Genomic DNA, 70,001 nt, shown 5'->3' with positions numbered 1-70,001 from the left:
GTAACTTTGGTTTAAATATATACCTACGGTTTGCAATTTTGGATTTCATCTCTAAATATTTAATCTGATTACTGATTGGATTCCTTTTAAATCCACATCCATTAGACCGCTCCTTCGCTGACACTACTTTGCTTATCCATTCCGAAGTATTATTCACCAAAAAGTGCCCAGGAAAGAGTTGCGCACTATATTTAGTGTAGTGGTGGCTATCTTTAGACCCCTGGTGGCTCAAAATACGCTGTCGAAAGTGACAATTGATTGCGTGCAGACCTTTTGGACTCGAATGGGCTATTTCGGGCTCACCCACCATTCAAATTTAGAGCAGGAGACAACAATGAGTCACAAGGCTGGGAAGCAGACAAAGCAAATCCCTCTCAAAATGGCCACAAGGTACAAATATTTGCAATCATTAGAGAGCATTAGAGATCGAAATCCGGCGGAAGGGAAGGGACACCGAGGGACACCATCCATCCGTCCATCCATCAGGCAGGTTGCTCTAATTTTCCGTTCCAGTTCTTCATCTGCTGACAGGCGACATAAAACAGGATAAAAGGACTAAGCAGCGTCGCCAGTTGAGCGGATTATGCGAGGCTCTGGCGAATCTGGAACAATGAGGTCCACGGAGGGCCTAAGGGATAAACCCTCCTCGTTCTCCTCGTTTTCAGCACTGTAACTCAAGCTTGATGCATGCAAATTTATGCCATACGCTCTGTGGTTTTGCCTTCGGATATGACGTCACAATCAGGACTCAGGGCCAAAATCAACAGAACGATGTCAGGCGAAAAGCTAGCGATAAGCTCTCTGAATATGGGATAGGGGTCTAATAAAATATATTTTAATTAGGATATTTGAGAGAACTTCAAAAGTTACTTAATCAAACATTCCATTTTTATATTTAACGAAATGTCAATTTAATTAAAAATACATTTTTTGAATTTTTATGATGAGTTGTTGCATTTTTCAGATTATAACCCGTTTAATCCATTAAAAATCCATAAAGTTTTATTAGATTTTCAGGACCACAGTATTTTTCTGCTTTTCACTACTATGTAATTTTTTTTAGAAGAAGTTTTAAGATTGCGCTCTTATATCTCTCTGTAATCCATGTATCCAAGTACGTCGGTCTATAGAAAACTGATTTTATTAAGATGGCTAGGATTTGATTTAAGTGAAATCCACATAACCTAACAGAGTTTTTGGGAGCTATCATGCTTTTTTTAATGTTTTTTTTATATATTTGATTGAAACTTTCAAAAAAAAAAAAAGAAGTCCCCGAAATGACATTGACTGTTCGATAGAGCGATAAAGCGATTAAGAACTTCTTAATCGTATTCAAAACACGTGCCAGACTCCAGAAAAGAGCTTCCAGATCGATCTGCAAGATTGTTTATTGACTCTGTCTCGACCGTGGCTACTGAAATCCGCCAAACTCAGCAGAGGCGAAACTTTCGGGTAAACAAACAAACAAGTTCACTCGATGGATCGGCAAAATGGCACATGAATGCCTCAATCTCGGACAGGAACAGGTAGGCGTACGGGAATATCCATTCCAGACAGAGAAGGATGCACTTCCTGTGCCACGCCCCAGAAAAAAATTTGCCATTTAAGCCGAAGGACAAAGCGGATTAGGAGCGAGGAGATGGAACGCTTGGATCCGCAGATTACGTTGTAAATTGTCACTGGGCATTTGTACTCAAGTAGTAATGAGATGAGCTTCAATGGAGAACGTCTGTGGGCCACCCCCATGCACTTAATTTTTATTTTCGGGACATTCCCAGGGCGTGGCTGAAATGGAGCAGCCAGCCAGGCCATAAACGAGAAACGAATTAAAATTTTTCGTTTCGTTGAAAACCCGCAGAGCTGCGAGTCCTGCGGGCAGCGCAAACAAGCCGGGACGAGCCGGGAATCGGAAGAAGAAGAGGGTGAGTTGCGAGGGGCCGAAGGACCCCCACCGAAACCCCTGATCCCTGATCCTGTCCCGCTCCTGCCTGCATTGTTTGTTGTTTTAATGGCGAACGAAAAGCGCAAGGCATCTGCACAGCGTCGTCCTTTTGTACATTTCGCTGCTGCTCCTTTCTGGCTACTCAAATTTCAATGAAATTATCCTCACGGCATTTGTCTGCCCCTCTCTTTCGCACTCGTTGCTGCCCAGCCCGCTCAACAATGCCGAATAAAATGTTTTTCGCTGAAATTATTTGCTAATGGCTCGTCCTTTTTTGCATTTACATTTATGAGATTTTCTTTTCGTGTTGTCTCCGATGCTGTCAAACAGATACCCGACCAAACAAAAAAAAAAAAAAATGGCGTCAGCTAACGCTTTTTGTGGCACCGTTTTTGGTTTTTGGTTTTTGGCTTTCTGCTTTCTGCCTTCTTCCTTCCTCTTCCTCTTCCTGCCATCGACGGCGGCCATTTTGCCGTTTTGGATTTTGGCTGTGGATTTTGCTGGCCGGTGGCAGGAAAAGTTATGTTTGCCCTGGCAACGAAACAACAACATCGCAAATTGCTTTGCCCGAGAACTTTGCTCAAATTACGCAGGACGCAGGACGCAGGACGCAGGACGAGGGAGCTGCGCATTTGTGGGGGAGCTGTCTAGGCAACGCGGGAATTAAATGGAAAGGAACTCACTTAGAGGCAAAGGAAATCGGGGTTCAACTGTCAATCACAGCGGGATTCTCCAGAAATTGCGATCTACAGATCTCTCTTCGCTCGTTGGGATTCAGCCCTTGACCTACTGCCTTTTCGAGCCGATCCTTTTTGCGGTTTTATTCTGGTCAAATGACTGCTCCCGATCGACAGGATATCTCTCTGTGGTCCTTTGTGCGCACTTAAGCTGAAAATTCCCTTTTGACTACTGTCTGCATTGTGTCCTGCGTTTAAAGGATCAGCAACTGGGCAAATGCGCAGTAGCGTCTTTGATTTCTTACAGTTCACTGTACAGTGAGCTTATCTCTCACGATCAACTGCTACCATTTTACCCGCTCGCATTAGCAGATTGTAATTACGAATACTTGATGTGGAAAAATAATGGTTAGGAGCACTCGGAGTCAGAAATGAAGAGTCCCAAGACTTGACTAGGATTTAGTTTGGGTTTCTTTAAAGAATTTTAATGGTTAGGCAATATGTGTGTGGCCTAGGAAATTCTTGAGCTAAAGTAGAAAGAGAAAACGTAAGGGCCTTAATTCAGGACCTATCAAATGTATGTCTATTTCAAAATTAACTGAAAAGAAAAGCAGTATCGATTACTTTCGATTTTTGGGAAACTATGATAGAAATAGCGTACTTATTCATAATCCAAAGTCTTAAATAAACCCATAAAATAAGAAACCTCTTCTTAACGGGACTATAATATAACATTAATTGTAATATAGCTTAAATGGAGCCATAGTTTTGAGAACTTTCGGACAAGGTCACCATGTTTTGATAGTTCATTTTTCAAACTTCCATTTGCATGTATAAGTTGTTTATTTAGGGATTCATCATTTCAATTAGTAGTGGCTACGCCCCCTGAAACGTAAGAAATTTCTAAGTCCGTCAGTGAACAAATTTCCAAAGTTTTTCCCTTTTGAATAATGCAAGCAGTACCTAAGTTTTAGAACTTACTTTGTAGTAATCCAGCGTTGAGAAGTTTTGATAGCACGGTACATTATACAACATATTCCAAGTGTTGTGGCTGATGGGGTCGCTGCTCCTGCGGCTCTCGTTCTCAATGCCTGGAAGTGTGGATCCTGGCACAGTGGAAATGTCAAATGGCCAACTGGAAGGGATTCATTTCCACGGCAAATGTATTTGGTGTGAAGATCGTGGATATAACTAATGATTCACTATCGAAATGCACACACAGATCGAATTGATGAATGTTGAAATGCGAATTGCTGATTAATTAAGCCTATTCCGTTTTATTTCACGAGGCGCGCGACACAAGCGAATAAGCGATGGATGGGCATTAAATTGCGTTAAGTGAGCAGTTCCGCTTGGCAAATTAATTTGTGCCAAATTAATTTTTACGATGTGAATTGTTTTTCGGTTGGGTTTTTAGGTTTTAGCGTTGTGCCGACGGGAGAAAAGCTTCGGATGGAGGGCTCTTCGTGGTTTATGGTGGTCCGTTCTCGCCACGAATGTCACATAAAGCTGCGTGTCAACTGATTCGACTTTTTCGAAAAGCGCTCATCGCCGGTTCTCAATCGCAAAGCTGTCGACGTCGTCGCCATGCGGGTTTCGAGTGAGTTTTCTCTGCCGCAACGACCAATCCCAGTCCCTCGAATGCAGCTCTCTTTTCCCACCGAAGGGCCTCGTTTGAGTGAGTTCTCTCTGAGAGGGCGGCGCGTCAGGATTCGCTTTTCACTCCATTCCGTAACGGAACATTTCGGAAGGGATAAGTTCTTAGGACTCAGATATAATAAGTACACCTATTGTGCTCCGAAAGCAAGTTGGCACCCCCGTAAGTATGTAATTGGGATTTCGAAATAAATTAAATTTAATGTTTAAACACCCAGATATGGAGCTGTTTGATAGATTCCGCAAGTAAATTGGCAGCGCTATGAGTTGATATTGTGTTTCCTGGGAGGGAAATTGTAACTGCCATAAGGGATGAGTTGGGATTTTTAGTCTATTTGATTTTGAGTCTGCTTTAATAGAGCAGCTTGTAAATATTCTAATTTTAAATACAAAATATGGCATAAAACGTCCCTCATGTGTCTAATGCAATTGCAACTAACATCTTTCAAAAGGTTGTAAAAATCATTATTAGAAACAATATTATGTTGGTTACATTCTTATATATAGGAATTTTATGTGTATCATGTTTATTAGAAATCAATAGTTTTGGATACGTAATTTCAAAAGAAAAGACTCTTATAAAGTAGAATACCAATTCATGGGGTCTTGAAAGCCTTGTACCTTAAGGATAAACTTATGAAAGCCATTGCGTTAAAACTAGCAAAGATAGCAGTACCTTTAGGTTCACGTCCGACTGAGTTTTTTTAATTTTCCGGAGAAGGTTGACAGCTCTAAGCGGGATCGGTGCTAGGGCTTCCTGGAAGCCTTTTCTGAGGCCTTTTTTCTGGCCCTCTGGCTAACCCAATTTGGCAACACTTGATTGGGCGCCAGGCGAAATGTCGACTCGCATTAGTCTCCCCGATTTCTGGATAATACGGACAGCTCCAAGCCGCTGGTCTTTAGCCAAAAATCACAGTGCAGACTAGGAGACATACGGCCAGTTTCGTCTCCTCTTTTGTTGCCTTTTTTTTTATTGGGGCTCTTATTCAGTGTTTTTTTTTTTTTTTGTCGACTGGCGTCTGGACGACGACGACAACGATCTCGGAGCAAGTTATCCCTGCACGGCTCAGCGCATCGCGACAGTTGTTAACGTGTTTAATTAGCCCTGCAAATTCAATGAATTGCGACAGTAACAGTTAGGCTTAACAACACAACACAGCCCCCTCCGCCGGCCACTCCCTTTCCAAATATTTGTGCAGCCATTTTGAATTGTCCTGCTCCTCCGAGGACGAGCAATCCTCCCCCGTCAGCTGGCGACTGCTGGCGATTTCTTGGGACGCATGCGCGCGGAAAAGCACTCAAGTTCCTTTCGGAGGAGGAGGAAACCGAGGAAGGAGGTTCAGGGGTTGGTGCTAAAAGGGCGTGAGTGGGAGTGTTCCTAATTCCAACTGACTTTAAGCTGGAAACTACAGTGCGGCTTTAAATTGGTCTTCGGCAGCGAGAGCGGAACAACTTCCTCTAATGAGTTAGATATGATGGGCTCGGCACGATTTGCGATTATGGCGAAGGGAAATCATTAGTAAAGTGCATGTTTATTAAAGTGTACGGAAGTCAGGAGGTAAATTACAGTGTTTTCCTTAATTGGTATGCAATACGTGAACTGGCAAGGCAATCAGATGGGTGTTTGCAGCAGATGGAGGTGCAATTTAGTACCTTATGAAGAAAATTCAAATAATATGTTATCTAAACTTATACAAATAAAAAATTATAGTAAACAATACATGAACTTAAAAAAGATATTAAATGTAACTAAAAATCAAGTATAACATACTAATGAAATCTACCTTTACAGATTAATTTTATTACAAATATGTATAGAGTTACCAAAGAGTATTCTTTGAGTGTAAGAAAATCCATAAATACTATACAAAACCGAGCTTAAGCTGTTAAGTAATAAACTCGGTTTTTGCTATCAACTTGTGAGTTCCGCCCAATAACTACTCCCTCGATTGCCTTCAATTGGATTTTCTCCTGGCTTTTTCAACAGCCATTTGTTTCCCTTTTCGGGCCGGAGGAATGTTTTCATTCATAAAACCCGAGCGACGTCGGCTGGTAATAGGATTATGCCGGCAGCACACACGTGCTCAGTGTCAGGGGCTCCGCATTCAGCTCCATCTCCCGAGTTCCCGAGTTCCCCACTTCATCTTCGCCTCCGAGGAGAACTTCAGATGGGAGCTGAGCTGGCCGGCTGGAGCTAAGTGCAGAAATGCATCGGCAGTCGCTGGACGGCGGGTCTCAAATGCTCGCTGCCTCTTTACTGCCTTGGCTCTTATTATTAGTGACGGATTTCCGAGTCATTAGACAAAGTTATGTCTTGGACCACCGCGTCTGTTTAAGCTACTTAAATGCGCCGCCCACAGCTCGCGGATCGAAACTGGATTTCTCGAGGGGAGTGACTTGCTCATGTCGTAATTGACAGGCGTCAGCTTTTGGGCCACAAACGGCTCAGCGTTAATAAAGCAAATAAACTGATAAATGCCGGCGATTTTCGGCCCGAATGCGAGGCATTAATCTGCGGGGGAAAGGCTTTCTCCTCGAATGCCCATCTCTTCTGGGGCTTCGAAGGGGGTCACCCACGGCACTTAAACACAAATCAATAACTTTATTATACAAAAACAAACAGCCAGCAGGAGGAGGCATCCCCCATCCCAATCCCAATCCAAATCCCAATCCCGATGCCTCTTGGCTTGTTTTACGAGCTGAAAAGCGTCTTGTTTAACTGCTCGGACAATGAGCGCCCGCTGGGCGCGTTAAGAAAAAATCACTTGGCATCGGAGCTGGCGACAGTGCGGAGGAGACCCAGTTGAGTCCCAATTGGGATGCAGATGCAAGGGTCCAGGCCCCCCCACCTCCATCTCCCCCGAACCCGCCGCGTAATTTATGGCCAGCGGACTGGGTCCAAGCGCCAGTTGACAGTAAGTCACCAGCGGGAAGAGCCCACAGAGCCAGCTGTCCGGATGAGTCAGCGCTGAAAAGTGGTGGGTTTTCAAGGGTTAACTCAATTGCAGGGAGGCAACTACTCGCTGGAAAACCTCTGACAACCATCACTGGGAAACCGTGGAACTTTTACGCATGGATCTGGAACATATTGCTTTTGTCTCGTACAAACAACAGATAATTCGCAACCCATTGTTATGACTAAGCCAAGTCTATGACACAAGTCTTTGCTATTGGATTGATAAATTGTGCAAAAAGCTAGTGAATAAATAAATTATATTATACCTGAAAATAATATTTGTTTGATTTACTATATATGAAATAATATGTATAATGTTTATATTGCTTATGGTTCTATACACATTTGAAACCTTACAATTTGCCTTTGCAGTAATGCGAATAGTTATCAAGATATGAAAACCAATTTATAGTCTTAATATGGTTTAAAAATATATCTCTGTCACCGGACATTGTTTTAACTTAGTCAAGTCGATGACACAAGTATTTAGTATTGACTGATGAACTGTATAAAAAACTAGCCAATCAAAAAATTATATTATATTTATTTGGTTTACTATTTACATACATACAAACTTCTATATATAATGTTTATATTTCTTATGGTTCTATGGAATACAAGTTTATACAACTGTTAGGATTACAATAGTTATCAAGAGAAGAAAACAATACCCAAATAAAATACAAATAAATAGAAGTTTGTATTCTTAATATGGTTCACCAGTATTCCTCTGTCACCTGTTGATTGTGGGCACCCACATGGGCAGCTACCTCGAAAGGAAACCCTTTGTTTATCCCTTTGAGGCGATGCGCCCCCCGTCGTCGTTATTGTTGTGGATTTTGCTGCCCTTGTGATTGTGGCTGTCGTCCACATACCTATCGCCCCGAAGTTTATTGACTTTTGTATAGACATTCTCGCTTGTGGATTTGGCTGATGTTTCTTTTTTGTTTAGCCGCGGGCAATGTAAACGGCGCCAGATTTCGATTTCGAGACAGTCACCAATATTCACCCCATCGCAGACACACTCACAACTGGTTATTTTCTAAGAGGGTCAAGTGTCAGACAGTAGAGGAGCGGGCCAGGGGGGGTGGAGGGGTGAAAATAGCAGATTACACAATATAAATAAATAAATAACGTCTGGAAGGAAAATAAAACAAAGCTTACAGAAGAGTTTACATGGGACGTGTTACATTAAAGGTCTTGAGACTCTAATTATCCGTTTGGCAAAGGGTTGAAAAGTTTGGTGTAACTTTAGGGTGTTTTATTCTTTTAAAGACATTGATCATAAGGATTCGAAGTAAAAAAAATGTTAAGGTGATGTAAATGTTTTATATTATTCATTTATTAAGAAGAAGTTAGTAATTTAACAGCCGATTTGGCTTGAGTTATATTATAACTATATTTTAACAAGAACTTCGAAATGAGCTTGTCAGTGCTTCATTATTTTTTTTTTTTTCAAGTTTAAAAAAGTGTTTACTTGGTACAAACAATACTTTTAAATGTAATTGAATAAATTTAACTTAGTTTAACCTTACAAAAATCACTTCTATTGTGAACAAACCTTGTCAATAACAAAATCTCATAATTTTAATACCAATAATGAGTTACGAGTTTTATATACATTTAGTAGCGTTTTTTTCAAAATGAATAATTTTTAAAAGCTTCATTGTTGACAACTTTTATATCTTAAATTTTTGAAATCATAAAGTTATTTTAGTTCTCCTTGGTGTCATCCTCTTGCTCTTTGACCGCCTTCTTTTCCTCCTCAGCCACATCCTGACTCATCTCGTTGTCTGTATGCTTTTCTTCGATTTCAGGATCTTTCCCACCTTTACTTTCATTGCCCGAAAAGGTAAGACGCTTGCACTGTAGCTTCTCAGCATCAGTGGTCACCTCGTGGGAGCTGTCCATATCCTCGCCCAGCGCTGCATCGAGTTCTAAGGTGTGTGGCGGCACTAGGGCCAGGGTTTCATAGATAACCAAGCCAAAGCTGAAAATGTCTGCTTTGCTGTCAATGATGTCCACTTCGTCCATGACCTCTGGCGCGCACCAAAGGCTAGTTCCCACATAGCGCAGCTCGGGATTCTTAAGAAAGTTGATCTCGCCCTGCTCGTCCAGCGGCAGAGAGACCCCGAAATCGCACAGCTTGCAGACCTCAAACTCTCCCTTCACCAGTATATTAAAGGATTCGAGGTCGCCGTGCAGCAACCGAGCCTCACTGTGAAGGAAATCTAGGGCCAGAGCAACATCCATAATAATCTTAAAAGTGTGCTTAGCGGACCTAGATTTCCATCGTGACGTTCCTCAAGTATGGAACCAAGCAATGAATGTGCACTACATTTCGAGCGCAAGAGTAGTAAGGCCCTCTTCATTGGTAATTACTCCACGGAAACCTACGATATTCGGATGCTGCAGCTTGCGCAGGATTTCCGCCTCGTGGACAATCCGTTCGTTGGAAAGAGTGTCCTTCTTAGCCCGCATGTTTTGCGTGATCCGCTTCACAGCCCACGATCCAGGCGGTAAACGCTGACACCGGTACAGTAGCCAAGCCTTTTCATCATCGGCGACGGCGGGACGTGAATTGGAGAGCTGCTGTTCTGTTCGTTCACCATGTGCAAGTTGCGCAGCTTACGGCGCGGCGTGTCCATCTTAACAAATTACTTCGCAATCTTGAAACTCTTCGATTGACTTAGTATGGAACTCGTTAAATAACAATCGTTTTCGGAACTCTGCATCAATCTAGGTGACATTTAAAGCAACGTCTGATTAGGTGATTTTTCACGTGAACATTCCTCAGAAGTTCTCCTTAGCTGACCGGGAACCCCCTTTCATAAAACCCAATTAAATATGTTAACATGGTCCAAGCAGGCAATATAGTCGGCCCAACCACCCCCTGAAAACGCATATCAGGCACATTCCGAGATGAAGCGATAAAGCCAAGTGTCTGATGACCCGGAGGAGACCCAACACTCGACCCATCATCTTCTTGATGGGCCTCATCAGTGTCAGGGAGTCGAGAGTGGAGTCGAGGGGTCTTGGCACGTGTAAACGACACCCAAATTAGAGGGAGATTATTTAATGTTCGTCTGGCAGTCGACGTCTTATCTGCGGCCTTCCGAGAACTTGGCTAAGGAGCTGCAGCTACCCAGTGGTCAGTGGTCACTTGATAAGCTTATCACATGCAGATCGACCCGGGCCTACCAACTTTGTCCGCCAGCTTTGTCATGTAAATGCGGCCAAAATCAATTTCGAGCTTGGCGCCAGCCTAATGAGGAAAAGGCAACGAACACCGCGGGCTACGACACCACCTTCCCGCAAAGCTCGCTTAATTAAGTTATAAAAATTATACTTTATGCATACAATTTGCATTTTTATGGGCCTCAAATGTAACGTGCACCGATTTGATTTATGGAACGGGTCTCGCAGTCCGCTGCCTCGCCCCGTGGGCGTCTAGAAACCTGACAAATGGCTAGGTGTGACTTATAACATTTTGGGTGACGATCATTCGGATCGAGATAAGCTAATGCCAGGCAAAAGCCTCCTCTCTCACACATCTACGGTTTCAGAAGGGATTCGGGTGATTTCGAAAAGTCAGCATCATGGCAGATTCGCGTGCTTCGCTCCTCGCCGAAATAAAAGCAAAACTGCCGTGGAAAATGGCATTAATGCGATATAAAACCATCAAAACCGCAAGATCAGCGGCGTATCAACCTGGAAACAAGTCGGTGGAAAAAAAGTGCAATTTGCCTTTTTGTCCATTAAACAGCCAGTGAGATAAGGCGATGATGGGAAAGGAGTGCGCTTCGGGGAATCGCACTTGCCCTGAGACCCTTCTCCTTACACAATTACTTCGAGCCGTGTTTATATCCGCTTATTAACGGATTAACACTGCATTTTTAATCCAGGTTGTGGTAACAGTCATATCATGCTCATTTTAATTGGAAATTGTATTAAACAATAAATGTTGTATTTTTCAGTAATTAATACCTGCGAAAGTACTAGAAAGTCAAACTAGCATATAGTTAAAATATTTAAAATCATTTTAGCTAGCACTTACGAAAAACCGCAATTTACACGTTTTAGGAAGCTCCCGGTATCTCAATACCATCTTATTTGAAATCATTTTATTCGAATATTTTAAACAAAAACCATCTAAAGCTAGAGAGCTCCCCCCACAGTATTATCCGATTACAAGAAATCAGCTAAGCTCGAGCCACCATAGCATTTTGTAGAGAACAAGCCACAAGCGACCGACTGAATTGCGGAATGACGAACGGTCGTTCCGACTGACGCTGCTCATATTTTGTGTGATTTTGCTCTCGCTAGATTTCTTTATAATTCTTCTTTATTTGCTGCATGTTTTGACATTTTTATAGCTTCGGCGACGACATTGCGCATTTCTGCTTAGCTGCACATGGAAACAGGGCCAGAACGAGATACTGGATCTCCGAGTGGGGGGCACTTTCAAAATGGCGAGCTGCCCCGTAAAAACTTTGATGGGCATACGTCAAAATTGATGGGCCGGGCCCTTCGCCATGGCCAGCTGCCTTATCGGGCCAACACGTTTTGTCTTTAAACGTTTCGCAGCTACCAACTCTCGAGGCTCGAACCACGGAATACGTTCCTTTGGAACTCCAAGTGGCCTCCTCTGAAAGGCTGCTGGAGGGAACACCCATTTAACAAGTCAGCCCGCGCAGGCAAAACCATAAATATTGGCAATTTAACAGAGTCAACAGTATGGCACTCGACGGCCCAACTTCGACTTCTCGACTGGCCACTGGCTGCCGAACGGGGGATCGACGGAGGGAGGGGGCTCGAGGCTGGGGATCCTGGATTGGGGGTCCATAATACACCTTGTCGTACACGATCCTTATCTCTTGGAATTTCTCGTGCGTGTCTGGCGTGCCAAAAAATATAAAAATAAAGCACAAGGAACCCGCAGCAGCTAATTGAAGATCGTCGAATGCTGGGTGAACTATCCTGTCATTAAAATTATTTTGGGGTAACGTAAAAGGTATTGTAATTGATAAACTAAATTGTTAAGAGATGGATTTCACAATTCTTGTATGATATCTTGTGTGATAAGTCGTGTTTTATTTTTCACTTACACTTATAAGGATACCTAACTATCAACCATTTATTTAAAAGTCTTTTTTGATTATAACCAAACTGATTTTATATTATATTCATAACCTTGTTACACAAATTAAAATCAAAACTTTATATCAACTTCTTTGATTAAATGTGATAATAAACGTATATATGTATTTAATAATATAAAATGTTGAACAATGTAATTAAGCTTTACAAATGCATCATTTTAACCTAACCTTTTGACTTATTAGGAATTATTTTAATGAGACTAATGGTGATATTCGGGCACAAAGCAGTTACAAAGGCCATTCAATAACAATGATACCCTTGGTGGAGCCTGGGCAAGTGATAGCCTGGTCAGGAGCTGTCGCTGTCGGTTTTTTCGACTTTGGCATCGGGAATGGAGACGGAGTGCGCGTGAAAAATTAGCCGTGGAAATGCATGTTGTGGTTGTTGTTGTTCCTGTTCTGGTTGTTCTTGTTATTGCTGTTATTGTTGTTGTTGCCTTGGTGGTGTTGTGGCCTGTCGCCATTTCTCGTGGGGCGACTAATAAGCACAACAAGCTCATAAAATTTCGAAAGCTGCGCAGTCTGATTTTATTTCATTTTAAATTGTACACGCGCTTCGAGCATTTCCTCAGCTTTAGTGTGAGGCATTCGACTGGCAATCGGTATTTTCTGGGTTCGGTGATTTGTTTAGCATTTACACGCATCATTAGAGCTTGTTGTACAACGGCGACCTAATGATAAATTAATAACAATGCCAGAACATAAAAGACAAGCTTTCTATTTCGATGATGGCCACGATGTCCCCGCCATATAGACATTGACATTGGGCCCCACAGCGACATCTACAACAACGTGGTGTTCGAATCGGCATTGGCTCTAAAACAACAATGACAATAACAACAACAATAACAACAACAATAACAACAACAATAACAACAACAATAACAACAACTATAACAACAACAACAACGGGGGCGACAAAGACAAAGAGCCACGGAGACGAAGAAGCGTGCCAAGACAAACTTGGGTCAACGGCTGCCGGAGCGCTTTAACCCTTTTATGGGTGAGAGGGGCCAAGAAAACCCCTTCGGCTTTTCTCTATGTCTTTGAAAAGCGATTGGAATAGTTTTTGTATTAAAATCTGTGGCATACCAGAAGATGTTTGCTTTTGTTAAAAGCAATTTCTCAAAGCTAGATCTTGTTATTAACTAAATATTTTAAATTTGCTTTCAACTACAGTTATCCGTTTTAAATAATCGATAGTTAAATATACCTACGTTATTTAACAAACTTAAATCCCACAGCATTTCTGAATAAAATAAATATTAAGTTCTTCTGTGATATATGGATTTGTCGTAATGAGGAATAATTTGCACAGGAACCTTATCTTCTAAATAACACAATTTAATTAATTAAATTAATTAATCCAAAGCTAAACTTAAAAGCTTATAAAATCTATGTGAACATTCAATATAGCTTAAGGGGCACAACTAGTGTGAAGTTTTAAAAAAATCCAAAAATTTTTTTTTTTCATTTTTCGGTAGATAAAACCTTTAAAAATAACACATTAAAATTTAAAATCGATATCTCAAATAGTTTTTGAGTTATAACAATTTAAAGAGCAGCCGCTCTCATAACAGTGCAAACGATCATTTTATCTTTAAACGCGTTTTTCTCGAAACAGCATTTTCCAAATTTGCTGCAGTGATAACTTAAAAACTAGTGATCCGATCACTACCAAATTTTTTTACATGTTCTTTATATAGTTCTACGTACCATGAACTATCGGATTTTTAATCCGATTAAAAATCGAATTTTGGCAGGCCAAAAACGACCAAAATTTTGGTTAAAATTCGATTTTTTTTTTTAAAACGCTGCCATTTTGTCATTTTTGGATATTTTTTTTTATCGTAGTTCATGGTATGGGAAATATTATCTAGTTTAACGAAAATTTTTCATTTTTTGATTTCGTCCACGGAGAGGGCCGGAATCACTGCAGCAGTTGAGGCACTTTTTTTTTTTAGCGCCGTTGGAGATCGACTATAACTTAAACAAGAAAGGAAGCTAGCTTCGGCAAGCTGAAGCTTATATACCCTTGCAGTCATTAAATACGTCAAACAAAATACATAAAGGCTAACAACATCGAATCTATGACGATTTTTCTATTATTTACCATATTGTTCATATGACAGCTATATGATATAGTCGTCCGATTTTGATAAAATTTAATATGTAACTCAAGACTCATTAGAAAACTCTATATTCCAAAAATCATGATTGTCTGATGAAAAACAACGAGGTTATAATTTTATTTCCGTTATTTCTATATAGATTTTTCGATCTTTCCTATGGCAGCTGTATGATATAGTACTCCGATTTTTATGAAATTTTTTTCTCGATTTAAGAGTATTTCAAAAACTTGATGTTCCAAAAATCATGTTCCAAAATCATTAAAAACAACGACATTATAATTTTTTTTCCATTATTTATATATATATTTTTTGATCTCTTCTATGGCAGCTATATGATAGAGTTATCCGATTTTGATAAAATTTAATACGAAATTCAATAGCAGTTAGAAAACGCCATCTGGAAGAAATCAAGTCGATCTGATCAAAAACAACGGAGTAAGAATTTTTAATTTCATTCTCTTGTATGGGAGCTATCCGATATAGTCGGCCGATCCGGCTCGTTCCGACCTATATACTGCGTGTAACAACTACACAAATTTTGGAAAAGTTTCAGCGAGATAGCTTTAAAACTGAGAGACTAGTTTACATAGAAACCGACAGGAGGACAGACGGACAGACGGACAGACGGACAGACGGACAGACAGACAGACGGACAGACGGACAGACGGACAGACGGACAGACGGACAGACGTACAGACGGATTTGGATTCTGATCGTGATGCTGATCAAGAATATATGGGTGATTCCATATCAGATTTACAGTCGATATTGGGAAATTCGATGAGATATTTTTTTCATGCTCTTTATCGAAAATAAATCGACACGTATTTTTTATATGGCTCAGAAAATTTTTTTGACAAAGTTATGATTTTTTGAATTTTTGATGAACTGCCCTTTTTTTGATGACAGTCGCGTTTTCCAGCCCCAATAACTCGAAAACCGTACGTCGCAGAAAAAAATGAATAGGAAGTAAAAATTTCATCCTTCCTTCTTCTTTGCAAAACTTTCGTGAAAAAATTTTTTTAAACAATTTTTCACCACAAAAAGTTCAAATGTTTATAACAAATTAGTTTTTCTCCAACTTGGACATTTTTGATTTTTTTTTTTTCACAATAAATCCCTCAATTTCTTCTGATGAACATAGTAAAATTTCAGAATGGTATCAAAATTAGTTTTTGAGTTATAGAATTTTAAAGATTATCATGCACGGTCCGCGCGCTCGGTCTCAGGGCGTGCGCCGACCAACGACTCTAACGAGCGTCAATTCGCTTCGCGCGCGCATAGTAAGGGTCAATAAAATGAATTTTTAATGCTATTTAATTCTATAACTCAAAAACTAATTTTGATACCATTCTGAAATTTTAGTATGTTCATCAGAAGAAATTGAGGGATTTATTGTGAAAAAAAAAAAAAATCAAAAATGTCCAAGTTGGAGAAAAACTAATTTGTTATAAACATTTGAACTTTTTGTGGTGAAAAATTGTTTAAAAAAATTTTTTCACGAAAGTTTTGCAAAGAAGAAGGAAGGATGAAATTTTTACTTCCTATTCATTTTTTTTCTGCGACGTACGGTTTTCGAGTTATTGGGGCTGGAAAACGCGACTGTCATCAAAAAAAGGGCAGTTCATCAAAAATTCAAAAATCATAACTTTGTCAAAAAATTTTCTGAGCCATATGAAAAAATACGTGTCGATTTATTTTCGATAAAGAGCATGAAAAAAATATCTCATCGAATTTCCCGATATCGACTGTAAATCTGATATGGAATCACCCATATATACTTTATGGGGTCTGAGGTGTCTCCTTCACTGCGTTGCAAACTTCTGACTGAAATTATAATACCCTTTTGCTCTGCAAGGGTATAAAAATATTTAACTTTTTTCTTTAAAAATTTTACTATACATTCTTAAAACATGTATAAATATATTCTGAAAATTTGAAAAGAATTGATCAAGTAGTTTTTTTTATAAAAATTCCCAAAAATCACCATTTTTTTAGGCCGTCACACTAGTTGTGCCCCTTAAAAGATATTAAAAATAATATTTAATAAGACCAACAAACATCGTCCCTCCGAGGGTTAATCGAAGTCCCCAATCTGAACCTATCTGGCCCGTTAATTGATTGTTACATTCCCTTCATCCGAGCGTGAGTCTGTTTATGTTTATGTTTGTGCTTGTGGATGTGTCTGGTCCCCCCCTATGAACCCACACCTAAACCTCTGCCAGCTGCGATGCAGACGTGTTGTTTTTTATGATTGCCCATTTTTGACAATGAATAAAAATTATTATAGTGTCGCACGTTTTGGTGGCTGTAATTTAATTAAAATGATGTCGCGACGACCCGCATCTCGGCATGCTCCATGAGGGTTTTCCCGGAATTTCCCCGCCACCCAAGCAAGCCCCATACAGGTGACAAATGTGGGACGGCTCGGGAGAGTAACTAATTTATAAGTCGCGTCCACGAAAATCCCAGCTGGAAAAAGGTTTGCCGATGAAAAGTCAAACAAGGCACTTGAGCGGTCGGGAAATTTTCGACTATTTGCTCTGGGTTTCGGGAGATCGGAAGTGCGGCAAATACAGCTGGATTCGGTTGGCAAACAGAGTCGGAGTAAAATCGTTTTCCCTTCAGCTAATGAAACTGCTCTTGGTGGCCAGATGGCTGGGGAAAAGTGGAAGGCGGACGGGAACGAGGATGAGCAGCCGGGAAAAACTTGTGCGGCTTCTGTGCCGTGAGCCTGTGAACCTGTTTGCATTAAAATTAAAACGAAAAAAAGAACCGACTGAAACCATGAATGAACTGCAACTTGGTCTTGGGCGGGCATTGTCACTGTCAATATATAGAAATGCACTCAAGGTAACTTCCTACTTGGCTCGTATCCGATTTCAGCCCAACCTCTTTCCCCCGACAGATTATTGCACCCCGAACCGCCCTCCACCTTCTCGGCTAAGTCGTCGTCGAACGTTATATTTAGTGGTCAGCGCAAGAAAAAACCAAACAGAAATAGCAAACAAAATGGCGAACACACAGCCGAGGGACCGGGGAACCCGTGGAGTTCCAGTTCCCGTCTGCGGTGTGGGAACCTTCACTATTGATTGATTGCACAGCCGTTGCTGGGGGTCGGGGTCGGTGGTTGGGGCTCCTCCGGGTCACCCCTCTTGGCCGCGCGAGGGCAGCCTTTTGGCTGGAATGATTTCAAATGTCTCATATCTGCTAAATTTGATTCCTTTATGTACAATGAATTTATTATTGTATTTTTAAACTAAAGATTTCGCTTTGGGGACTTTTCTTGTCTATAGACAAGCGGCAATTAAATTAAATAAACCGAAAATATTTACTTTAATTTAATTAATTCAGATTGAAAACAAAAACATATTATATAATAAAATATATTCAATGGACCAATATTACCAATAACTGTAGGTAAAGTAAACCACAATAAATAGTTTTACAATGGCGAAATTTTTAAGATTAAACATGGAATTTACAAATTAGAAAAAATTCTTAATCTATGATTTCCTTTCGCTTTCCACTGAAAATCGATTTAAGTTCTTGGATACAAACACTACCTTTCCTTCCAAAACGCATCCTGAATGCACATTGACTCCAGAGAATTCCTTTCCACTTTGAAGGAAAATAAAAAGAATTTACAACCGTCAGTTGCGCAATAGTTTTTTACAGGATCGTTTGCTGGCGCTGTTGTCTTTCCTGGGGACCCCAGGGATTGATGACAAGATTTGTTGTGACAAACATTAACTAGCGGTTTCTCACACTTAAACTCCCCAATCCCCTGCCTCTTATCCCAATTAGCAGCGAGGGACGGGGCTTACCCTCTGGAAAAGCGGAAACAAATTGTTGACACCTAAAAACAGAAGCGCTCCTCGGGGCATTCTTCGGGTGATCGGCGGGATGAGGGGAGCACTCGGCGTTTGGGGAAATATTAATACAAATAATTAATTGTGTTAAGTAAACAGTTTTCGTACTAAACGATGGGAGAGCCTCGGATAACTGCGGCAATATAGCTTTACTTCCCACAGGTTTTGTGTTTCCCGCACTCCAAAAATTGCTTTTGGTGAAATTCAATTCGGGAGCCCTGCAGAGAACGGAGGAGCGTTATTTCGCTGGCTTGCCGGCCATGTTTGAATACGAGTCGCCAACATGTTTACATAAAACAGACTAGGTTTTCAATTTTTAATTTTATATTCACATAATTCTGATTGTGCTGATTGGCCCGAAAAGCGCTGACAGGAATGCGGTAACCGGAGCAACCTAGTCCTCCGCATAAGGTCTGTAGCTGACGATCTGACGGGCCACAATGTTCAGTATCTCCCGAGCTGCCATATCCTGGCGCTCGTCCACGATGGCCGTTATCCTGGCGCACTCCTTCACGTAGTTCTCCAGCTCCCGCTGGTTGAGCGCCCTCCTCTGGGGCTCCTTGGACTTCAGCGCCTGGAGACACTGTCCGGTCATGTGGGCCAGCTGGGACCGGGCTCCGCTGAAGGTCTCGTCCAGGTCGTACAGCTCCAGCGGCGGAGCGGGGGCTCGCTGAAGATCGGCGGAAAGGTGGCCAGCTGGAGGTTGGGCAGCGGGATCTCGAACTGCGGCTTGATGATCCTCAGTGGCTCGTACTTCACGTGCAGTTGCTCGTAGGCATCGATGACCTCTTTCAGGAGATGATTGCTCAGCGCACAGAGCTTCATATCGAACATTTGCTTGAAGTCCGTGGGCATCTCGGTTCCGATCGAGTCGATCAGACAGGCCTTGGGCATATCGGCCAGAAACGCCAGGTCGGTGAAGTGCTTGTTGTCGCTGAGCTGTGAAAGATAAGTTTAAATTTGAAACTAAAAGTGCTTAAACATGTGCTAACATATTATTTAAGAATAAACCTATCCAAATTTTATAAGATATCACTTAATGAAACAGTACTTAAGAACCTAAAACAAACTTATATCAATAATAATGTCAATGTCAAGTTGCCCATAAACTTCAATTCTATTTAGGTAGTCTTACTTTTGATAGCACCTCCTCGTCATTTATGAAATCACTAAGTACTTGTGCCATGTGAAAATGAAATATAATATTGAATACGAATTTATGAATTAATGAATGAATGAATGAATTAAATCTAAATAAAATACTTAAGGAAAAATATGAAGTTTTACAAAATAATAAAACAAATATACTGGATAAGGGTTTTTTAAATATTTTAAAGTAACAGCAAACACCCATTTTAATCAACATTTTATTTAACGAAATCTCTATTCTTTTAACGTTTTACTCACCTCTACGTCATTGAAATCCAAATGACTGTAGCTAATCTCGTCGCCTCCCAGCAGCTTCAGCAAGTACTCGAATATGGCGTCGTTGGTCTTGTCCTGAAGGTACTTATCGTGCCAAATGTAGCCTGATCCCAAAGCTAGGATCTTTCCACCTTTTCCGTTTGCATAGTATCCCGCTAAGGGGCGATTGAAGGGATAGACAACGGGTCCCGTGGTCAGCAGGACATTCGCAGGCTCAGACACGTTCAGAGTGGCTCCATATGGATACTGAAAGTGTATCTTGTACTTCTCGTCGCTGAAGTCGTAGTCCACCTTTTCGATGTCCAACTTGAGGAGGTGGCGCCACATGGACTCGCAGACAACTCCGCCTCCCACGATGCATTCCTTGGGATGGAAGTTCCTGTAGTAGTGCGGACGCACCACATTATCCCCGTTGATGTAGATTCCGTACTGCTCCAAGAAGAAATTCACGTTGGTGTTGAACTCCGCCTCTCCGCCTTCTCCAAGGAGCACCAACAGACTGCCTCCTTGCACCTCCACGTAGTGTTTCAGTACCTCGAACTCGTCCTCGGTGAACCGATCCTGAGGTCCTGCCAGTACAAATACTTTCACTCTTGCGAGTCGCTCCTTCCTTAGCTCCGCATCGTTTCTATGGATGTTCAAGTTTTTTGATAATTAAAGGGAATTAATAAAAATTATTTAACTACAAGTTTTTAACTTATTTAAAATAAGATAAAAGTGTCACCAAAAAAAGCAAATGTACCTAATGTTTGTCCTTTGTACTTTAATATTAAAAATCAGAGGCGACTACTTTTTCATAAATAACATTTTTACACTACGGAAACATTATTGTGTTTTTAATTTTTTTACAGGCATACTAACTGCTCGACACTCCAGTTGACCTTTAACTTGCGGTGCAGCATTTTATAATTGTCTGATATTTGAAAGCGCTCATTTTTAGATGTATCAAAGCAGATAACCGGCTTATTGGACATTTTTCGTGCAGTTTAAGTAAAGATTTTAATTATTTGTTTTGCTCAACCGTTGGTTGCCCGGCAACGTGGTGGCGCCCCCTGTCGGGACTGAATGATAACTATGCGCAACCGATATATCAAAAACGGGCGTTTTGCAACACTTAGCTTTTGGGGATTGTCGCACACTGTCCTTAAGTCTCGCTGTGTGAAAAATTACGAAAGAATTTTTGGTGTTCACCTTTTAGACCGACCGAAATTTTCGCAAAACGAACAATGGCATCGATCTGTGGACGCATGGCGCTTCGTACCGCCGCACGCCAAAATGTTGCCTACACGCCCGTGCGCTTCTGCAAAAGTAAGTGGAGATAATCAGGAGGGAAATCCCACGGAGCGCTGAATTTCCGTCACGTTCGCCAAAATTGGCGGAGCTTCTTGCCTGGAATTGCATAATTATGGAGTCAGTGTATGAAATCACTATGTCATCACACTAGTCTCGCCTTGGAAGCTGCAGTTCTGGACCCCGAGAAAAGTGCCTTTGGAAAGTGCGAGGTTATGTAATAACTATGCGCAGGGAAATGTGTGGCTTATGACCGGAGGGAGGGGAAGCGGTGCAGCAGTACGGAGTTAGCACATTGGTGGAAGCTTGACGGGATTACCCTTCCTGAGCTCCCTACTACAACGCAGCCCCTGGCTTTGGGGCGTCTGCTGTTTATGTAACCAGCCGCCCAGCTGACGACCTATTCGCTTATCAATTTATGAGCTAATATTCGTCCATTTCTCCTTTCTTCGCAATGCAGTGATGAACGATCCCTTGGAGCACGCCACTGGTATCGAGAAGCGCGAGCTGCTGCTCAAGGCCGCCGGCAACGATAATCCCTTCGACATGAAAGTGTTCAAGCGGGGCGCCGGCACCAAGGAGAACCCCAACCTGATTCCATCGGCTTTCGATGCCCGCATTGTGGGATGCATCTGTGAGTAGTCCTTGGTCACCAGTTGTGGTTAGGAAAATAGCAGAAGAGACAATCGTACTTTACCTGTTTTTTTTTTTTGAGAACCAACTTTCTGGCACCAGTTTCTGAAGTTTTGTTTACGCTGCCGATACTACTTATTGGTCATTTTTTGATTAAGATAGAATCGAGAAAAGTGTAAACGGAAACCGAAGCAGTTCTTATTGCGAACCGATTTATAGATGTTCCATATATTTGTTGTTTGTTAAAAACTAAAACTATCTGGCTGTATTAATGCTTAGTATAACAAGTAAAGATAAAATGAAGTATATTTCTTATACTGATATACTTCTGTGAATTTCGAAAGGAGTTTTGAGTTCTCACTGCGTTTATCCTGGTCAAAACATTTTCTTTGTTGTAAATTTCTTTTAATAACCTATTTCCATTAACTTTTAGGCGAAGAAGATCAGACCTACGTGCAATGGATGTGGCTGCAGAAGGGCAACCAGAAGCGTTGTGAGTGCGGTCACTGGTTCAAGCTGGTGGAGAAGGCAGCTGTTTAAAGTTATTATTAATTAATTCAATAAACCAATTAATAACAAAAACACAACAACTACTAAGCTAAAAGTCAACCAATTTAGCTGTCCAAATAAACAAACATCAACCCAAAAACATAGAACATGAACATAGAAAAGAAAACGGGCGGCGCCGCTTCCATTTTCAGTTCTTATTTCCACCGCAATCGAGGCGTGATGCTTAATTATACACGAAACGCGAACAATAAATATAAAAAGTGATTTCGATCGAAAGATGAAAGGATTTCATTTGGCAGGAGCTGCGGAAACCTAGTAACCAATTAGAACGGACCAAATTGAAGATATACTTTAAAGAAGGCTAAAAGCAATTTGTATTTTAAACTTAACCGAAATATTTTTTAACTAGATTTCGAACAAAGCATATTTTTAGCAGAAGTAGGCGTCTCAAAGTAAAGTCAAATATATTCGAATTCCCTAAGCTCAGTTTCATTCCGATCCTCTGTCCTGGAGGTATAAATAACTCTGTCTACGGATATATATTTCAAGAGACACTGAAAACTAAATGTCGTCGTACATTTCGCGCCTTCTTAAGGCTCCGTCTGCCTCCAAGCGCCTCATCTCGAATTTGACGCAAAGAGAGGGCAAACTGAGCTCTTTGCTGCGCCGCCTAGGATTGCAGCGTCAGGGAGGAGCACAGGCTGCTCCTGGACCGCGTCCCATATCCACAACCCAGGTGCAAAAGTCTGGTAAGTGACAGGCAAAGACATCCGATACCCACAATCTAGTTCAACGTATCTCATCAGCACTGATTGAGGACGATGAACTGGTAACCGGCATTCAGAAGCGCGAGTTGCAGTTGGCCAAGCAGGGCTGCGAAGATCCCTGGGGGTTTTCTAAGGTTATTAGGCGTGGCTCGGGGCGGGAAAACGATCCAACAGTGATTCCATCGGCATTCGATGCCCGCCTCGTGGGCTGCTTGTGCCTGGACGACCGCTTGCCTAAGTGGATGTGGCTCGAGAAGGATGAGGGACCCAAGCGTTGCGAGTGTGGCCACTTCTTTGTACTAAAGAACGTGCCACCGATCTAGATCGATCTCACAGAGCGCTGTACTACGACACGGGAACACACTCGACATGAAGCTCGCCGGGCATTAAACATTGCATGATATTATCAAAACAAAGGCTTACATATATTTGGGAGTCGCACAACTATCTTAGCGTATAGCCCGTCAGAAGGTATCCACTGTTTCCGCTCATGTTCACCTCGGGATGTGTGCGGTTAGGCAGGATCTGGTAGGTGCGTAGCCAGTTGGAGGTCAAGTGCAGACCCGTCACTTTGCCGGTGCCCTTCAACTCCATGTACGTTTCCTGCAGTAACTCCTTGCACGTACTAAATACCACCACGGGTCGTGAGGGTTTGACCAGGGGAAGCAAGGCCTGTAGAATGCTAGACGGGTGCTCCTTGGCGGCCACTACCAGACTGTCAAATTCAGCGTGCATAAGAGCTGTGGCCCGCTTGTTCTCCAAATGCCAGCGGGGAGGTACTTTGGCTCCTAAGAAGATCGGAAGAGTTCAAAACAAGTTTAGCTTTTTTTACTGCTTAACCATCCACAACTTTTTAGTTAAAAATACCTTCTCTGCCATTCTTCGCCTCTTCAAGCTTGGGCTTTTTTGTGATCGGTTCGATCGCATCCGTCTGTTCTTCTGTTGGGGTCTCCGGCTGGGTTTCCTGTTCCTCTTGGCTGGTTTCCATAACTGGAAGATCTGTTGCCTTCGCCTCGCTTCCTTGGTAGAACTCCCTCAAAACGGAGTATAGGTTCACGGACACACACCGCTGCTGCTGTTCCAGAGGCAGTTTCAGGGCCAGAAGTGCCTGCTTCTGGGGCACATTGCCCGGATGCATGTGCACTAGGGTACCCTCCGTGTCTGCCCCTATTGAATTGAGCATGGCCGCTGGCAGCAGACCGTTGGTGCCGCTCTCGTAGAGCAGGTAGTTACCGAACCCGCAGACTCCCGAGTAGGATATGATCTGTGACAGTGTGTCAACACGAATTCCCATGACCTTTTCCGAGTCTTGGCGGTAGAAGATGTCCAGCATCAGCCGGATTGTCGGCTGGCGGATCTGCACGAACTCAAAGTACTTTTTCTCTTTCTTTAGCAGGTACTTCTCTTGGGAGTATTCGGTGCGGTTGTGGAAGGTCTTCGAGTTCTCCACCAGTTTCTCTATGATCTTGCTGGAGTCGTTGCACGCCTCACGCAGTTGTGCGATGTCTTCGGGCTTTAGGGTCTGCGCTTCACCATCGTCGCAGATGTCTCGGTTGTCCGCCCCACTGCTGGAGATTCCCAAAACCTCCCGCGTGCTTCTCAGCTCCGTTTCGCTGCACAGTTCAAGGGTGTGCTGCCTCTGGGCTCCCCTCTTGCCGGGCTTTGTCTCCTTGACGCACATCTTGAACGTGGAGCCGTAGGGCTGTTCCAAAAGCGCCTTTAGCTCCAGAGTCTCTTTGCCCAAAGTTGCTGTGGTGTCCAGACTGCCAAATTTCTGCAGCTTCGTGTACTTCTGCCGCTGGATGACGATGTAGTCGCCCAGTTGGATCCGGGGGGTGGCCGCCTCAGTGGCCATGATCGCTTGTCTATGTTATAATTTTTATAAACAACGTGTTTTGCTTAAAGCAAATAAAAAGCCGCCGTTGAAAGGGGGCAAGAGGAAGAATAGTTAAGTGCTGCGAAGCGGGCCAAGTCTGGCAACATTGCCACCTGTTGCATTTTCTTTGTATACAAAACATTAATTACTAAATCATTTTTTTTATTAAACATTTCCAATTTTAAATTGTAAATACAAAGGAAAATGAAAAATTGGTTTTTAAGACGAATTTTCCTTTGAAATAAATAGTTTGTGGGGTTATTGTTTGTAGTATTAATTTGATTAATTTACTTTAGTCTTATACAATTTGTAATAAATAAAACAAAATAAATATTAATCTTGGTCCAATGGAATTTTCCTTAGTTAAAATAGATTAATAATTTTTACTTTCTTTTGTGATAAGTTATAAAATGGTTTTATTTTTTCTTTGTTGCTATGAATAGCATGGTCGTGAACATGGTCGTACCAAAAACGGTTAAAAAAAGGGACTAACCTTAGTGAAGTAATTAACTTGTAAATAAAACTAATTATGTACCCTTTTTTTAGTGCGGAAGACATACTTCATGTATTCAATTCCACTTATTAACAGATATTATTTTAACATAAAAAAAGTTAATGTTCGGATATAGGTAACCAAATATGTCATATTTGTTCACCTGGTTAAATTCCCGTCCCCAATTGCTGATTACGAAATAATCTAACTGTTCCGCCCTTGGGTTTCGACACCCTCTCAAATCGCAGTCAGCTACGCCCATAAATTATAATTTCCAACAGAGTGGCAACGCCATAGTCCGATCGAGTACAGCTGATAACGAGTACAAGAACGCGTGCCTTATGTGTATAACTATAACCTTTGATTCGATGCGATCTGTTCGGTAATCGCAGTCCGCGCATTCAGTTGTCCGAGCACTGCATTGGCTCCACCACGTGACCACTAATCTTGAGAGCGCCTCCCGCGAGGCGGATAATCCCCAAACTAGAAACTGGAGTAGTGTCCAGTCGCAAGCTGAAAATCAAACCTTCCCGCCCTCCTACCGGTTTCGCCTGCCCCGCGAATAACTGACCGCGCAAGTTTTCGGGTTTCAAGCATACGCCCCAATAACTGCTGTCGCCCGCATAACCAGAACCAGAAATCCGAACCAGAACGGTGCAGCACAGAAGTCACGCAGACATGGCGGAGGCAAAGTCGGAAAAGTCTCCTTTTATTGGCCGGCAACAGGCGCCAGTGACACTTAATCCTTCGTGGGAGTCCAAGTTGCCGGCTCATGAAGCCAATGGCAAAGGATCCCAGTCAGCGATCGGGCAACTGGGTCTGCCCGCACCTAAAGACAAGTACCTCATTGTGTTCTTTATCTTTCTGCTGCACGGCGTGGGCACACTTATGCCGTGGAACATGTTTATCACCGCAAAATCCTACTTCGAGGACTTTAAGTTTGGAGTCAACAACACGGTGGCCACAGAGACGAGCTACCGCACCCATTTCATGCAGAACATGGGCTTTGCCTCACAGGTCCCTAACCTGATATTTAATTGGCTTAATATCTTCGTCGCTTTTGGCGGGGACCTGACCAGCCGGATTGTTTACAGCATTATCTTCGAGATGGTCATCCTGCTCGTGACCATTGTCCTGGCTATGGTGGACTCGTCGCAGTGGCCAGGCGTATTTTTTTGGACCACCATGGGTTGCATCGTGCTGCTTAACGTGTGCAACGGCATCTATCAGAACACAATCTACGGAATTGTAGCCTCGCTGCCCATCAAGTACACGGGTGCAGTGGTGCTGGGCTCTAACATTAGCGGATGTTTCACCAGCATCATGAGCCTGGTTTGCGGTGAAATATTTGATTCGAAAAGGACCTCGGCCATCTACTACTTTGTGACGGCCATCCTGGTGTTGCTGCTCTGCTTCGACACTTACTTTGCCCTGCCACTGAACAAGTTTTTCCGCCACTACGAGACCATCAGCCGAAATAGCGAAAAGAAATCCGACTCCAAGCAGCAGCTGAACGTGCCCTATTGGCAGATCTTCAAGAAGGCCTCCCCGCAGCTCTTCAACATTTTTCTAACATTCTTTGTGACGCTCTCAGTGTTCCCGGCTATTCAGTCGAACATTCACCGCTCGGACCCGGAATTCCTTATCGGCGAGAAAAACTTCACGCTATTCACCTGCTTCCTGACCTTCAACATTTTTGCCATGCTGGGCAGCTTGACCACGTCCTGGGCAAAGTGGCCGGGACCACGATTCCTGTGGTTGCCAGTGGTTGCACGTCTGGTGTTCATTCCTCTGTTCGTCTTCTGTAACTACGTGCCGCCAGATAAAGTTCGCACAGCCCCTATCTACATCGACAACGATTGGGTCTACTGGGGCATCGGAATCCTGATGGCCTACAGTTCCGGATACCTCAGCTCTCTGGGAATGATGTACGCCCCGCAGACGGTGCACGCCAAGTACCAGAGCACAGCCGGAATGTATGCCGCTGCCATGCTGATAACGGGCATCTTCTCGGGAGTACTGTTCTCGTATCTGGGCCCAAGCTTCGTCATATAGTCTTTCATTGTTCGAATGACATTTACTAACAATTACATTTATCATTGTTCATTTTTAACAACGTATTTGACTCATTGTATACTTAGTTTCGGGCTCAAGACCAGTTCTGGAACCTGGCCAGTTGGTTTCGTTTTAACCAATCACTTTAACAAGATTCATTTAATAAAGTTTTTTAATTACCACTTTAATACATGAAATGAATTTATGTATTTATTTATTGTATTTATACAAATATAATGGTACAAATTAAATCAACAAAATACCTCCTATCCATGGGAAAATGTGCCGACAGAAATATAACATGTATTGTCTGACAATTCGGTCCTAATTGATGTACATATATGAATCAATTAGACAGGGGTCTAACAAGTCAATGGAATATTTGGTTCGTTTTTATCACAGCTTCATCCGTCCAAATAAAGTTTATTCCGTACTTGCACAAATATATGTACACATAAAACATAATAAACATTTAATCAGTGCAGCCTTTGAAGTGCACGGGAAACACAACGAGAAATAACAATAACTAGATTCAGACTAACCGAAACAGTAGATACCCTTGTTATGGGTAACACTTTCGAAATGAAACAAAGAAATTGAAATGGTTTTGTCAAATAGAAGTATGGAAAATTAGAAAAATTATATAAGCTTTTTGAGTTTTAACGAAAAACAAAAAGAAGTCATTTAAGGCAGTAATCCATTAACACATCTACGTTCTTAACCAAGCATTTATAATTATTTGTAAAACAATCAGGAAAATAAATACAATAAATATTGTAAATATATATGTGGTTCTTTTAAAACAGTTTACAAACTTAACTTGGTTGGATAATCTCTGCTAGGGTATTGAAAACCATAATTTAATGTAGATATACAAAAAATTGTGTTTAAGTGTGGCGCCGAAAACTGATTGGTAAACAAAAACAAAAAACCAAACAAACGGCCTTATCTTCGAAGACTCATAATTACCGCAGGGAGCAGCTAGTAGCAGATAAACATATCAGTTCCATTTGTCACTCGGGTGACGTCTAGTACCTATTTATGTATTTAGAAGGGCAAACATTTTGGGGGGCCAGGTCAAACTCAGCTCCCAGCAAATCTCAAGGTGATTTTTAATCTCCGCCCTGCGGATTCGACAAGAAGTACATAATCTTGAGCAGCTCATTGAACTTTGGCGTGTCCCTCGGGTGGCGCTTTTCAAGGCCAGCAATCTGCTCCAGCGCCACTTCCACATCCACTACATTGCACAATATTGATTGCAGACGCTTAGGATACTTTCCCATGGATTGCTCCACTCGCTTTCGTGTAGTGTCCAACATAGCAAGTTGCTCCTGGGGGCTCACCTTATGGTAACTGACCACCAGTTGGGTCAGTCGCGGAAGGCTGTCGGCCATCGGAAAGCCGTAGTCCTCGGCGTCAGACAGTCCGAGGCGCTCTAGGCGTTTGCTGCCCTCCGCCTGTAGAATCGTCGCCTCCACGGGATGTCGGTTCGAAGTGAGGTCCAAGTGCTTCAGAGGCAGCTGGTCCAGCAGTTCTGCCAAAAGCGTAGGTTCCACCGAACATTCGGGAGCGACCAGTGTCTCCAGATTGACCAGTCCAGTGATGTGTTTGCCAGTGATGTAGGCACTGGACACGCTAAGGCTGCGCAGCTGGCGGCAGCTCTTGGCTATAGTGTTAATCATGCTGTTGTTCATGCTTTCGTCCGCGATGCAGAGCTCTCGGAGATTACTGTAGTCCCTTCGCAAGTAAAAGGCCAGATCAGGTCTCAGCAGATGACGTCCCAGGTACGAATCGAAGGCCTTCTTGTGCACGTTCCAAATATACAGCTCCTCCATTGCCGGACTGGTGAGTTCAAAGAAATATACGTAATCCTCCTTGCTGAGGGGCTCCAGAATGGAATCGGACACGGAAACCTTCCGGTAGCGTGGTTTTCGCCACACAATGAGGCAAAGAAGCTCCTGGAACCGCGGCGCCAGTCGAGCCATCTTTATCTGCTCCACGAGAGGCAGAAACTCCAGTATATTGCACACGCAATCATCGTTTAGCCTCTCCATGGTAAAATATTTTTGTGGCGAAATTAAAGAAGTAAATAATTCACATTTGAACAGTGTGACCGTTTGAAATTAATATCGGGTACTTATTCGTCTTATCGTTGCTCTCAGGTTGCTAAATACATCGATAACAATTAAAAACGTAAATAGAGCGGGAAAATTTAAACGCTCATAAAGGGGAATACATAATATGTTGTGTTAAAAAAAGCTGTGATCACTAATTGGCAAAATACAAATATGTAGTTAAGTGAAGTTTTATGCTAATCTGTAGACCCACGAATTATGTGGACTTCTGGGACCAAATTGATGCCGTTAGAATATTGACTTACATATATCTAAAAAGAAAAGTGACAAAAAAATTTGATAAAATAAAGTATAAATGGTATTAAATGGTGGTTTTTTAAAGTGTTTGATTTGATTTGTTTCTGTCAACGATATAATTTTTGCAGTTGAGCTTAACGCTGACTATTCAGCTCCTCTGGAAAATCATTTCGCTGAAAGTTTCTGCTTTCGCCCCGACATCAATCGGAAAAACTTTCTGTGTGCCCCGTGGCCCGCACTCGCCTTGCATACGTATCAATTAACATTTTGAGTGGGTTTCCATGTAGAACTGTCACTTTTATACGCATCATGCGGCGTTGCCCGCACTCCCGCCACTAAAATCGAAAGCCCCAAACCGAATTCCAATTTCTCCGTCTGACTGTTCCCATTTGTGTGGGGTACGGGGTGCAGGGTATGGGCCTCACATGATTTGTGCGTGACCATGCGAAATGTAAATTATTTATGTATTGTAGGTCCGTATATAAGGCATTATCCTGCGCCAGTATTGAGCTCCGCTTTCCTCTGACAGGCGGCAGGCATCTCAAAGTCTGAATCGCCGTCTGTGTCTCGGTTTCACAATGGCACAGAAATAGCCAACTGTTGGAGGAACCCTTGTCAGGACATGGGACGGCAATTGATTGGCATTAGCGGCAGGCTGGCAGTTTGGGAGGCAGTCTCAGGATGGCGATGGCTGGTGTGCCCAGAATAACCAATCGGCGCAAAAAATTTAAGCAAACACTTACAATTTACATTCCAGCTATCGTAGATGCCATAAATTGGAAACGGGGCCGAAATTAGGTCACTGAACCTTCATCATGTTTGCAGTAAGCTGACACCTTTTTTGATTACATACAAACATAAATGTTATGTGTTTGCCTACCTCGGAACTTGTACGTTATAAGCGTTTTAAAAAATATACAGAAATAAGAAACTTCAAAGCTTTATAAATGATGGTATAGTCCTTCCATTAGACTTTCTTTGGGCTCTTCCTTATTTTTGACCTTCATTGCCTGACACTTTTTAGGTTTTCTTTTGGCAATAGTATCTTCCTATATTTCCGCAATGTGCTATAAATAATTAATTCTTTCCGTGTACGCCAATTCAGCATTGCAATGTAACGATACCGTCTCCTTGTCGACTGCTTAAATTAGATAATGACCCGTAGTGACACATGTAAGTAATGGCAGCAGCGAACCCATCGTTGGATTTCCTACTTTCCCACACCGACATTGTTCTTGGGCGTTTCGGGTTTCCCGATTTAAGTGGCCGGCAATTTGTGCCGGACATTTTCATTGTTGCGGGTCAATTATAAGCGCGATTATGGGGAACGGCCATGCCATCCGTGCATTATACACCGTATTTTCATATTTGTTCCCGATAACCGCTGGCCAACACCCCGCTTGAGTGGCAATTAGACGCTCGCCGAAATCGCTTCGATAAATTATTAGCTGCCAAAACGGGGGCATTTCAAACTTGCCACCTCTTTGGCTTCGGATCGTTGGACGGGAAAACGGCCAAAAGGGAAAGAAAAGAAATGTGTAAAACGGCATCAAATATGCAACACTTTTTCTTGTTCAGCGCCTTGGCAAACAATTGGCCAATTAAGTCGAAAGTTTGCCTGCTCGATGCCGGGGGTTTTTAGCCCGAACCCCGTTTGCCACCCCCTCCCTTTTGGCCCTCGTCCGTTGGCCCCAACTGATGGCCATTGCATGCCAGGCGCACATTTTGTGGCCATTTGCGTGCCTCCCTTCAGTCCGGGGCTCGTGGCCAGCAAAGGGGCGTGGGGGCGGGGCACTGCAGCTCGTTACGTGTTTTATGCAGATTGCCGAACCGGACTTTTCCACGGTCCACGGTCCCCGGTCCACATTTTCGATTTTCCGAGCCCTAAGTGCAATATTTCATTTTTAATTCGGACTCCAGAGGTGTGGATTTGATTTAGCTGGCCAATGGGACGGGAAATTGATCGAAATGTTTCATGGCATGTTGGGGAATAAAGTATTTGCTAATGTGGGGCTTGGGATTACTTGAAAGGTTTGATTCATGTCAACTGGAAATGGAGAATATAAATGCAAAGTCCTGTAACCCGATGAATTAAACTGAACTTACCTCGTTTCTAGTTCCTAATAGGAACACCCAATAAAAACACGTTGTCACTTCAGTTTCCTTTTTTGGCTTTCATTTATTTTAGGTATTTTCGTTTTCCACGATTTCCTTTACTAAATGCCTGGCGAAATTATTGAACGTCTCAGCTAATTAAGTCAATGTAATTACATATTAATTTTAAATTCATATTATTATATTGGTTAGTTTGGTTTTGCTTCATGGAAGAGAAGAAACTTGTTGGATCACAAAGGTTTTGTTTTCGCTATCGGCTTAAGTATTTCTCAAACGCTCTTTAACGAAAGGAGTAAACAAAGTATTCGAATTGAGCTAACCACCTTAAAGCTTATTTACATTAAACAACAGAACTAACAACTTGTAATCGATTTCGTTGGTTTTAGGCTTAGGTTAGGCTAGAATTGCATCTTTGCACATTAGCTTTCGGATCTCTTCTCAAGGAGACACTATATTCCTTCTTAGATTCTTTCGTTTAGTTTACGGTAAGGCTGAAGATAGAGTATTAAAATTGTTTGTTGTTTAAGAGTAAAAGTTGTTTATAAAATATATTTATCATATATCAAAGTATAGTTATTTAGTTATGCATAGGCGTATATTACAGTTTACCTTTTTTACAGAGCCACTCGCTCAGGAGTCGAGCTTTTGGTTGAGCTAACAGTATTTATAGTTTTCACTTTACTTGGTTTCAATAGGTTGTAACTCGAATAATGCAAACGCTTGATCCTCTAATTGAACTAAACTACCACTTCCGTAAATGTATACATATTTATTTGATTTCTTGTATATATCGTAGGTATATATTTGCTTGTATAATTACTAAATGGTATTTGAGTCAATATTCATTATGTCGTAGGTGTGTTTATGTATATATTGCAAATTTCGTTAATCCTCTACGGCGCGTTGCTACATTTTCATAATTGTATATATATTTATTTAATTATTCCCGCACGTTTCTTTGGTAATTGGTCCTTAGTACACTACATAGAAAGCATTTGAATGTTTTGTTTTCGGCGTTCCCTTTGTTTTCGAGCCTTTTTCAATTTTCATGGCTCGCCGACACAGCATCGCACTTATGGCTTCATCTCGGATTTTTATTGTGGGTGGGGGTGGGGGTGGGTAGTAATGGGGAGTTCGGAATAGGCCCATTTAAGGCAAACACCTTTATCCTTTATTTTGCGTATGTCAACAGGACGAGGGAACGAGAGCACCAGCTGGCCTTTTACAGCCCCTCTTACGGACGACCTTTCGGGCTAAAAATAAGCGCCTTCACACCGACACACGCCCCCAACTCACACACACACACACACAAGCACAGAATCACTGGCCAGGTGTGGCAGCAGGCATCTGTGTGAGTTAATTGTGGACAGGAAAACCTGCGGCTTAGCCAAACATTGGCATGCGTTCTGCTAGCGTCTAAAAACGCGACGTAAAAAGCTGAAACCGCCAGCGCGGCACATAAAAGTGTCAGGCAGACATAAATTTATGTTGGCTTGCAATTTTCCAACACCAGCACACATCACTGCCTACCTGATGGGAAGAAGAAGGGGCGGGGAAGGGGTGTCGCTGTAAGGACGAGTTTATACTTTGTGTAGCATACTTTGCGGCCAACGCGGCTTTATTATTAAAATTGCCCTGAAAGTTGGGGGAAACTCTATACCGACGGGATTGCTATTACTACGAGCTGCAGACTACGTAAATGGATACTCGCATTTATATTTATAGAGATTTAGCGGGAAACAAAGTAGTGTTCTGTTCTGTTCTGTTCTGGGAACTTGAACAGATTATATTGCAAATGGTAAGACGCCATTTAGCTGTCGTATTAAAAGGCTGCCAACGAGTTCCCAGGAATTTAAAAATGTTCAACAATGGGATAGAGCTTGCCGCTCGGCAAATAAGTAAATAAATAATACAACACTGGAAAATTTTACGTAAAGTTTAATGTGATAAACCTCCAAAATTCGCATATCTTGGAGAAGTGCTCTGCCCACAGTCAGAACTATAAACCTGAATCCAGCAGCGGTTGCTAATTAACTGCTGCTCTCCAAAAATGTGTGCCAAATGTCTAATTAAAGATAATCCCTTTATATAGTACTGCCTTACTCTGGGAGGTAAATAAACGGAAGGAATGGGGTAAATGAGATTTGTACTAATTGTGCGATGCAGTGTCGTTGGCTTTTCTTCTGCTCCCCTTAATTTTCATACATTTTGAGCATTGCTTTTATCCCATTTTATTTTTAATGTGTATCGCAGCTATTTTTGACCTTTTTCTCATTTTTGTTTATCATTTTAATTCACCTTTGCTTAATTAACTATTTTTTTGGTTTTTGTTTGGACTTTGACTAACGCTACTAGACTTTCACTACTCTCGTTTTGTTTTCTTTTTAGCAGGGAAGTGGGTTTAAAAATAAACAAAAGGTCGTAAATTTATCTATTAAGTATTATTGCGCTAATTACATGCATTTATACTATTTAATTGGTTTGTTTGATTTATAATTTGTGTTCGGTTCGAATTTCACATTTAATCCTCCCTTTATTAATTTAACTTTACTTTGGCCATTTGGTAATTCTTCTGTTTGCTTTGTGAAAATTCAATTATATCTGCATTTATTCAAACGTTTTTTATGCATTTGTTTGTGTTGCGGACTCGCCTGTTTGTTTCCTTCATTTCATTTCAAATATTTATGTTTTATTTATTGCAGTGTTTTTATTTCGTCTGATTTAATTAAATTTTACTGCAAACGAATTATTTTCTCGCCAACTGAGGCCCATCTCTCGGACATTTTTCAGTTTTATTCTGTTTTTTCGGGCAGTAAATTTTACGATCGAATTTACGAGTAACGAAAGTGAAATTAAAAACGTATTTTAATCTATCCAAACAGTGACTGAGTTTTTTAAGTCGAATGCGTGTTTGACTTGGTAAGAGTTTAGTACACAAGTTCTCACTTCAATCATTCGTTTTGTCAACAGTTTGCAAATCCAGACTCAATTATGAGCTAAGTCCATAAATTCAGTCGCAATTTATGGGCCATTTCCCGCCCCCCGTGAGCTAATGGCTCACAGTTTGGAAAACTTTCCCTTGGCAAATGATAAAACCGTTCGACTATCAGAAAATGTCATTTAGAATGTTTTCAGATTTGATTTATGCTGGTCATTTCCGTTCAAGCAGAGCAGCACGAACCTCAGCTGGTTCACGTGTAGCATTTTCGATAAATGTACTTTTCAATTTCATTTCTGTTTGCCCTCGTTGGATATTTATGCAAAAAATGCATAGATTTCAATGAAATGAAAAAGTTAACCGAAACGAATGTGCAGCCTAAGGAAGTCGACTAACTAAGTTCCCTCGCTTAATTTATTTCAGGAATTGTTCCAAAAATTCTACAGTTATGAGCTACGAAGATGATTTTATGTAACTGAAATTTTACTATTGAAATAATACCTTCACTAATTATAATTAAGTAAAACATTCTTCCTAACCTTTTTCTGAAGTTTTGTATTTTATTTAGTTTTCAGAAAGTTTAAAAAAAATTTTTTGGTTCAGCCATATAATAAAAAATATTTTTAAAAATGCAAAATAACTAACTTCTTAAGAGTTTCCAAAAAAATGTGCCAAAATGCTTGGCGGGTTAAGTAAACCTCCTGCAAGGGCATTGAAATGTCACACCTGTCAGCGGAGAAATGCCGCATGTGTAAATTTTTATTGCCTACCTTTGTGCGTGCGCTCTCTCTCTCTCTCTCTTTCTGTGCGTGTGTTTGTGGTTCTGTGTGGGTGGGTGTGCCTGTGTGAGTTATGTTTTCACAACCATGTTGATTTTGTTCGCTTTGTCTGCATACATACACACTTGTTTGTTTATGCTTCTTTTTGTGCACACTTACTTGGCATTTCGCTCTCGCTGCTTTGCTGCTGCTTTTCTTATTAATTTTACACAAAATGCCATTTAACTTAGTTGTTCGTGCTGGTGTTGTTGCTGTTTGGCTATTCGGGCTGCCATTTAACAGTTGGCTGTGTGTGTCTGAGAATTGTGGATGTTTTTATGATAAATCACATTTAATGCAATTTACAAACAAACATTTCGTTCGCACGTTCCGGTCGGAGTTTGTTGGTTTTCCGTACTTCTGTTATCAGAATTACGATGTTTATATTAAATACTTGCTGCTGCTGCTGGTTCCATAATTCATGTTTATTGCTGTTGCATATCGCCGCCGTTGCCGAGGCCAGCTTTCGATTCCGGCGGCACCTGTTGTTTGAAAATAAAGAACCAACCATTAGACTTTCCAATAGAATTTGATTACCTTCTACATTAATTGACAGACAGCAAAAGAGAGAGATTGAAGTGGAAGAGGAACATGTTTGACGGACAAGAAGGATCACGTGACGTAGTTAAGCACAATCAGAGCATAAGCAAACATTTATGTAAAGTAGCAGGTTTAGGAGTGTGTGTGTGCGTGTATGTCTTGAGGTGTATGTGTATCTAGCCTGCGTAAAGGAAAAACACATCGAGCAACAACAAGTCCGAGCAAAATGCACCCACACACAAACATACGCCAAAGGATACAAATGTAGGACAGCCAAAACAATTTGTTTGAATCAAACAAAGGATCAACGAGAATTCGGGGAAACGCAAAAAAATATTCGAGGCGAAACTTTCAGAATAATAATGGGAAAAAGCTCCCGAACACAGGAAGATGTTAGAACTCAAAGGAAAAACTTGCAGACAAAGCCAAAATAATCCAAAGGAAGACCAACGAAAACTAAAATAAACACAACCAAATTCAACTAAGAGCCGCACTATTCCGCCCATCCAACGGCCCCGGAAAAAAGGCCAACAAACCAACAGCAAACACATACGATTATGACTGAGGCAGGGACCGAAATGAAGTTCGGCTGGTAAGCCTTATTAAGCCTAAAGTGTAACAAGTGTAATTCAGACTCAACGCGTTCAATATTAAATTAAGAACGAAGCGAATTGGGAAAGTTTGGGGAAGAGCGAGGACAATTATAACTTACAGCTTATGCAGATGCAGGAAGGAAGTTTGGGTTAAAGGTAACAAGAAAGTTTAAGGTGAAAATCAAAAGGAAAACTTTTAGATAAATTTATTTTGAATAGTACAAATTGTAGAAAACAATCAACGCTTATTTATTGTATAATAACATTTCCCAAATAATAAAAAAGAGGATAAAAGGCTTGAGGGTATATTTAAACATCCAACATCAATATGTGTCTTATTTCTTAGGATAATGAAAACATTTAAATAAATTCGGTCCCCATTCAAAATTGACAATAAGACATTGAAACAGCGAATAATTGGTAACAGAGTGTGAGAACCTCCAACTAATGACAACATCGAAAATGACAGCGATAATTAACAACTTGAAAATAAAGAGAATCCGACGACGAAAGGATTACAACTTAATTACAGGAACTGGCAACGGCGACTGTACCTATATCTGAAGGATGTGGGGTATGGAATCAAACTTAGCGGCCATAAAAACTATGAAAGTCCAGGAAATCCATGGAATCTGTTTGATTTTGTTGTTGCTGATCGATCTACGCGAGGTGGGAGGACAGAAACCAAACCGAAAACGTAACAAATAAGAAATGGCAGTAGTTGTGGTATTTTTTGGCGGTGATTTGGTGGGTTTGTATTTATTTGGAGAGCAGGAGAAATAGAGAGAGTTATATATATATAATTGTGGTAGGAGAGTGGAATATTTTACAAAGTATATCCTTGGCCATCTACACCACCACTTACCAGTTTCTTGAAACAATCCTCGAAGAAGGCGGTCATCGAGCGGTACAAGTGCCTTTTGACCCCCGAAAGGCTGTGGCCCTCGTCGGGATAGATCTGCTGCTTGTAGAGAACTCCTTTGCTGGTCAGAGATCTGGCCAAAACCATCGACTGCTGCACGTGCACGTTGTCGTCGGCGGTTCCGTGGACCAACAGGAACTGGCGATCCCGCAGGTTGTCCACGTACTTCGACAGATCGCTCTCCTCGTAGCCCTTGTAGTTGTCCGTCACGTTCGGGAAGCTCAGATAGCGTTCCGCGTACGTGGAATCTGAAACCAAAGAAAATTATTGTTCATAAAGAAAGATCAACAAACAAGTAATAGTTTGGTAATTTGATAGGTACAGTTCGTGATTGGATATCTTATATTTTATTATTATTTTCAAATAATTTTCTGTTTTTTTAACGTAGTTTTTTCGCTAAAGTGTCGTTTCCTGATGTTTTGCCAAGAGAGAGCTCAAAAAAAAAAAAAAAAAAAAAAAATCAATAAATGTATTTATTCCTCTGTAGTAGTGAACATTAAACATATACTTATTGACAGTGAAGGCAGTTTATTGTAACTACGAAGAAGAAAGTAAGTAGTTCCAGAAAGGATTTCGAAAACAAACGGGGTTCACAATAAAGATATTAAAAAATAATTTTTACTTGAACGAATGCCTTAAGAATTCAAATAAAATAGAAATTGAAGGAGCGAACTGAACTCACCGTATAACTTCCAGTTGGTGACCGGCGATACGCTGATTCCGCACTGGAAGATCGACTGCTGGCCGGCGAGGGCCAGAGCGGCGGTGTATCCTCCGTAGCTCCAGCCCCAGACGCCCATGCGGCGGGAGTCGATGAAGTGCAGGTTGTCCCTGAGGTACTCGCTGACCTCCAGTTGGTCGGAGACCTCGACGCTCCCCAGCCGCTTGTAGACCTCGTGCAGCAGCTGGTAGCCCTGGCCCGCCGATCCCCGCCCGTCGATCTCCACCACGATGTAGTCCTTGCTGCCGGAGAGGTAGGTGTTCCAGTCGACGTGCCAGCGGTCGGTGACCAGCTGGCTGCCCGGACCGGAGTAGACGTGCAGGATGGTGGGGTACCGCGTGATCTCGTCCTCGCGCAGCACCGGAGGCAGGTAGAGCCGCACTTGTGCGTGGTATCCGCCGGAGATCATCACGGGGAAGGTCTTGATCTGCGGCATGGCCGTGCGGGCCATCTTCTCCTTCAGCCGCGTGTTGTTCTGCACGGTGACCAGCAGCTCCAGGAACTGCGACTTCGGCTGCTCCGCCGCCTTCTCCTCGCCGTTTTCCGTGGGAGGTTCCTCCTGCTGGGAGTTCTGCCTTTTGACCTTGGGGCTCTCCACAGAGGTGGACTTCAGGCCGTAGATGATCGAGGTGGGCACCACGGGTCCCAGGCAGTCGACCAGGACATATTTCGCCTGCCGGGAGAGCGGGAACTGTGCCTCGTGGTACAGGCATTCACTCGGAGGAGGAGGCAGTGGGGCGCCCTGACCCCTCCCCGGATTCTGCTGCTCCACCGGGAGAGCCGGTTGGGGAGCAGGAGCCTCCGCCTCCTCGGAGTCCTCCCAGTCGTCGTCCCAGGCGGTCACCAGCTTCGGCGGCGACTTGGTGTGTCCCTCGTCGTAGCCCTCGGCGAACTGGCTCACTGCCGGGCAGGTCAGGCAATCCGGTGGGTGGAGGGCCTGACCTTGGCGGGCCGGCAGGGCGGATACGCGATAAAGGTGCTGCTGCGAGGGAAGCCGCTCCGGAGTTCCCAGGAAGTAGCTGCAGGGTAAATTGAGACCACCGTTAATTTAACTGGTTTAAGATTCATCTTAAAATTAATTAAGCTTGGGATCGTTGATTGCACATTAATTATTCTTCACAAAATAATTATAACCCTTTTATTTTGAATAATCATAATTTAAATGCTGATTATATAAAAATATATAAGAAAATAGATTTCTAATTCGACTCCCAATTTTTATTTGCATTTCGTACGTGATATATAACATAACAGGTACACATGACTGGAAATTTGATTTTATCAATAAATTTAATATTGTGTTTGGTTTTGTGAATGAATCTTTACTTAAACCGTTTTAAATGTTTTAAATATTAGTCGTAAACATGCGTAGCCGCATTCAGTATTAATACATCCTCAACTCGGCATTATACACATAATTTTCCAGTGAACGCACGGAAGCGAAACCGGACTCGTGTGCGGGCAATCACTTACATCCAATTATCCAGCTGATCCCAGTGCAGCAGGCGGTTGACCTCGTAGGGTCCGTGGGTGAGGGGCAGGACCCGGTTCTTGTCGATGTCCACGTGCACGATGTGCCGGAAGTAGCCTGTGATTAAGGGGTATTGGATTGCAGGAGAAAGGGAAAGGGAAAGGGAAAAGGGGAGAAGGGCGGAAGGAGAAAGCAGGCTTTGTCACTCGGGGAAACAAAGGCCAATTTGACGTCTCAGTGACTTACCGAACAGGCCGTCTCGCAGGGGGGAAATGGCCACATAGACGCTGGCATTGGTGGCAAACAGGGGAACTGCCACGGTGTCCACCCAACCACGTCCATCTCCACTCACGCGGTGGGTCTGGAAAGAGGGAGGGGGTTGGAGAGGGGTTGTGGGTTTCATTAGGAGATTGGCGGTTCGGTGGCTACGCACAGCCGGAAGCGGCCCATCAAACTCACCTCAATGCACTCGAACGACGGAGCCTTGCACACGCTGACCACCGAGATGTTCTGCGGACGATTGAGCCACACCACCGCGATCTTCGAGTGACTCACCCAGCTGGCGCTGCTGAAGTAGTGATCCCTGTGAAAATAAGCAAATAAAGTTTATAAACTAGGTCATGAACCTTTTCTGCATCTAATTTAAGGTAGAAATAATTCCACAAAATAAATATGTATTGGTTATTTTTTGCTAAATTAACATAACTTTTGCACAAAGATATTTGAAATTGAATTTATTATTTTTTATTTTAACTATCAACTTAATACATTTTGTAATAAGTTACTGGCTAAATATTTTTCCAAATTTAAATTCAGAACAAATTTAAAATGGTATAGCAAAATGGAAGATAAATCCAAATTATTCAGTTGAGTTTAAATTGTGGTTGTTTTATAACGGTTTGATAGCTTTATATTTTAATAATTATTCATATGACAAGCATTTCATTTTGGTCTGTCAGGCAATGGAATTTTTGAAATAAATAATCGATAATAAAATTTGTTAATGTAAATGCCAAATAAGCTTATCTAAAGGCTTTAATTCTATTTTTTCTGTCCGGTTTATTGTGAAATAAATGCAAAAATGGTGCAAATTGATTTCTTTGCCAACTGAATGACTTGAGTTAAAAACTTACTCATGAGCCAAAATTTGCGGGGGTCGCAGGTCTGTGATGCGAACATTCTGTGGATCCTTCAGGTCGGCAACTCGCAGGGTTACAGTTGGGTTCTGAGTGCCTGGCTTAGGATAGCTGTTAGGAAATGAAAACAATAGTTGAGGTTAAAGCTTGGATCGACCTACACACATCCCGACTCATTAGTTCCCTTGACCCCCCAAATTGGTCAGCCTTCTGTGCAGGGAAATCGTACGATGACCTTTTCGCAGTTCCGTCTAGCAATTTATCAAACCCAATTGACAGGGGATCAACCTTAATACGTCACAGCTTGCTTGCGGGAGCCCCAAGTGTTGCTTTGTCTTATGCCCGGCAACTAAAGCTGGAGCCCCAACTGTCAGTGAGCGGGATTTGGGATTCAAGCGGGGAGGATAGTCCCAGGGAAAAGGTTGAAGCCTGAATCCACCTGTGAAAAGGTCTTTCCACTGTCACTTCATGAATTTTAAGCATGGTGCCAAAAGGCCATTAGAAGTTCCGAGGGAACGGCATCATTAACACATAATCGAAAAGTGATATAAAACGAGCTCCGGCGTAATGGGGTCACGACTTACCGTAAGGACCTGATTTCCGGGTACAGGTTGGCATGCGGATTACCTCCGCCCGATGCGCTGCCCGCTCCCCCGCCCCCCGTTCCCGCTGAAGCCGCCGCCGCCGCCGCTGCCGCTGCCCCTCCTGATGGAGGACCCGTCGTCCCGTACCAGGCGAAGTGCTGCTCCTGGACGAGGGAGTCGTTGAAGGTGGCGAACAGCATCAGTTGGCCGTTGTCCGACATCCAAATTGCATTATTCGCATGAAGGATCTCCTCTGCGAGTGCGAAACCAAACGAAACGAAACGAGACGGGAAATGGAAATGGAAATAAGTGCCAGTTGGATGGAATATAAAGCGCAGCTGGATTGCAGTTCAAAGCGGGCTTCTTAAATTGATTCGAAAACTTACTCAATAAATATCAAAAGTTGAAAGCAAACTTTCTTACCTAACCATATTATGGAGGTGTATATCAAACAGAAGTGGATATACATTTAATATGAGAGCTTCTTCAAACTTAACGCTTGTATAGCTTGTATAAGCTTTTCCGTATAACATTATGTTTATACAGTTTGTTATGTTAACACCGCATACCGATTAAAAATGTATTGTTGCAAAAATGTATAATTTGTTTTCGTATTGCTCGTAAGTAAAATCGTAATACTTCATATTAATATTTTAAAGTTATATAAACCTCTCTGCTTTAATTGTTTAAAAATGTTGTGTTTATCGGGAGTTTAAAATAAATTATTGAATTATTATTCACCTCTGTAAATGCTATAGAATTCTCCTTGATATTTCTACCAGTAATCTATTAATCTCATTTAAAGCACATGCAAGTTCTTTTTGGATAATTTTCCCGTTATCCATTCACAGTGAAACCCCTTGAACAAAGCCGGTTTAGCTCTCAGTCTGATTCAGGAAAATCCGGGAAAATCAGGAAAAAAAATCCTCTCACCTTCGTAGAGCCAGTCCGGGATGCCGTTGTAGACCACTCCGGGCACCGCGTCGTGGGTGATCCGGTGGACGGCCGAGCTGCGCACCTCCTGGCGGTAGAAGATGTCGTATCCCTGCACCCAGACCAAAGCGTTTCCGGCGGGCGTGAATCGAGCGAAGTGCAGGTAGGGCCACTCATCCTGCAGCGGACTGTGGCGCAACTTGATGCTCTCGCTGGAGGAGGGATTAAGATGTTTCGGATGAACGGTTGAACCAGATGGCACACTGCTTTCAAGCTCACCTGGTCTGGATGTCGTAGAGCGTGTACTGGGCCAAATACGAGTGTCGAAAGAGCTTCACAACGTTTTGGGCCAGGAGCAAATAGCGCTTGTCCGCCGAAATGGTAAAGGTGAATGGAGCCAGGGTTTTCTGCGGGTGGAGCGAATGGAGTGGTATTTAATGCTGGATGCAAATTATGCGGAAAACCGTTGAGAGGAGCTTGCCACCGCCAATGCGGCTGTAAGTGCGCGAACACGTTGCGTATACGCAATTTTAATTAAAATTTTAATGGTCTTTTCTGATTTGCACGCAAAATGGCGGAAGTTTGGCTGTTGGCTCGTTCGAAATTTGTGGCATTGTTTACGGCTCTGAATACCGAAATTGTTGCCAAAGAGTTGCTGGCTCAATTTGGCTGGCAAAAACAGTCTGGAAATTATCCTCCACAGAGCAACTCAATCTAGAGGCAAGTTGATGTTGTGCACTTAGCATTTAGCTATTCATTGCTCATTTCTTGTTTGAGTTCGTGGTGGAAGTAACTTTATCCCAGATCCTTAACCGACTATGAATATGCAGTGCCATTATGCCGTTTCGACTGCTCGACTGCTCGACTTTGCAGTCGTGTTTCTTTGGACTCGACTGAACATTAATTATTTCCCACTCAGCTGGCAACTGTTGACTTGCAGTGGCTGCACTTGTTGCACTTGCCACACTTCTTGTCTGCATATTTTGGCCCCGAGGCCCTCAAAATGTTCGCTTGCCAAGTTGGCAAAGAAAAGCTTTGGCTTTCACCCCATTCCACTTCCACCTCCTTTTGCCATTCATTTTCTCTGCCTTTAGTTTCCTTTATTTGTTTGTTTTTCAATTCCATCCGCGCATTATTCATTAGAGAGCCTTTCCCCCCTTTCCATCCGCTTTTCCCATGTGTGTTTACCCAGTCATTGACATAAAAATCTTTTTGCCTTTTATCGCTATCGCTGGTTTGGGTTTGAGTTTGGGTTTGGGCTTGGGGGAAGTCGCCGCTCCCGGTTAACGATAACTGGGCCCATTTGTTTCGCCCACTTTCGTGCGCGCCATAATATCAGTTAACATTGCCAAGTCGAGTGTGTACACTTGAGATATCTGCCTAGCGGCACGCCCCCTCCCCCCGCCTCCGCCCGCTCTATATAGCGACTATATCTAGGACTCGTAAATAAGAAGGGGCAAATATTTATTCTGCCCAGAGAGATAAGCAATAAGTAAACAAGTTGTGGGGAGGGGGGAGGGGGAGGTTGGGGATTGGGAATTGGACAAAATGTACTTACGAATGTCACGTTGGACATGAGGACACGTTCCGAGCGATTGGCTGCATTCAGCAGACAGATGCGACCCAAATGGTCCTGGTAGAGGAACTCCTCGCCTGCAAAGAGCGGAAATTAAAGCCGATTTGCCAGATGGAATACATGGCACTCGAATGGGATGCGCAGGACCCACCGTCTATCCAGCTGCCGTTGGCGTTCTGCGGCATGAAGAGCCCGTCGACGATGTCCTGCAGCTTGATGCGCTGACCCTTGACCCGCGGCCCCTCATCGGGCGGCGTGAGCAGCACCTTTTTTGATAAATGTAGAAATTTTATATGTGGTCTTCTGCACACTCACACAGCCAGTCAGACAGACACAACACACGTGAACAACACACACACAACATCAACATCAACACCAACATCACGAGCAACAGCAACAACGAATGGAAAGGAAAATGGTCGGTGGTGTGGGGAAGGTAAATTTATCAGGCAGCCACAAAATCGCAAAAAAGTAAACAAACAGACAAAAGACAAAAATGAGCGTAACGTATTTACACAAAAATTTATCACAATTGCCTTAAATATATATATAGGTACATACATATACATAGACATACAGATACGAATACACATAAATATTAATGGCAGTTCGAGTTTTCTTTTTTTTTTTTCCTTCGCACCGAATGCCGTTTAAATATTTACACAAACAGCCAAAAGCAGGCCGCAAAAATTTTACTGGCGAACGGCGGGCGGAGTTTCGGCAATTAAAAAGGAAAACTTTCACCATCCAATTACGCGTGAGGATTTGTTTATTGTGTGGTGATTTGAAGTGAGCAGAGTAGCAGTTTAGTCCTGAACAGAAATGCTTTGCACACCAAACTGGAATTTGCATTGTGGTGCACAGGAAATCAAGATATTTAATTTGAATTTTGTGTTTGGAACTTTAGCAAACGATTCAATTGAATTTTTATTTAATTTATTTATTTTACATTTATCTATTTCAAAAGAAGTGCTATTTGCGCAGGTTATTTGATAAGAGTGTACGAACTTCGGTGCCGGAAAGTGTTTATTCCATTTTCTCTATCTTGTTTTTGTGTGGCTGGATGTTGTTTTGTTTTTATAGTATTTTGGCCATTGCTTTGGGCTTGTTTTCGAAAACAAGTGTGGCTAATTGCACAGTGCGTTTGACGAATCAATTTTGGCAACTCGAATTGGCCAATCATTGATTGTCAATTCGCAAATGGGGCGAACCATAATAGCAATGAATCCCATTTAATTGCCCATAAATTCATTTGTGTCGCCGATTTCCACAATTAAGCAATAACCATACAACATGCTGTACTCTTTTTCCCCACCTTCTGTGGGAAATGTTGACTCAGACTCACCACCGAAGTTACAATCAGGGCCAGGACAATGATGATGACCAGCAGGGCGATGAGGATCCCGCGCCAATTCCTCTGGTTGGGATTGCTGGAGACCAACTGCGGAGAATCAGAAGAAAACAGTCAGAAGGAACAAAGAAATGGAGAGGCAGGGAAACATTAGCAAAACTAATTGGAAAACGATGCAATGCAAATGCTGCACATAAAGAGCACGTGCGGCTCATTAGCCCGAAGTTATGAAGGCCGACGAAGGCCGTAATAAACCGTCGGAACCGCAAATAATTGGTTGGCCAAGATGCAATTAGTAAACTGATGATTCAGTTCTCCCCTTCTGTGCGGGCTCATAGGCGCTCTTCCTCTCAAGTTGTGTCTACCCACAGACTTTGTACATATAGAACATACTATACTATTATATATAGAACCAACATGAGCGGCCAAAACCCCTTGGAAATCAGGGCTTAATGCATATTTAATGTTGTCAGGCAACAAAGGAAGAGGGAAGGCACCCAAATTAAACACGACAAAAACTAAACTCACGCAGCCCGCACAAGTTGATACCGATTTTTACGAGGAGTGCGTCCTTTGTCAGCGGCTCCTTCCGATTTCGTCCTAGACAGTCCATCATGTCGCCCACAAACACATACAAGCCGCTTAGCCGAATAATTAATTAGGGGCCCATAAAACTATGCTCCTCGGCTGGATAATGTAAATATGGCAATGTATTAATCAGGACTTGCGTGCCGGAATGCCTGGGCTTATCAAATTAGTTTTGTGGACAATGGAGTACTTATTTGCGTTATCATTTAAGTTGTTCTGTACTTAAATGCTGGAAATTTTAATTTGTTAAAGAGGAGTTCGTAAGTCAGGGAAAGGGGGAACTAATCGATTTGCCCACAAATTTTGTTTGCCATTATCCTCATTATCCTCTGAAGTCGAGGGACAGCGGGGGCTCTCAATTAAAATCGCATAAATATTTTCAGCCCGCCAAACTCCCCTTTTGGCCATTAGTACAAGCAGGTACATCGCGAATCTTAATTAATAACACGGCTCACATACAAATGGGGGACAAATTGCGAGAGGACACGTGTACCTCTGCACACGCATCCTTCGCCAGCATGTTTATTTATAAGGATTCCTGCGCGCGTGTGTGTATGTGTGTGGGCCTCCACTTCGGAAATTGCAGCCAGCAGCAGTATTTATTACCACACAGGAGCTGCGCCGCGAGTAAAGTGAAAACAACGTAAACTAAACTATCAAACAACAAAGGAGTCCTCAAGTCCTGCGAACTTTCGGGCAACTTTCCCCCGCTTTTCTGTTGCATGAAAATATTTTCGTGGAAACAATCATAATAATAATGATTTCTTGGGGGCACACGCGGCGTATGCTTTATTGTTCCTAATTGAATTGAATTTATTCTCGTCCGGGGGGTCAAGTAATAGAGACCTCAGGACACTTGCACACAACAACTGGAGAACAGGAGAGCACAAAACACTCAGCTTGATTGCCGAGAATAAGGATATGCACACACACAGGCTCAAGTAAATATGCAAAAATACCGCCATAAACGAAATTTAAACACTCAACTTGATGAGTTGCTGTTAACGCTAAAGGAATTAAAAATAATGACAGTCATCAATTTCAACAAAGACCCGCGCTGCCGCAAATTCAATGAGTTCACTTCTGACGTTCTGGGCTCTGGGTTAATGGAGGAGTTCGAAGGATACCGGAGTGAACGGAGCACATGAGCAGCGCTTCCTATTAATTTCAATAAATTTTTAATGCTCTGCTATTAAGCCGGGGAGAGCCGGAAAATATATTTCATTTCTAGTCGGAAAATTAGGCCCGAGGAAATTAGTCGGCAGTAAATTCGGCTGGCAAGAAATTTTAAGCTGCCTTCAGAAAATTGCCAAAAGAAATTAAATTTTAAAATATTCGTAAACGTTTTTTAGGTAATAGGTTTACAAGCTGTCTTAAATACAGCTTATATATTTATGGAAAACAACAACTTCTAAGCTTAACTTTTGGGTGAAATAATATTGTGAGTTGTGAAGACATTACAAAGCAATTTTTAAAATTTGTAATGCTTGATCAAAATAATATCTAGATTATTTAAAAAGAATTCAATTTTAGCAACGAATTCACCCTTAAAAAGTTGCCAATTCATGCAGTTTTTACATAACAAAAATAGGTAATAAATCGAGTGCAATAACAATTATAAATCAATAAATAAGTGAACGATAAATAACCAAACTTCACCGATTTTAAGCAAGATTTTCGAATTGGCAGAGATCTCGGTTTCCCCGAGCTGCAATAAATTAAAGCGAAGGCCGCTTGCTTTATGGGCATTGTAAACTTTGCGGCCCGAATGCAAAAATATTGTAACCAAAATTGCACACAATGCGGCACTCGAAATACGCGTATGAAAATGAAATGCAAAAGCGGAAATCGCAATGAAAGCGGAAAGCGATTTAAGGGCGCCGGGAAACAAAAAAGCGGATGCCAGCGATTGGAAAAGCGTAAACCTCTTTTCCCACTTAATGATGTTTGTTCGCAGGATTCGCTGGCACTCTTGTTTGCTCTTTGTTTCAGCTGACTCTTGATTACCGTGGGATTTTGGATCAACATTGTTATCATTTCGCTTTCCCTGTGACCGCAAACAGGGAAACCAGTTTTTCCCACCGGGAAAGAGCACACAGCACAGCGGAACTTGATTACCTGAGATTTAATCCACTGCAAGCCCTGGCTGCTGAAGTATTCAAGTATTCTTTTTCGGGCACCGTCCAGAGTTTAAATTCGAGCCATCGGGGTGCAGTTGGTAACTTTGGCCAGACCGAGCTTAAAAGCAGAGGATAACCAAATTAAGTCCTGCTTCCCTTCCTCCCCCCCACATCCACCTACTTTCCATTTCACTTTCGCTTTCACTTTCGCTTTCACTTTCGCTTTCTCTGAGCTCTCAGCTGGCCAGAGGGCAGGGATAATGCAAAGGATGTGCGGCGGAATGGGGCAGGGGGTGGCCAGGACCCACATACACACACCTACAATCCCGAGGAGAGCATTAGCTGCCTTTTGCGGTTGAGCTGGGCAAACTTTGGAGCTCGAGTGCAGAAAGTTGAAGGACCAAGGAGCCAGAAGCCGGGATACAGGATCCAGGATCCAGCTGGCAGGACTTTGAAGGGCCGGGTGTTGGAGAGCCGCCAGTTATTTGCATAAGTTGTCATAGTTATTAAGCTCTGAGCGTTAAAATTCTTTGCTGCATACTTTTAAGCGCATTAAAAATAGATGCCAGCCGTGGTATTTGCCAAGCGAAATGAAAGGGGAAAGTGAGTTTTGCCAGGAAAGGGGAGCTTAGGGGGTTAAGGGGGTCATGGGGGTTAAGAGGGTGAGGGGAGGTGTCCTGATCCCGCTGGCAGAGAAAACGTCGTTTTCAATTAACTTGCTAGTTGGCTCGGCAACATTGGAGATGTCCCAGTTAATCGCATTAGAAACCATCTGTTTGGCACACAAAAAGAAGGTCACCAGTGAAGTGGCCTTTGAATTCGAGCTTTTGAATTTCCCATCTTGAAATTAAATGTCCAAAAATGATTATTGGTAACAATAATTCGGAGTAATTTCAAAAGGATTTTCATTGTCTTGTTCCGGAGTTATAACATTAATTACTGAATTAAGAAGCTGTACAAATACTTATAAAAAACATCAAAGAACGATAAAGTTTTAACGCCTGTTGTTTTAAATTTGAATTCTTCATTATTAGAACAAAATATTATTACCCAAATAGTTTTCAAATTTTCAAATCTTAACTCTTAATATATCTACTAAAAAAGTTTGGTATGTTAGTAAGATAATAACTGATAGATTTAAACAACAAAAAGTTTGTTTAACTCTTTCAGTGTCCGCAAAGTCTACGGAAGTATTTTGTGTTTATCCAACTCATGGCTGACCTATGACCTTTGATAAGCACGAAGCCTGCGAATAAAATTCGATAAAGTTTGTCTAGCGATGTTTGCATTTCACTCAAAGCGAACGTATGGAAAACTACCGAGCTGACTTATTGCATTCCTCGCAGGAGGCTCTTTGTTTTTTGTTCGTGGGTATTGGAAACCTTGGAGGACCTGCGCCTCCTGCAATCCTGTCACCTGGGGCCGCCTTCCGCTCGTTCAATATTGCCCTTCGCATTTGGGGGCGACATTAGCAGGCAATCTTTATGGCCCGCTGCCTTCCTGCCAAACATGAAATGCATAAACAGTCCTTCGGCGATTGTGGGCGGGATGCAGGAATACTGCATCCTTGCACGCTACTTGCAATGGGTTCTTGTCGGTGTGTGTGCGTGTGTGTGTGTGGGTATGTGTGTGGCTGTCTGTGTCTGGCTTTCCGGCACGCCAGTTCCATTGTCTGCCCCCACCTGAGATCCCCGTCCACCTGTCTCCTCATCCATTGCAATGCATTGCATTGGGCCCTGCTGTCGACAGCAGTTTAGCTCAAGGCCGTAACGGCGTAGCATTTGCTATAACTGTCACGTGTATTCCGCCCCTCCTTCTCTTCTTCCCCCTCCCCTTCTCTGCCCCCTTTCCCCCTCCTTCTCTGCCTCTGTGTGCAAGCGTTTTCCTCTGTGTCAACACATACTTGAGCTTCCATTACACGGCCATGATTGCTTATTTCTGTGCCCTCACATTTTCCAGTCGCTCCTGCAGGTGTCCCTTCTGTCGGCGGTCGTTAGGTTGCCCGAATTTGTCAAAATAAAATGTAATATGGCAGCGCTGACACAATTGAACGCGATGTGCAGTCGCTGACTTCTCAAAGCAGATCAAGCAAGAGTGATTATTTTGACTCAGGTCCTCGGGGTGTCTTCCTTATGATTTTAGGGTTGAGTAAATACGGTTTATTCGTCCTAAGACTTTGAAAATCAACATTTCTACGATGTTGATAAACACAATGAGAATTACATGAGTAGTTTTGATATATAAAATCAACCCTCAAACAATAAAGAAATGTAATGCTTTTTGGGAGAAAAACTTTAACTGGTGTTGATGATTTTAAACTAAAGATATGAGATTGTATTGATTATTATTATGTAGTCGCATAACTATTTCCTTTTTTGGTCTAGGCAAACCTAATATGTTTTGAATTTACTTTAAATTATTTCTGCATAAATTGTTTACTTTTTTGTATTTCGAACCCAAACAAACAAGTTCTGACTCAGTTTAAGTGCGTATATGGGTGCCCCTTCATTTTAAAGCCACACTGAATAAATTGATCTCTGAATCTAGAAATTTAAATCCCACTGTTAATAAGTATTGGCTCTGGTTATTCAAAGCCTTCGCTGCACCTGTCGTCGCAATTAGCGTAGTCAAAACAGTTAATATAGATGGGGTGCACTGTCAAACTTAACTGCTACCATAACAGATGACCAACACTTTAGTCTGCCAAAAGTCAGCCCTTGGACAGCGGAGTGGAAATTCCGGCTAATTGATTTCCGCTCGAATGGCTGATTGCCATTTCGACTGTCTGTTTATCCTCGCAGCCGTTTGACACTCCCACTCGGCTGGAATTCCCCTCCAGACAACTTAGTATGCGGAGCACATAGAGTCGCCGACACGCGGTGCATGGCTAATTCAATTTTGCAATTGTAGTCGGCGATGTCAGCGCTTTGCATTTGAATAACATGCGGAATTTATTTCAATTAGCATCCCGGCCGCAGAGTTGACTTCGTGGCGCCGCAAAGAGCGCAGCGAAGCGCGAAAAGCTGACCATCAGAGTCGCCGGAGAAGCGGAGGAGGTGGGGAAAAAGGCTGGGAGGAAACTCAAGTTTCCCGGCCACGAGTCGTTGAGCGAACTTTTCTGCCTCGCCAAAGTACTTCTCAAAGGCGAATTCAGAGTGACTCGCGGCTGAAGTGGCGATGTAAGAGCTTAGTCAGCTTTTCAGCCGAGTGGAGCTAATGATAAGTTAGATTGCGGAAGGTAATATCCCTGCAATCCAATCAAAGGAATCAGAAGGGCACCGGTTTTATGGATATTTAAATGTTTAATTAGCAGGTTGAATTATGCATCCTGCTTAACCTATTTTACGTTATTAAGTCACGTTTCTCGGCTAATAGGAAACTTAATCAAAAGATAATTGATTGACACTTTATTTCCTAAATTAATCGCATTTAATTTGTACCTAAGACCAAACATAAAGTTTCCTACATACGAGAGACAGTAGAAAACAATTTTCTTATTTGATTTAATTTAATTGTAATTTGATATATTTTTCATTAAGCAATAACAAAGTCAAATGTATCCCCTACAATTAAGTTAACCCGGATGTTAAGTCTCCAAAATGTTAGGAAACATAATCAAAGCCAATTGTTTGGAACATTGTTTGTTGAAATAATCTAATTTAATTTGTAGCCGAAAGCAAACTAAACATGTTTTACTTACATGCAGAATTGCATACAAAATGGTAGTTATAATAAAAGTTATTTAGAATTAAACACAAAAATAGTTTGACTTAATAAATTTCTTTACTGGAAATTTTTCTTCTCTCTTTAACTTTTAAAGCTTGAGAGTTTAAGAGTATTATTCTTGTTGCATCTTCTTTTGCTGTTATTAATGTAAATAAATTGTTAATCACAAACCCTTTTAACGATTTTTTTGTTACAATGGCTTTTAAAAAATATACAAAAACTAATATATCGCTTCCCCTTTAATTTTTGTAATATTTTAGTTCAAAATCACTTTCTTTTTTGTACAATGTACTAAAAAGAAAACATTGAAAAAATGATTCAAGTATTTTCTCGGACAGTTTTAGCTTCTGAAAAGTTAATTAGAATTGTAGATCTATAAACCTTACTTTAGCTGGCGTCTGCTAGCTCACTAACCAATTTCCCTAACCAACATTCCCTAGTGTGTTCTCCTGGCGCCTTTAAATTTGCCCGGTCATTAGGCAATTTTAAGTTTTTAATCCCGGCACGAGGCTTGGGTTCCTTTCAGCTTCGAACATGGCCGACTAATCCCCGGAATCCAGGAAGAAAGAATCGGAACCGAGTAACCCGGCACGCACGCACACATTTCGGGGAATATTTGTTTTTAAAATTAATTACGCCTAATTATATTTGGGCTCAAACATATTCATTTTTTGGCCCATTCCCTGTCTTTTCCTGTCTTCCGCCGGATTTGGGCTTCGTTCGCGGGTACAACAAAAGAAATTACCTCATCATCGTAATTATCCTGCTCAGGCATGACTCGATGTTTGTCGGCTCAGGGCGATGGGTTTCGAGGAAGTCCGATGGGCGGTGGGTGGTGGTTGGTTTTGTGTTGGTTGGTTGGTTGACAAATTAAAGAAGCCTCCGGCTGTTGTTCTCGGCTGGCTTTTTGCTTTTTAGATTGCTAATCGAATCTATCAATTTTCCCGGCGATAATTTGCGAGCGCTTCGAATTTGTCCGCTTCTCGAAATCAGCTCGCTGAGGCAGCGAGATAACTGGAGTAACTTCCCGTGGCCATGCTTTCGCGAATTATTTTATAGCTCGTCCTTGACTCTTGCCAGCTGTCCTTCCGCCCATCAGCCGCCTCCTGCTTTTCCGCCTTTCTTCTTGCTGTTGCCGTTGATGTTGCTGTTGCTTTTGCTAATTATGAAGGGCCGTTGTTTTTCGGCGTTCGCCTCCGTTCGTTCGACTTGGGAACTTTTGGTTTCGTTCCTCGCAATGCGCTTTTGCTGTTAGGTTTTCCCGCTCGCCGTCTGCCGTTGCTAATGAGCATGCATTTTCAATTTTCCCAGCTGCAGTCAGCCAGGGATTCCTTTGTCTCCGCTGCTCTTCCGTTGGTTGTTGTAGCTGTTGGTGTCGCTGTTGTTGTAGTTGTTGGTGTGAGGAGCCCTCGCCCTGACACTAATGATGCAGCATACTTTTAGGCCAAGCGCTAAATTGGAATAGAGTGGGTTGGAATGGAAAGAAGAAGAAGAGAAAACACACACATATATTTTAAAATGCAGTTCTTGCTTAAACATTTTCTGGTTGTTTTGGCGGGGGTTGTCTTCTTTTTGTGTGTGTGTAGTTGTTCTCGTGCAGCTGTAGTTGTTGTTAGTGCCAATTCTGTGTGTTGTGCTTTTAGACTTGCGAGCGCATCTGTGTGTGTGTGCGTGCGTGTGTGAGTGGGTGCTTATGTAACATGACACATGTTCGCCGCTGCTGCATACTTTTCGGGATGCCAGTGTGTTGGTGTGCTGGTGAGTCGGTGTGGTGTGGTGTGTTAGTCAGCTCCGGCATTTGGATGTGGGTTAAGTAGTCTAGTGTTTAAATATTTGCATAAACAAAGGCCACTGCCCAAAAGCAGGCAATGTGATGTAAGTTTCTAATTACATGTACGCCAACATTGCAGCGACTTTGTTTCCTTTATTGCTGTTGTGGGCCAGAACATGCAGGTGGCCCCAAAAACTAATCTGTTTATTATGCAAAATGTTGCATGCGGCGGAAGGTTTGGTGGGGGCTTCGCGGGAGTTCAACACTTTAACATGACCGGGTTGTACTATGCAAATTGAACCACTTGGGCGGGGATGGTGCCGAGTGGCTGGTGGCTGGTGGTTGGTGGCTGGTGACTGGTGGTTGAGTGGAGTGTTAATAGCATTACATTTTCAATTTAAGTTATGGCAAGTTTTTCTTTCCCCTTCCCTGCTGTTTTTTTTTCGCCTTCTAAGCAGCTTATTATGCAAAATGCATGCACGGTGAGGAATGGCTGAAGGGAATTTCGAGTGGCATTCGCAGTCAGTTGAAAGAGGATTATGGAACGCTTCATTGGTTCGTGGCATTAATGAAGAATTAAATTGAAAGGTTAAAGAGGGTGAAGAGGTGCAAAACGATTATGGAAAAGGTAAAACGGATCAACACTTAATTTAGATGATTAGAAACGATTATCAAGGTAGATACGTTGTAAATGAACTATAGTTGAAATCAAAGAAGAAGAATTAAGTAGTTAAAGTTTAGTTTAAGTCTTGCATTCTAATGACTCAACAACTTGTAGAAGAACAAGCTCATGTTATCCCCATAATCCCAAGCCAACAAAGCTATTTTCCGTACGTACACTGTAATTACCCTGAATGTCAGCTTTATAGCTCCTTGGCCCCAGGAAGACAAATGACACCACACCCAAATAAGCCACAAAACACCGTTCACAACTGGCTCCTTCCCCTCCCCCTGATCTTCTAAAGCGTTGGAACTTTTACTTTGCCCCAAGAGAAGCTTTGGCTTAAATAGCCAATGACACACAAATAATCTACAATAGTCTCGGGAGAAGAGGGGAGGGAGGGGAAGAGGAAGAGTGTTCATCTTTCGCCTGAGTCATCTTTAGGGAGCACTCACTGTGCACTCTTCCTCGGAACATTATGCATTACAATGCATAAACTTTCGGTCATTGTGGGGTTTTCCGCTCGACTTTCACCTCAACCGACGGCCACCACTATAAATTAAAATAAAATGTGTAAGGGAAACCCAATCCTCGCCCTAAACGTCGCTCCTCGCAAGTTTCCAGTTCCCAGAGGGAACAATGGAAATGTTTGATATAGCAGCTAACATAAATTTCATTAATTTTTACGTAGCCAAATTGTTCGGGCTTTTTGTTGTGCTCCCTTCTGTATTGTTTTGCTTTATTCCCGGTTTCATTTCGCCTCGCTTGCACAGCCAAGCGCAAATTTTATTGTTTTCATAAAAATGATTTTAATTTTTCCCCGAACAATGTAGCATTGAAAAAACAAGCTCTCCGCAAAAGTAAAACACCAGGAATTTCATATACGTATCTGGACGCTTGCCATTCCGGAGTGGACCAACAATCCCTTTTGACCATTAGAGAATTCGGAGCCTTTTAATACAATTGGGAACCATTAGTCTTATGTGTAATAATTAAAAGAATTCTTAAACGAGAGCCCAACTTTTCAGGTTTCCCAGTACTACAGAAATTAGCAATAATTAAGCATATGTGTAATAAACGAATGATTTTTTCAACGGAAGCACAATGTATTAGCTATCTCAATATTTTTGCAACATAAGAACCCAACTGGTAAACATTTTCTTTTTATTTCGTTGCTACCTAAAACGTCCAAAATGCAGGAAAAAAATCAAATACAACTTTGCGTAAATTAAAATTTTGTTGAAATAATATTGATTATGATAAATACTTTCACAAATGATGACTACAATGTTTACTTATTCGTTGCCAATAAAATCCTTTCTCTCTTCTGAAGTGCCTTTTAAAGAAATTTAATAAATTTGTTTAATTAAAATAAAAGTATTAAATCTATCACAATTAAGAGTAGAAAGCCTCAGTTAGCTTAAAGTGACTTTTTGTTAGGCCTTGGTTGCAATATTTTGCAAGCATTCGTTCTGAATTTGAAGCATGTACGTGCCACAATAAAATTTTCATGATTTAATAGTTGGAATTAAATTTGTTATGCAACCTTTTATGGCAGGTTGTGTGGGTGGAAAATGCACTCCGCCTCCCGCGCAGTTTGTATTTTTCACTCTGATATTTTGCAAAAGTTTTTTAGCCTCGCCTGCAAGTTGGTCGTGTATTTTGTTATCAACATGTTGACATTCATTCGTGTGGGGGAATTCATGCATTCTCGCAGCGGCTTTTATTGTCTCTTTCTCTATATCTATCTCTGTCTCGTTCTCGCTCTCGCTCTCCGCCCGACTTCCGGCATGATGCATCCGTGCGTAAGTCGCTTCCGGTTGAAGGCAGAGTGGCCGCTTCATAAAGTGCTGCACACACACACACTCACACATACACACACTCACACATTCGTGGCAGATTCATGGCTCTTGCGACTCGAGTATATATCATTCGTATCGCACTCATGGCGTTCCGGAAAAATTTGAAATTTATTGCTTCAATGAAGCGGCAAAACATCGCTGAGCCGAATCTACATTCGTGCAACATGAATTGTTGATTATTTTAAAGGAAAGCCCCTGCTCAAAATGTACGAACTGTTGCCACAAACTCGAACATACGGTTGCCCTGGAAAATCAATTGCAGCCGCTATAAACGTGTTGCAGCCGGGCAATTTCAGGAGACACTTTTGTGGCTTTTGCCGTCGCTGCTACGTGCCACTTATTGGTGGGACCACGGCCCATGTTGCACGTAAGCCGTAAACGTTTTTAGGGGCTTTGCGGCGTGGCTGTCCGACTTGGCAGCCGGGTTACGACAGCCATAATGTTTCATTAGTGGTCGGTTCAGAGCTGCCTCGCAGCTGGTTCGGCATCGTGGGGCACGGGGCAGGAATGGCTGGGGTCCAATCATCTGCCCCTTCAAGCTGCGACTGCAATGCGAAAGGGTCCTTCAATCGAATCGGAAATTCTCTTACCACTTATTCTCCTTCACCGCAGCAGCAACCGCAATTAAATTTAAAGTCTTTTGAAAAGATGGGAGAGCATTTGCCGTTGAAATCTTTTTTCCCCTCATTAAATATAGTTTCGAATCAAATGATTTTTAATGGCAGAGGAAGGGAAATTCTATTTAGCTGAACAATCCCGTGATGTAAAGTATTGATTTTTAAATTAATTTTAAATTCAACAGAACTTGACTGACATTTCAAGCACATTTCAATAAAGCAATAATTGCATTCGCAAATGGTCCAATTGACTGTTTAGTTGTGGCAAACTTTTTCCCTAACGAGATGCTTGGCCCCGCCCCCCAACAAAGTGGCACCGCCTCCCATTTCGCCAGCACTTCAGCTTCAACAACAAAATATTGCGTAGCATAAAATTAGGCTGCCGCCATTAAACGGGGCAGGCAGAGGGAGAGGTAGAGGGCGAGGATGAGGAGGGGGGAGGAGGAAGTGGAGGTGCCTCCTGCCATTTGGGCCACCCAGAGCGACACAAGCGGCAAGGCCATCGTGCCACCCTTTGTTGACTGCGACGACGAGGCTTGCACATTAGTTTTAACGCATGTTTCATGCGCCATTAGGCTTAATTAGTGGCATTCGCAGCCCCCGCCGAGCCCAACTTAAATGGGTTCGGTTTCGCTGTAGCGCCAGAGGTCAAGGGTTGTGGTGGCTGCAGACTGCAGATTGCAGACTGCAGACTGAATGCCTGTCGTTGCAGTTGCAATTGTGTTGCTGCCCCACAGGACGCAGGATGTGCAGGGAGGTTGCAACTCCGCACAGCGGAATCCGCTTAAGCCCGCCGGTCGTCGGTCGCCGGCGTTCATCGGTCGTTCATTTATTTTAAGCGCCGCACACGCACGCGGAGGAAAATTAAGATTTAATTAAGAAAAATAATAAATGCCTTTGGCCCTGGGCAGCGGGCTTAAAGCGGCACCAAATAAATTGTCCCTCGTGAGCCCTTCAGCCTTCAGTGGGATGGCACTGCCATCTCGACAGCCAGATCTGCTGCCATTTAAATTTGGGCCGCACATCGCAGGCAACAATGCCGAATGCCAAATTTAGATGCCTGCCCCCAGCGAACAGCACTTGATTTGTCTCGAGATTGAAGTGCTTGTTGGGCAGTGATGCGGCAAAGGTCAGACAAGTTAAGTTGCCTTCTTGTGAGCTAAGCAGGCTGAGAACGCTACAAACGAAATATTTTCGGTTGCCCTAGGTAGAAGATTTAAATAAGCCTAGAAAAGGTTCGAAAAAGAATCATTTCTTAGAGAAAAATGTAATATCTGAGTATGCTAACATGCTTTTCAATGTCTTACATCTTTAATCAGAAATTATTGCTCTGGCGTAAAATCAGTCTTGCAGGAAAATAACTTCATAGCCAACAGCCCACAGGAATCGAGTGTTGTTAAAGGCTATTTCCAGACTTGCGTCGAAGGAATGAAATTGTGTGTTATGTTCCAGCTGATTTGGCCAGCATCTCTGCTGATTTCGGGCACTTCCGCCGAATGGCGCCAACACTTTATGGCCGGCGCAGAACGCGTCGGCTTACAGGCCATAAACAGGCAGCTAGTCGCTGGGCCATTGAGGCGAACAAAATGCTCGACATGTTTGCCCAGACAGAGGCAGAAGCAGAAGCAGAGTCAGAATCAGAATCAGAAACAGGAATAAATTTGGCCAGAGAAAGTGAACTGAAAGTGGCCCGCAGAAACGAGACTAGTTTACTTGGCTGCCTGAGGATTGCCGAATTGTAAAGCGGGCATAAAAGCCAAATTAGAAGCGAAGTCGGCCAAAGTAAATAAACAAATAAAGACGACGGCGGCGACGACAAATGACAAGGAATAAGAGACAATTTCATGTCCATGTCACTGTCTTTTCGTTTCGTTCGTTCCTTGTTTGCTTTATTTCGATTTTTCTTTTTTTCTTGGGGGGGCAATTTCAGTGCAAATTTATGGCACACATTTCCAAAGAACATTTTTCACCTTGTAAAAGTCAAGACCGCGAAAAAAACAAAATTACATAAAAGCTCGTGAAGAGAAAACCGAATTTCCAGCGTGCACATCCAAAAAATTATCAAAACAAACACGACGGCCTCAAAATTGTAAAAATCGTCATGAAAATATTCTACAATAATAAACTGGCCCAGAAATGTTTAAACAGCTCTGAGAGAACTGGAGACAATGGAAGGAAGAGCCAAAAATACACAGGTGGGATGAGACAAGACCAAAGCAAAAGTTCATCAAGTTCAATAAACAAATTGCAATCGATCGATTCCAGATAATGTAAAATGGTTTCAGACCAAACAATTTTTGGGGAACGTGTCCGTTGGCCATTTAAGTGCTGATGACCTATTGTGAACAACCGAATAAAAGGTCAGTGGATTGGAGAGTTTTTAAATAGAACTCTGTGTTTTCTTTTCCCAAACTGAAATATTTACAACTAAATAAACACCAGATCGAAGTTATAGTGAATTGGATTTGTTTTCATAGTCATCTATAGGCCAAATTAATTGGATTTAAATAAATAAAAAAACACGAATACGCGAGATTGAATCTATTTTTTCACTATAATCCGAAGAGGTTTTTGTGAATCAATATAAAAATAACATTTAATTAAAAAAAAAAAAATAATTAACTTGATTCTTTTTTTTTGTTGATTAAGTCCCCCGTCCATTTGTTAATAAAAATTTACAATGCAATAAATTTTCGATTATTTTTTCCCGCTAAATTTTCTATCCATTCCAATTTTAATGTGAATATTTTACTCTCTATATTCCTGAACTCAACCTGGCAATATATGAGAACCCCATAACATTACCCCTGCCCCAACTCTCGTAGGAAAATAACTATAAATAACGAGAAAATGTTTTGATTATTGCGGCAAAAGCTTTTAATGTACAACCTGGCGCATACACAATATTTTACATTAAGCCAACAAACAAAGCCGCAGAATTGCGATACTGCAAATGGAGGTGAATGCGAAGATTCCCCGTCGCTCGAATGCCTGAATGTGTCAGAATATGATGGAAATGATTTTAGCATCTATCTCTGAGGTCAGCCAAAGACATTTCCTCTCCTCTGACAGATTGACATATGTCGGGGGCATTGGGGGAATCCAGTGCCACAAAGCCATCTCATCAGAATGTGAGGCATTCTTAAGAACCGTTCATGGCCGAGAATTTAATTCGCATATAATTATCCATTTCCCTGTAGGAGGGAAAGGCTTTTAATTAAATAGCATTATTTATTCATGCGGGAACCCCGAGTGCGAGTGCCATAAATAAAAGCACACAAGGAAATTATTAATAGCATTATTGAAAAGCACCTTAGCAAGAAAAACTATTTAAGAATGGGAAATGGAAATACCCTGCGCTTGTTTTGCTGATACTCCACTTATTTAAATTATTAAAAACATTTTCCCCTCTAATAACTCCTACTGCTATAGAAGAAAGAAAAAATATATCCGACTAATCTACTCTTATAATATTGAAATGATATCAACACAATGAGTATAAACAACATATATTAGAGCACAAAATGTTTTCCAATTGCTGGCAGCTCCATAATATATTAACTTAACCATGCATTTATATGTATATAAACATCCAGACATGGGAAATATAATTTCGATTTGAATTGAAAATACGCCATTAGTTGGCCATTCACGAATTCAATTTCAATTGAACGAAGGCGCTCTGCTGATTGATGTTTATGGAGCGTAATTTGTTCTGGCTGCTTCGGAGGAATACTGCACGAGCACACATATTGAAAATCTGGACAAGGTGAGTCAGATCGATGGCCAGCGATTGAGTAATGGCTGCCAATAAATGTCTATACTCGAAGTGTTTCAACAACAATATTATATAATAAAGCCGCTTTGTTTTCGAATTTGCTATAAATAAAGATTTATTTCAAGGGAAGTACATCCGTATATCATTAGAATAATTTAATTGGAGAAGTTTATAGTTTGTTATATATCTTACTATTTGATGATACATAAACTTTTCTAATGGGCTCACTATGTAAGCTCTTTATTTTACGAAATTTATAATAAAGGTAGATTTTACCAAGCTTAAGTAAAGTTAATTTGCCTCAAAGTTATGAAGTTGTGTTCCCCATTCACATCAACCTGCGCAAATTGGATCCTTTGGCTGCAGTTGATAGCAACCATAAATAAATATTTATCGAAATTCCCGCATTTTGAAAGCGACTAAATAAGCCGGCCGCAAAAACTCATTACGTTCGACAATTCAATGGAATCGGAAGGATGCGGAGGTAAAACCGAGAACGAAACTATTTGAAAGGCTCTTTAGCAAATGGAATGCGGCATGGAAACTTTCAGCAATGTCCTTGCTGCATGCAATGCGGCAGGAACTGGTTGAGCTGGCTGAACTGGTTGAACTGGTTGAAATCGGCACCGCAGAGGAGCCACAATGCAGCCACCCAATCGCCCAATCCCCGCTGCCGGCAGCCATAATTTTCAATTGCAATACCAATTGATTGATAATTTTTTCCAATTTCTGTTGCTCGCTCCGGCTCCCCATAAATTATTCATAGTTTTCATTCCGAGCTGGCTTAAAATGACCGGAAAATTGCATTATAGACATTCCGCTGGCGGAGGAAAGGTGGAAATGACTGGCAGGCAGCTCGGATGCTCTCCCCTCGAACATGTCATTTGTGCATTAAGGTCGCCAAGCCACGTCAACTGAGTCCTGTCCGCTTTTGGCCAGCGGCAACAATACATAAAATATACATGCCATGGCCGGCCATGGATGGCACACAGCTTGGAAAAGTGTCACGAAAACTGTTAAAAAGCGCTTCACCAACTTTCACAATCAACAAACATGACAAAAACTGTATGTTCCCCCCAACACCCATCCAGCAACCCCTTTGTTTGCCCCTCTCCCTCGGCAGCAAAACAAAAACAAGTGTCAGATACAAATACAACAAGAGTGAAATGGCAAAAACTTGCTGCATAAGTTCCCCGATGAGGGATGATATGGGTGGATGAGGCGGATGAGGTGGACACTGGGTGTCCAGTTAGTAAGCACAAACTGCTGTCGGGCTAAAAGAATAAACAATGGTAGAAATGTCTTGTACACAATAGTACAATGGTGGAAGCTCATGTGCACTTGTGGGACAACTATTATGTAGGTTCGCTCCGATAACAGCCATTTATAATTTACTATTGATTTTCCTTCGGTCACTGGGTTGGTAGACGATATTATTAATAGGTTACCAATTTGCTCGCTCATCCAGTGGTATTTTCTTTTTTATACAGTAAGTAAGGGGTGGTTATAAGCAAAGATAAAAAAGAGTTTCCCCAATATCAAAAATAGTATTTTCATATTCCATAATCATTATCTGCAACTTAGTTCAATTTAATTGATTTCAACATTGCTACTTCTTTCAAAGTGCATTCTTTTACTTTTGCGTACTCTGTAAAATACAAACTGACTTGTAATTCTATTTACTCCCCAACTCTGCTCAACGGAACCCCTCCCCAACCGAAGAAGTAAATATGCTTCATAAGCCAACTATAACGCCCATTTGAAGAGTATGAAAGGAGATGAAACTGCTGCGAAATGGAATTTTTACTGCATGGACATGAGTCAGCGGCAGAATGCATAGCATACGTTGAGGCGCAAATGACAATGAAAAGTGATTTCTGCTCGTGTGTGTGTGTGAGTGGAAGGGAGCGGATCTCTGTGTGTGTGTGTGGTGCGAGACTTGCGTGAGCTAAACGCAAATAATGAAAGTGGATGGGATGCAGAAGGATGCAAAAGGAGCGGAGCGGGGGAAACGTGAGATGGGAAGCAGTCAACAAGCGAGCGCAAAGTGAAAGTGGAAAGTGCACTCAACACGAAGTGCATCGGTGTGTGTGCGCCTCTGTGTGTGTGTGTGTGAGCGGGAGCCAGCAGTACTTATGTTGCATACTCTAGGGGAGCTCGCGTTCAAGATAAATAGCTGTGGGTGCCAGAAAAACAAATCTGAACACCGAGTTGGCTCCCTTTTTCCCCCTTTTTATTTTTCTAGCAGGTGCGCGGCCCTCAAAACTGAAAATGGCCACGAACTTTGCCGAAAAAGATGAGGTGAACTTTCGGAATACTCAGAGCTTCTGGTCATAATTATGTTAATTAAGGCGAGGCAACAAAAAGTTTGCCATATGCCAGACAGCCAAGCAATTTGCGCCGCTCAAATGAAGCACACCATTTAAACTTGAATTTAAGTAGCCGTTCCTTCGCTTTTCCCTGCTTAACTGCCTTTTCCGAGTCCACCGCTCGCCGTTTTCCCTCACACGTGGAAACAGTTTCTCAGGTTCCCGGGCCACGTTTTTATTTGCATATCATTTAGTGCTCGTTACGGCTTAGGAATGTTCCCAAGAAAGAACAAAAAGGCCTAAGACAAACTACCTGACTGCACAAGCGAACATTCTAAATATATGAGTATTAACAGTGAAACAAATGTTGTATAAAAACAATAAAATAAAACAATAAAATTATTTACTTTTTCTTGGATGTACAATCAACTATATTTATTTAAAAAAAAAATTGTAATTTAGTTTAATGCTCCAATACTTGAGTTTTAATTTATAAGTAATCACGATATTATATTGCAATTGGAATAAATCATTATCAATGTTTATACATTTTGTTTAACTAAATTGTAAATTATAATCCTAACTCAAAAATTTATTTTCCCTGTTGAAAGTCCCATTTATTTTCAGTGGATAAACGAACTCAGTCAGCAATTTGCTTTAATATTAAATGGGTAACGAACCGAAAGAAATATGAACGTGTTATATAGTTTGATGCGAACGCATTTCGGCCAGGACGTAATGTTAGGAATCACTGGGGAGAACCCAGCGGGGGGTGGAAGGAGGTGAAAAAGCGAGGGGGGGTGGCGGTGGGTGGTGAAGTGCCTGCAAGGTTGAATGGACATGGCATTGGGCGGCTAAGTGGATGAGTGGGTAGGTAATGCAAACGGGTGGCTCCGAGTTTTGTCCAAGCATAAACTTTTCTCAAACTTTGATTAAGTTTTCACTCCGCAGAAGAAAACTTTTGAGAATCATTTGCCTAGAAAAATATGTTTGTCAGTGAAATCTTATGATTTCGCCAGATTAATTGCTCAATCTCAAAAGTTTGCAGTGAATTACAAGAACGTTTTCCCTCTGATTGTCAAAGATATTTAATTTATCATTGGCTTTTTCTGCTAAAGTTTTAAGCTTGCGAAAATGTCCATTAATAAAACTCGAATAACTTGAGTAAATAACTAGTAAATTATTTCAAAAGTTGTTCCATTGCCAACAAATAAGTTTTATTACTTAGCAAGCGAAGAAAAAAAATGAAGTGACTAAGAACTTAATGCGAAATTCGGATTTCAACTCTGTGATAAATGAAAAACCTTTCAAACTAAATTATACTTCAAATTTATGTATTGAAATATGAGCACACTTTATTTAAATCGAGACTAAATCTTACTAATTTTCTTAAATTAATATTAACTAAAAGCATCAGCAAATCCACCCATTTTTCAGGTACTGTTTGTAACTACTTAAATCTTTTGATTTTCTTCCGCTGCTCTCAAAACTTTTGAGGCCAACCTTGTGAGAGTTTCCTGGCTCGAGTGAAAATTGTTGCTTCTTGTGAAAGGCGCTGTGTGTGTGTGTGTGTGCTTGTGTGTGTGACTCTTGTACTTGGAGGCGAGTACGTGTATGTATTATGTATGTGTTTCTGCGACTGTCTGGAAGCGGACTCTCTGTATGTGTGTGTGTGAGTGTCGGTGTGCAAGGTGAAGCGCTCTGACGGCAGAGACATTCAAATTTAAATACAAATGTTGCACGTGCCCTCGGAGGTGTCTCTGCACAATCCTCCCGATGTTATGAGTATATATATATATATATTGTGCACGTGTGGGTGCGCTCATTTCGGTGATTGCGATGCTAAGGTTTAATAAAGCAACACCAAGACGACGTCGAGGAGCACAATTACGGGGAATTGCGTGAAGAAATGGCAGCCATTCGGAGGAGTTCAGGATTGCAGGAGTGGAGAAGCGGAGGAGCCGTGTGCTGTGGCAATCGTATAATAAAGCAACTTACCGGCATAATTGGCAGCCGCAGCCAGGAATAAAAATGGGAGCACAAAGTGTGGCATAAGCAAAATGCTCACAAAAAACTTAAAATTGAAATGAAATGAAGTGTGAAGCGCCATTATGCGCACAAAATCCCAACTTGGCCGAGCACACAATTTGTTCTTCCATTTGGCGGGGGTTTCGCAGGTGCGAGTGGGAGTGAACATAATTGTTTTCGGTGTGTTTGTTTAGCTTAATTAAAATGCCCGATGCAAACACTAAAGTGTGCTTAGCTTAGCCCACAAAAGTGGAATATATACACAAAGAAAAAAATATATTTTTATCTCCTTCTTCCATCCGCAGTTCTATCTTTTTGGTGCCACTAAATAACCTTAGAGCTGCCCTCGTGATGGGTCATCCTATAGAGTAAAAGTTCTGAGACTACTCCAAAGTGCAAAAACAATAGAACTTAGGTAACTACTACGTAATTGGTTGAAATTGTAAATAAGGAAACATTATTCAAACTATTTCCTACCTAATCCAAAATAAAACTTTTCGAGAGTTCTGTTGCTATTACGTTTTTTTTTATCCTTAGAAGTATTTATTTAATGTTTCTCTATTTTCAGTATTATTTATATAAATTATTTCATAGTTCAGTTCACAAAGCAATTTAATAAAAAATAAGAACTTACGCTTACGCTATTTATAAAAATCAACTGATATACATTTGTTTTCTTTGAATGGGTTTCATTAATCTAACTACATACATCCAAAGAAAATAAAACTTCTGTATTTCAGTTTCAAAAGGTCCCAATTAATCTCATAAAAGTGGATGATAAATCGATATGTTATATATTTTCTAGTTTATATTTCTCTGTTCAGGTTAATTTTTCGTTCTCGATCACGACTTTGGGGCATCTCTGTTCCACCACCTGCTGCTGCCTTTTGCGGCTCCCGTTGACAGGCTGCCGCTTCCTTTGGTGTTGCCGTTGATGTTGCCGCTGCTGTTTACCCGCTTTTTATACAACAAAAAGCAATTTGGCCTGCCAGCGAGCGGGCTTTGGTCCGTCTCTCCTTTGACAGCCTTTTGTGCTGTCTGTCTGCCGGCTGTCCTGCTCCTCCTGGATCCTTCTGGAATCCCCAGCTCCCCTCGCCCCCTCGAGAGAGCCATTTTATGCTGTGTTGACACCCCGCTGGCTTGCCACTTCAATTTTCAAACGCCAGAAGGAGCAGGAGCAGCAGGAAGAGCAGGAATAGCTGGAGCAGGAGTAGACACCCATTCACCTGCCTAATGGTCTGTGCTGGATGTTATAACCGGACACTGGCGACCATAACTTTAATGGGCAGGCGGCGGGGGAAAGGGAATGCCTTTCGCATTCAGTTTTTTAGTACATAATCTAAGCTATTAAAATTCAGTGCCGTGGATGACAGTGCGTATACGTAATGCGGCGAGATTGGCCCAAATTGGGCATTCAAAAGGCGGCCCGTAATTGCCGAGCTTTGCGCCAAACGCAAAAAATTCGCATTAAAACGGACTTTTTATGGGATCGCAATTTCGGGGAACTTGGCGAGAGAGAATTTTAAATTTCCCCTCCCCTCCCCCGCTCCTTTGCCAAGTTAATCCTTTCGTTTGCACTGGAATTTCTTAAGAATAAGCTCCACGAAAGGGCGAAACCGCAGAAACCGCATTCATCATCCATCATCCGCCAGCTGAACCATCCGTTCCATCAACTTCATAGCGTTTTGCTAATGATTGTGTGCCAGAAGTCTCCACCACATCCTTAAGCGAAGGAAGGGGGGTTGGGGGGTTGGAAAAGCGTTTTTCTGCTTCGCACCAGTTCGGAAAACATAATATTTTTGAAGCGTGTGTGCGTGCCGGCGGCCTTGGCGGAAAACTTGCAACGAGCGTAGCATAGTTTTCCACGCTGAGACGCCCCCCAAGCCCGCACTTTAATTAAAACGCCGAATAAACACGAAGCCGAGCGTCGGGCTTTTGGCCATCAATCAAAGTGAGGAAATAAAACGCTTGTCCCGCCGCTTGATAATAATGTGCATTGACAAAGGCTCGTCAAGTATGCAAAAACATTCGGATCCGACTGTTTGCAGCTGTCGAAAATGAAGAGACCATAAAATGTTGTAGCGGCAGGAACATGGCGAATGAAATTTATTGCCCTGTTGTGATAAACGTGACGCGCTGTGCCAAAGGCCACGCCCTCCGAAAGGGGGCGGGGACGAGAGGGACATTTTACAAGTGCCTGTTACATTTGATTTGTGTGCGAGCGTCTGCCGAGGAAAGCGGAGGCATTTTCCGCAGGCGAACGAATGGCCGACAACAGGTTAAAGCGGCCCCAACGCCTTCGGGGAGTGGCTCCTTGAATAATGAGGCCAGATTGATTATCTTTAATGGCTGAACTTGGGCACAAGTTGGCCAAATTAAGTTGTCGGCTGTACAAGCTAGGACAAATTTCCATTCAGAAGTCATTCAGAGAAAGTTAGCACATAAATTCTCTATTCATTTTCCTATTTGCTTTCCATTTTCTGTATTCGGAATATATAAAATTAGAGTTTTTCTAACCACTTTAATGGCCTATAAACAATAGTTTTCTCATAAAATATTGCTCGTTATAAGCAATTTAAAATGTAGATTTTGAAATAATAAAAAGAAGCGTTAATGTGAAATAAATAAGACCAATAATTCATTTATTTTTTTGTTATGCCAACCCATTTGTTTTGATTATCTATTAAAAACACAAGCAAGAAATCAGATTATTTAAACAAATCCACACAAAATAATTGACATAAACTGTTTATTTTGAAAAAATGTTGATGCAGGAAATATAAATTGTGTTAAATTTAATTTTCCCAAATCGGAAACGGAAGCGGGGTGACTGCATGCTTTATTTAAATCACCTGAGGCCGCAGCCAAAGTTCAGCTGCAAGTAAAAGCCCTAACCGGATAACTGATAACCTAGAAAAGCCGCCAGGACAGGGGGAAAAGTTGCCGTTCAAGGTTCAATCAACTTGGCCCGGAATATTTGCCCAAATTCGTGTCCAACACGGCGTATGCTCGACATTGGCCCTCACCATGTTTCACTTTATCCCGTCGCCCGTCGCTCGTCGCCCGTCGAGTCCCGCCAATCGCTTTAGTAGCTTGTTTTGACATTTTTTCATCCCGCTTCTTTTTTTCGGCCTTTGTTTCCACCGCTTTTGGGGCCGCGTTTTTGCGCTGGCTTTTTCATACCTTTGCGCCTTGTTGCAGCTGGTGCCCCGAAATAAGCCTAAAAGGTGGAACATTCATCCGAAAAAGAGGAAATTCCGCGAGTGCTCTACCAGCTGCATTTGCATTCCCTTTTCCACGGTTTTTGTTGAAATTTTTGCCCTTTTTCCGCTGAGCTACCAAATCCAAAAGAGCCCGTTGGCCAGCAAGCTTGAAGGCTCAGATAAGGACTCTCGGAAATTAATGCGCGATTTCTTTCCCTGAGTTGGCGTCTGTTTTTGGCAGCCAACTTGGCTCGGCGATAAGACTTAGTTTAACCTCACGGTTTTGGGCCAGCGAACGCATAAAAGGAGCAAATCCTCACGGACATACGGGGCGTATACATCACGTGAATGTTGCTGAATGCCATTCCCTTTTCTCAGGCGGCAATAATCGTAAAATAAAGTTTCGTGCAAAGGCAACAGGAGGTGACCAACGTCTCGGCCAAGGATACCCTAATCCAATTGAGCACATTAGTTGCGAGATCCGGTGGCAGGTGGGTCGGAAATCAGAAGCCATTTCCTTTTTCAGAATTAAATATTAGCATCTGTGGGGCTTAAAACTCCCGATGATTTCCTGCGGCAAAGGGGTATTGGCCATTGGCGAATGGTCAGAGTTCAAAGAGCGCGAAATTCGATGGGAAATGAAAATAAATATAAAATTAGCAGGGAAATTGGTTGGGGGAGGTGCTCGCGCAAGTCGGCATGCAAACGCGTTAAAATGAGAAATTCAATTTGGTGGGGCGAAGCAGGCAAAGGGCAAAAAAGGCATGCCGCAGAAATTCGGTCGGTGAAAAATGTGTGTCTGTGGGTGCGGGTTGGTTTTTGTTTTCGGGGGAGAAAGGCATTAAAGTGTGCCGCTTTAAAGGCGGGAATTCCGCTGCTTGAGGCAGCAGCCAGCAGAAAGGACGAGCCTTTCGCAGGACTCACCACAATGCGCCTGACACGTGTCATTTTGCGGTAATCGCCCAGCTTGAGGCCTGGCAGGCGAACAATTTCCCGGGATTTGGATGAAGTGCGAGGCAGGAAAGCGAGACCGGCGGCAGGAGCAAGTGTCTCCCTTCCGATTTCCGCTAAGCTCTTGATTGCCGCCTGTCAGTTGCAGTTTGTATCTCACAATTAGCGACGGCAAATGCAGAACTCCGTCACCGCAGGACACTTTCAAGTTTCTCCTCACGAAAGAACACAGCACTTGACAAAGAGAATTCGGTTTCTTCGATTCACTGTTCACTACACGCTTCAAGTTTTCACCCGAGACAATTTCTGGGAAAATTTCAAATATCCCCAGGTCAAATTAAACGTTTTTCTATGAGGATTTCTTTAGTTTTCGCCTTCTTCTTTCCTCGTTCGTATTTTTTCACTGCGTTTGGCCTGGTTTCCTTTGCTATCGACCGCTGTGCCAAACGTCTCAGATGAAACTGAACGCTGCCCGAGATTTGCGGCCAGATGAAATACCCCTGGAAAATTCATGCGGCCAGGCCAGGAGCAACAACAAAACTGCGCCAAAGAGCGCAACTGCCGCTCTCCGTCGCTCTGCCACATTTCCGCTCTCTCACAAGGCACCCACTGCGTATACGTAACGTCACGACAAAAACCAGCTGTGCGCACAGTGGTACAAATCACTCACCCTTAATCATTTAATCCTAATTAATACAACGTTACATGAAATAAAAATATATAAAAATAAATACCTACGAGTTGATAAATACTTGTTTATTACGTTAGATTGGCTCCAAAAATCTGTTTTAACCTTTAACCTTCCTTTATTAACCGGTGCTTTATATTTGCCTTTTAAAAAAAATTTTTTTGTTGTACTTACCATTATTTG

The 70,001-nt window shown here is 42.1% G+C and overlaps 7 protein-coding genes and 1 pseudogene across 9 annotated transcripts; 3 read left to right on the top strand and 5 right to left on the bottom strand.

Annotated features, from left to right (window-relative positions):
- Positions 1-8,942: 8,942 nt before the first annotated feature.
- LOC108088149 lies at positions 8,943-9,884 on the bottom strand (annotated as a pseudogene).
- An 8,821-nt stretch (positions 9,885-18,705) lies between these two features.
- LOC108088142 (intraflagellar transport protein 52 homolog) lies at positions 18,706-20,801 on the bottom strand. Its single transcript, XM_017185808.2, is given in 4 exon segments — positions 18,706-19,060; positions 19,063-19,336; positions 19,805-20,450; positions 20,684-20,801. Coding segments are annotated over 4 exon segments (1,302 nt in total). The 5' UTR covers positions 20,797-20,801; the 3' UTR covers positions 18,706-18,791.
- A 149-nt stretch (positions 20,802-20,950) lies between these two features.
- On the top strand, positions 20,951-22,531 carry LOC108088201 (cytochrome c oxidase subunit 5B, mitochondrial). The gene is made up of 3 exons (XM_017185901.1): positions 20,951-21,130; positions 21,573-21,746; positions 22,179-22,531. Exons 1-3 carry the CDS (start codon positions 21,049-21,051, stop codon positions 22,283-22,285), a joined length of 363 nt encoding a protein of 120 aa, XP_017041390.1. The 5' UTR covers positions 20,951-21,048; the 3' UTR covers positions 22,286-22,531.
- A 209-nt stretch (positions 22,532-22,740) lies between these two features.
- On the top strand, positions 22,741-23,434 carry LOC108088200 (cytochrome c oxidase subunit 5B, mitochondrial). Its single transcript, XM_017185900.2, has 2 exons — positions 22,741-23,004; positions 23,062-23,434. The coding sequence occupies exons 1-2, from the start codon at positions 22,821-22,823 to the stop codon at positions 23,343-23,345; spliced, it is 468 nt and encodes a 155-aa protein (XP_017041389.1). The 5' UTR covers positions 22,741-22,820; the 3' UTR covers positions 23,346-23,434.
- LOC108088198 (tRNA (adenine(58)-N(1))-methyltransferase non-catalytic subunit TRM6) lies at positions 23,424-24,973 on the bottom strand. The gene is made up of 2 exons (XM_017185899.1): positions 23,890-24,973; positions 23,424-23,810 (listed from the first exon to the last, which is right to left on the bottom strand). Exons 1-2 carry the CDS (start codon positions 24,875-24,877, stop codon positions 23,467-23,469), a joined length of 1,332 nt encoding a protein of 443 aa, XP_017041388.1. The 5' UTR covers positions 24,878-24,973; the 3' UTR covers positions 23,424-23,466.
- A 716-nt stretch (positions 24,974-25,689) lies between these two features.
- LOC108088193 (equilibrative nucleoside transporter 1) lies at positions 25,690-27,643 on the top strand. The gene has a single exon (XM_017185893.2). The coding sequence runs from the start codon at positions 26,070-26,072 to the stop codon at positions 27,444-27,446; it is 1,377 nt and encodes a 458-aa protein (XP_017041382.1). The 5' UTR covers positions 25,690-26,069; the 3' UTR covers positions 27,447-27,643.
- An 865-nt stretch (positions 27,644-28,508) lies between these two features.
- Positions 28,509-29,556, bottom strand: LOC108088194. Its single transcript, XM_017185894.2, has one exon. The coding sequence runs from the start codon at positions 29,498-29,500 to the stop codon at positions 28,559-28,561; it is 942 nt and encodes a 313-aa protein (XP_017041383.1). The 5' UTR covers positions 29,501-29,556; the 3' UTR covers positions 28,509-28,558.
- Positions 29,557-31,972: 2,416 nt separating this feature from the next.
- LOC108088177 (inactive dipeptidyl peptidase 10) lies at positions 31,973-69,572 on the bottom strand. 3 transcript variants are annotated; one of them, XM_017185855.2, is made up of 16 exons: positions 69,104-69,572; positions 52,696-53,401; positions 45,511-45,606; positions 44,317-44,431; positions 44,148-44,242; positions 42,869-42,996; positions 42,590-42,801; positions 41,657-41,909; positions 41,070-41,183; positions 40,396-40,519; positions 40,183-40,297; positions 39,939-40,053; positions 38,427-39,484; positions 37,688-37,992; positions 37,377-37,482; positions 36,093-36,171 (listed from the first exon to the last, which is right to left on the bottom strand). In XM_017185855.2, the coding sequence occupies exons 2-15, from the start codon at positions 52,723-52,725 to the stop codon at positions 37,411-37,413; spliced, it is 2,832 nt and encodes a 943-aa protein (XP_017041344.1). In that variant the 5' UTR covers positions 52,726-53,401; positions 69,104-69,572; the 3' UTR covers positions 36,093-36,171; positions 37,377-37,410. The 3 variants fall into 3 exon arrangements, with proteins under 3 accessions (XP_017041346.1, XP_017041344.1, XP_017041345.1); XM_017185857.2 differs by lacking the exon at positions 37,377-37,482 and having other exon boundaries at positions 31,973-36,171; XM_017185856.2 differs by lacking the exon at positions 52,696-53,401.
- Positions 69,573-70,001: the final 429 nt, after the last annotated feature.

Source organism: Drosophila ficusphila, unplaced genomic scaffold (genome assembly GCF_018152265.1).
Source record: "Drosophila ficusphila isolate 14025-0441.05 unplaced genomic scaffold, ASM1815226v1 contig_607, whole genome shotgun sequence".
In the NCBI taxonomy this organism is placed as follows: Eukaryota; Metazoa; Arthropoda; class Insecta; order Diptera; family Drosophilidae; genus Drosophila; species Drosophila ficusphila.
Note: the sequence above shows the minus strand (reverse complement) of the source record. Positions and strands in the feature narration are given on the sequence as shown.

Bases quoted from the DNA above. Each gene is read 5' to 3' on its own strand.
- LOC108088201 (XM_017185901.1), top strand. From the start codon at position 21,049: ATGGCATCGATCTGTGGACGCATGGCGCTTCGTACCGCCGCACGCCAA. The intron at 21,131-21,572 runs GTAAGTGGAGAT...TTCGCAATGCAG, and splicing joins GCCCGTGCGCTTCTGCAAAA to TGATGAACGATCCCTTGGAG. The intron at 21,747-22,178 runs GTGAGTAGTCCT...ATTAACTTTTAG, and splicing joins CCGCATTGTGGGATGCATCT to GCGAAGAAGATCAGACCTAC.
- LOC108088200 (XM_017185900.2), top strand. From the start codon at position 22,821: ATGTCGTCGTACATTTCGCGCCTTCTTAAGGCTCCGTCTGCCTCCAAG. The intron at 23,005-23,061 runs GTAAGTGACAGG...GTATCTCATCAG, and splicing joins AACCCAGGTGCAAAAGTCTG to CACTGATTGAGGACGATGAA.
- LOC108088198 (XM_017185899.1), bottom strand. From the start codon at position 24,877: ATGGCCACTGAGGCGGCCACCCCCCGGATCCAACTGGGCGACTACATC. The intron at 23,811-23,889 runs GTATTTTTAACT...CGATCTTCTTAG, and splicing joins GGCGAAGAATGGCAGAGAAG to GAGCCAAAGTACCTCCCCGC.
- LOC108088193 (XM_017185893.2), top strand. From the start codon at position 26,070: ATGGCGGAGGCAAAGTCGGAAAAGTCTCCTTTTATTGGCCGGCAACAG.
- LOC108088194 (XM_017185894.2), bottom strand. From the start codon at position 29,500: ATGGAGAGGCTAAACGATGATTGCGTGTGCAATATACTGGAGTTTCTG.
- LOC108088177 (XM_017185855.2), bottom strand. From the start codon at position 52,725: ATGCCTGAGCAGGATAATTACGATGATGAG. The intron at 40,520-41,069 runs GTAAGTTTTTAA...TTATTTTCACAG, and splicing joins CCGCAAATTTTGGCTCATGA to GGATCACTACTTCAGCAGCG. The intron at 40,298-40,395 runs GTGAGTTTGATG...CCCTCTTTCCAG, and splicing joins CGTCGTTCGAGTGCATTGAG to ACCCACCGCGTGAGTGGAGA.